The 72,089-nt window shown below is 37.1% G+C and overlaps 1 protein-coding gene across 6 annotated transcripts; it reads right to left on the reverse strand.

The window, feature by feature from the left end:
* Positions 1–13,582: 13,582 nt before the first annotated feature.
* Positions 13,583–41,164, reverse strand: LOC149160158 (uncharacterized). Of its 6 annotated transcripts, none has more exons than XM_089436643.1 (10): positions 40,096–41,159; positions 28,049–28,140; positions 16,334–16,403; positions 16,140–16,213; positions 15,949–15,992; positions 15,755–15,828; positions 15,386–15,455; positions 14,943–15,016; positions 14,156–14,187; positions 13,583–14,013 (listed from the first exon to the last, which is right to left on the reverse strand). In XM_089436643.1, exons 4-10 carry the CDS (start codon positions 16,169–16,171, stop codon positions 13,908–13,910), a joined length of 432 nt encoding a protein of 143 aa, XP_089292769.1. In that variant the 5' UTR covers positions 16,172–16,213; positions 16,334–16,403; positions 28,049–28,140; positions 40,096–41,159; the 3' UTR covers positions 13,583–13,907. The 6 variants fall into 6 exon arrangements, 2 of the variants coding, with proteins under 2 accessions (XP_089292769.1, XP_089292768.1); XR_016261782.1 differs by lacking the exons at positions 13,583–14,013; positions 14,156–14,187; positions 14,943–15,016; positions 40,096–41,159 and adding exons at positions 18,728–19,177; positions 19,314–19,520; positions 19,634–20,177; positions 20,340–20,511; positions 32,399–35,744 and having other exon boundaries at positions 15,428–15,455; positions 15,949–16,213; XR_016261784.1 differs by lacking the exons at positions 13,583–14,013; positions 14,156–14,187; positions 14,943–15,016; positions 40,096–41,159 and adding exons at positions 18,728–19,177; positions 19,314–19,520; positions 19,634–20,177; positions 20,340–20,511; positions 35,605–35,677 and having other exon boundaries at positions 15,428–15,455; positions 15,949–16,213.
* Positions 41,165–72,089: the final 30,925 nt, after the last annotated feature.

The raw sequence follows: 72,089 nt of genomic DNA on the forward strand, positions 1-72,089 counted from the left end.
ATCTATGCATGGTTACATTGTTAGCCTCATATTGAGTCCTTTACATATACATATTTTTCGTGACAAATCCTAAAGTTGTTGTCACCCAATTCTCTAATTTATTATCTTCAATGGCTATTATCTTTGACCATTGAACAAACTACAATTAGAAACAATTTCCTCTTTTTGTATTGCATTATAGAGGTCTGTCAAATTTTTCATCATCCTCATTCACAACAAAGCAATAACTGAGCATAGAAGACAAACATTACTATAAATTCCCTTGCCACAAAGAGTGCATCTATAAGCTATGAGTTTCTCATAAATCTCAATTGGACATTTTGATTCATTCCTTTCTGTATATCAGAATTTTATCCCTGATATTGTAAAGATTATGGGTTCATTGAGTGATGTATATTATGCCATGTTGCTTTCTGCAATGCTGAAACAAGAATACTTAAATTTCGTCCTCCATTTAATTTCTAGATTCTGAACAACTATGCATGTTTCATTTGTTTGTGTTCCCCTGTTCATTATGACCTAGAAAACATTTAGATGAGAGGTATCCATTACAATTTGTTCGTACTCTAAACACACAAAAACGCAATAACTCTATAGCATGAATAAACAAGAATGAAGAAACACTAACCATTAACAAAATTCAATAGGCTTGAATTCACATAATCTCTAAATATATAATTATTTTATCATTTCTCTGCTGCAAATTCTTATGATCTCAATAGTTATTGCCATTAATATCTGAAAATATATATGTTAATCATAGAATTAAGCTTTAATTAGGTTTTTATGATGTCTTGATTACGTACTGATTATTCTTTTATATCCAATAATCACCAAAATGTTTTTGGAAAACAATGTGCACAATAAGTGTGTGAATCATATTGTTTTAATCTGATATACTGAATATTGGCTATAGAGCCCTATGCAACTTCTTGAATTTTTAACAAGTGTGTTGATTACAAGTCGATTCACTGAATAAATGACAAAAACACTATTTTATAATATCAATAAATATGATGCCCTTGACATGTTTATGACGAATAATCATTATACATGTGCAGAGTGTGAAGATGTGAATGAATCTTCCATTGTGCGAAATAAATATGCGAATAGAAGTGTGTGAAGGAGATCCACACATCGTTTCAATTTGATATGATACATACTAGCGACAGATACCTGTGCATACTCTTGAATTATTTACAAACAAAAAATGCTATTAAGCACCAAATAAATGCTGAAAAAAGTATTTTATAATATTGATAAATACAATTTTATTGATATGTTTGTAGCCAATAATCATTACACAATGCAACAGAGTAAATGCTAATAATCGCTTGAGAGATGATGTGATTGTATATCAATTTATTGTATAGATATTAATAGTACAACTAGTCCTTAATTAATTATTCGATGAGCATGACTGCAGGTTCCCACATATTCGAAAACATTTCCATCTTGACATAATTTTTCCATTTATGGCTCTCGTGCGTACTTGTCCTTTCTCACATGCTTTGGTACTAAATGCTTTCAACAACTTGTATGTTACCTATTATCATTACAAAGATTGTGTAATACAATATGTTATAAACACTAATGTTTATTGGTAATCCTTGCTTCTATTGATATATGGTTTGAAGTGTACAAATGATATGGAAAACATGCTTTCATTTGGCACTCTAATAGTGACGTGTGTTAATCATATAAACTTCCACACTAATTCTTCGATTAATAAAGACACATAACCTTAATAACACATTGTGTGGAAATGCGCTATTTAGCGTTTAGTGCATTTGATAATGTGAAGAATTTATTAAAAATGTAGAGTGTGAAGGAAGCGTGCTTCACACAATGAAATATTTTATTGTAAGTTCCACAGAAAGAAAGCTCAGCAAAACATTGGAGTTCTTTATCTAAAAAATATTCCCTTTGAGAAATATGCCAATGTGTTTTGAACTAACTTCAATAGTTTAAAAACTAGCATTGTGCAGAAGGAAGGTATGCAGGAGAACTATGCAGAGGGAGAATGCATGTAGAAGTGCAGAGCATTGCAGAAAATAAAAATAAAAATTATGTTTGTTATTGCACATACTTGTTCTCATGTACAAATCACAAATTAAAAGCACATTTAACAACATTTAATTTTTAATTAATTAATTAATTAATTATTATTATTATTATTATTATTTATAGCTTGGTCAAAGTCCCTTGACTATCGATTAGTTTCAGGACAATGCTCTACCAAATGATGCCTGGACTTGGGGGGGGTAACTGCTACTATTTTGTTGTGCAGAGAAAGGGTGTACGAGAAGTGTGGGGGAAAGGGTGTGTGGAGCAAATGTGTCCATGGGATTTTGTTAAAGAGTAGGGACTATATCAATTCAAGCTTTCTTCCTTCAAATTACGCTAAAGCTAATTTAATATGCGGAGTTGAGGCATCAACAAAAAATGCTAGTTTTGTGATATGCGGAGGAAAGAGAAAAGATGCCGGGGAAGTGCGACAGAAAGGGTGTGCAAAGAAATTGAGTGAAGCGGAGTTTTTAAGGAGCAAGAACTATATCGACTCAAGCAGTTTTCCTCTGCAATGTGCATAAATCTAATTTAGTATGCAAAGTCGAGGCATGGACAAAAAATGCTAATTTTGTAAGTCACGATTTCGTTGGTGAGTGCTCTTACACTGTTATGCCTAAGATTCCTACTGCTCTGACACTATTATGCCAAAGCTAACAAGGGTTCTAGATGCCTTATGTAAGTAGGGGGGGGGGGAGAAGAAATATTCAGAAGTAGCCTTGACATATTAATTTATTATGAAACTGCTACGATTTTTGTTATGCGGAGAAATTGTGTGCAAAGAAGGGATATGTGTGGAGATAAGGGAATGTAGAGAAAGACTCCACAAAATAAAAAAATTGAATCCACCTCCATACTCTACGCAATGAAAACATTTACTGTCCGTCTGCACTTTGCACTTCTCACACACCCTTTCTCCTTCCTCTGCATATCTATTCAACATCCCCCCTGACTACCCCCTACCTTAACTGTTTAACCTCCAATACCAAGATTCATAATTATGATCACAACAGATAATTCATCAAATCTGACATTATGCATAGTGAAAAATTCTTATCTGCAATAAAACTATCTTTGCATCTCTTAATGCAATTGGATAAATGGACGAAGCTATGCAAAGATGGCTTTCATTATGTAGAGTACGAAGGTGCAAACAAAATATATGGAAATGTGGCTTTCATTGTGCAGAATACGAAGATGCCAATGTGTCAATAATGAAACATTGTGGAAATGCAGGCATTCTCGACTAACGAAAAAATGTGGGACCTGCAGAAAGAACCATGGCCTTAAAAAATTAATTAGCAGTTTAGGTAGGGAATATGAAAAGATATGAAACATTACAGAACCTGCTTCGAATATTATACCCCATCTCCTTCGAAATTTCTATATCTAGTTTCTCTACATCTATCAAACAATCCCTCTGCATCTGAAATACTACTTCTCCACACTCCCTTATCTCTTCACATACCCCTTCATCCCATACATCCTTCACTTCACACACATTCACGACTCCATGCACCTGTTCTTCCACACAACAAATCCTAAAAAGGTTTAATATGGGAAGACAGCTTAATATGAAACTGCTACATTTTTGTTATGCACAGAAAGCATGTGCATGAGAAAGGGTCCGTGGAGAAATTGTGTGCAGAGAAGGGGAATGTGTGGATATAAGGGAATGTGGAGAATCAGTTTGCATGGTAAAAAATTTGACTCCACCTTTGCACTCTGCAAAATGAAAACATTTATTCCCCATTTGCACTCTTCACTTCTCGCACTTTTCGCACAACCTTTCTCCTTCCATCGCATATTTGTTCAACACCTTCCACCCCTCCCCCCATCTTAGTTATTTAACCTCCAATACCAAGATTCACAATTATGATCACAACGAATAATTCATCAAATCCAACATTATGTACAATGAAAACTAGATGGATTTCATTATCACAGACTATGAAGGAGTGGTGAAGGCTATGCAAAGGTGGCTTTCATTGTGTGAAATATGAGGATGTGAACACATAAATAACTATATATTGTGGAAATGTGAGAATTATTGAATAATGAGAAAATGTGCCACCCTAGAAAGAAGCACAAACTTAATCAATTAATTAGCATTAGAGGTAGGGACTATAGGAGAAAGGGTGTGCGAAGAAATTGTATACGAGGAAGGGGAATGTGCATAGATAAAGGAATGTGGAGAATCACTTCGCATAAGAAGAAACTTGACTCCACCTCCACACTTTGCACAATGAAAACATTGTCTTCCCATTCACGCTCCACACTTCTTGCACTTTTTGCACACCCTTTCTCCTTCCTTCACATATCTGTTAAGCCCCTGCCAACCCCCCTACCATAGTTGTTTAACCTCCAATACCAATATTCACAATTAAAATCGTAACATATAATTCATCAGATCTGACATTATGAATTGTGAAAACTAGATGGCTTTCATTATGCATAATACGAAAGTGTGAACAAAAGTTATGCGAAGGTGGATTTCATTGTGTAGAATACGAAGATGCAAACGTGTAAATAATGAAATATTGCGTAAATGAAAGAATTCTTAACGAGAAAATGCATGCCCTACAAAAAGAAGCATGGCCTTAATCAATTAGTTAGCAGCAGAGGAAGATTGTAAATTTTCAAGCTTATTACTGAGTGTACGCTTAATATGAATTTATGAGATCTGTACAATGGGTGAATGTGCACCTCCACATACATTCCCCTTCGCAAAAATAAACTGGTATATAATATTGCTTAGTATTTCTCAATATGGATTTCCGAACTCTGCATAATGTATGAATCTACACCTTTGCGCTTTGAACAATGTATCACAAATTCTAAGACATATTGTTGATTGGTCACATGTGCAGAATGCGGAGGTGCAAAGAAAATTGCATGGATTTACCTTTCATTGTGCGTAGTGTGGAAGTGCGAATGTGGCAATAACAATATATAACCGAAACAAATAATTCTCAAATAATGAAAAAACACATATCCCATATTTTGTGCACAATCTAGAGATGCAAATAACAACATTTGCACATTAAATACTTATTATAATCAAGCCATATTAAATTAAGTGATCTTTTAATGTGTGTGAACAAGTAGTGTTGTGCCTAATAATGGAATTACAAAGCAAGGAATATATACTTTCTTCCACAATGTTTCGGCCCTCCTTCAGAACACGTTTTTCCTGCACGATAGTACATATTATTAATCAATTAATTAAGAAGAAACTTAGTATCCAATATTAAATGAAGTGTCTTTTGATGCGTGTGATAAAGGAGTGTTGTGCAAGATAACGAATGTGCAGGAGCAAGGAACAAAATCTTTAATTCATAATGTGACAAAAAATTTCATCTGCAATATTTTAGCCCCCCACATAAATTTCTAGTTGACATATTTCTTCCACACCTGTTTTTCCATATGATTTCAAATACTATGTGCATTTGCGATTTTACATTTGTGAATTAAATAGTTATTAACAAATATTCAATTAAATGTCTTTTTAATGCATGTGAGAAAGAGGTGTTGTGCAGGAGAACGAGTCTGCAGATCAAGAAACAAATACTTTTTATGTGAAATGTTATGTATGTTCGTATGCATTCAATATTATTTAATTTCAATGTATTTTTAATGTGTGTGAGGAAGAGGTGTTGTGCAAGAGAATGAGTGTGTGGATCAAGGAACAAACACTTTTTCTATGCAATGTTCTGTATGTTCATATGCATTCAATATTATTGAATTTCATAGCAAGAGGATGTTGTTATAGGTTAATATTGGAAAAATGGAAACATTAGTTTTTTTAACAAACCTATAAACATTTTATATGGTGCATTTGGAATTGAAAGTCCAATTTTTATCATGACTATGCATAAATTGTAATGGGAAATTCAAAGCAATGTTTATTTAATAAATGAAATTACTAGACAGTAAGCTTTATTTCAAATAAAATTGAATTCATGAAAAATCTTGTGGTATTTTATCAAAACATGGATGCATATGCATGTGAGACAGATACAGAAAGCAGTGATGATAATGATGACTATGATGAAGATCTAGTTACAAAAACACTTTTACATGGATTTAACAATTCTTGTAGTATTTATGATCTTCATTCATGATCATTTTTTATAAATTTTCTTAGGATTATATAAAATATATTTTGAAAGCAATACAAAATATATTTCTTTGAAGTGTGGAGATGTTGAACAAGATTTCATCGTGTTTCTTCCGCACATCCGCATCTACGCAACTCACATAATGAAAGTTTCTTTCATATGTCGCAGTGAAATTGATGTATTAGTTTTGTGAGGACTTAAATTTTTGGGCACAAGATTTAATGATTTCAATGATCAAAATTAGAAATGAATCTCAATAAATCAATAAGAATTACAATTAGAGATTTTATCGCTAACAAACACTCGATACTATTGTATAGTTTGTGGAAGGCTAGATATCTCACTATCCTTAGTGTCCATAGGTTCCAAGGTCATTCAATCCTAGACCTCTTTGGTTCTCTCCAAAGATTACTCGCGAGTCAATATGTAATTGCTTTACATTGGCTTTCAATCATTTCCACAAACTGCACCTCCGCATTGTGCGTAATGAAATCCATATTAAGCATTTGGTTTAAATGGAACCAAGGTAATTTAGTATGAGGAACAGAAAGATTTCATTGTATGGAGTTTTCTCTGCACTTCCACACTCCGCACAATGAAAAAGCTTATGCACAATTATTTATACACATGGATGCATTTATTCACTCAATCAAAATATTATTCGTCATTTGCAGAAGCCAAAAAAAACCATTCAAGCATCTTTCATTCTATTTCCATGTGCAAATATTCCATAAAACCAAATATTAATTTTCTTCAACGATTCTCTTCTAAAAAAGCATGCTAGTCATTGTTAGAGGTATTCATAAGCAATCTTTCACCAAATTTTCATTTCAAAAACGTAAGATCAATATTTTTGTTAATGCGTTGAATTTATCAATGAGAATATTCCAAAAACATATAAGAATTATCATAACAAAATCTAGCCCCAGTTCCATTGCACACAATACTAATGATAGCAATAATCTATATGCGGATAGCTTGGTTGTGTCTTGAATCATGATGGAATTATGAAACAAGTGTGGAGATGCAGAGGGAGAAAGATTCCTCCACACCTTGCACAATTTATCAACATTGTTGAGATTCTTCCAATGCACTGCGTTCATTCCCCCACCTCCCCATTTATTCCTCTACACTTCCGCACTTCACATAGTTATGAATATTATATATTAGCTTCTTTTGCACTTGAGACAACGAAATATTCCGGTGCACAATGATATTTTTTTTTTCATTTCCAAACACTACACAATGATCATTGCATAATGCGTAAGAATAAATGATATTAAGCACTTGAAGAACGTCCTGATTATGTGTTGATTAAACCTCAATTAATTTTAAAATAAACATTACTTCCTACCACAAAAGATTGATTAAGTGTATAACACATTTTTCATATGTAAAATATAATGGGAATTGAAACTTTGGAGACATGCACAGAAAAAAGGATAAAGAGCATGTTTGGATTGGATTTCAATGGATATTAGTGCTTCAAAAAGTGTACAGAGAGAAAAATGTGTTCGTATATGTAGCAGTGAGTATGTATAGACACGTGAGAAGCTAAAGTATGTACAAAAATAAACAATGTACATAGGTAAAGCATCTTCCGATTTAAAGGAATAATTATCATTTGATTTCTTGGGTAATTAAATAAGCATAGAGTAATTTAGTCTTACACCTAATTGATGCATGTAACACAAACATAGATTTGAAACTAGTAAATTCATATACAAAAACAACACTATATATCATATATAAGCTCAAAGTATATCCTTGAAAACTCCAATACAGTTACAACAACAAAAACTATATTTAGATTCAAATGCTAATCACCATAGCTATGATTAAAATAAACATTACAGATGGAACAAATATTTGAGAACCAAAACTCTTGCTAAACATTCATTTTCATTGTCATCAATTGCATGCCATTACTTACAATATAAAAGCTAAAAATAACACACTCAAACTTATTTTCAATCAATGTTCTTGGAGAGTGCTATAGAATACAAAGCTATACAAGTTCATATGCAAAACATTATTTAAGAATTCTTGACAAAATTGGTAAATAGTCTCAGTATTAGAACAAAGTAATCAAAAATTCATTTTGATTATCATCAATTACAGAACATTATATAATATATAAAATCTAAAATCAAATACTGGAAGACCTATGTTCAATTAATATTTTTTCACAATGCCATCGAATTCAGACCTATACAACATGCATGCAAAACATTATCTTAAAATTCTTTACATAATTGGTAAACAACCTAAGAATTAGAACACATGGTAATCAATATTGAAACAATGATTGACTACACATTCGCAGTACAAAGAATAATATTTGTTACAAAAATCACTTATCAAAATATTGATACTTAAATCATAAAAGTAAATGCATTCATCCCAATCGGGACTAGGATTGGGCTCCCATGAACAATAGTGTCAAAAAGGAACCTAGAATGAAAAACAAGAAACTACTTCCAGGAATTAAATTAGTTCATGATAGTGTATCCAATAACCTTGAATAATTAAACACTATAAATAGAAAAATGAATGTTCCAAGATTTTAAACCACTTAATTTCATTCACAAAATCTTCATTAAAACATGGGTTGTTATCAGATATGCCATCATAAAGAATATATTTCTCTCAGAAAAACTAACTGAAAAGATAACTCATTGGAAATGACATCAACCCGGTTGAATGTACAATTTTTTTTGTATGAGTGATTAAAATATATAAAATTAATTTTGAAACATTCATTATAGTTTCTTAGCCCATCATGCGGGCACAGAGCCATCAGAAGTCCCTAAATGACTGTCTAAATAAAGAAATATATATCAAAGAAAGATAAGGAGGAATATGAGAAGTTGGGGAAATTAATTCTTGAATAATGTCAACCTCGCTTGCTTCTGACTTCGGGAAACTATCTGCCTCGGGATTCAAAGAAGTCTTCTTTGTTAGTAGCACAATTATTCTTGTTCTTAAATTAAAATTATTTGTGCATAACTAAAGATTTTCTCTAGTATCAAAGACGACTAGAACACATACAACATTCGCTAATCCACTACTCTAAATCTTATTTCTTTTTTTCTCTTCTATTGGCATATGTACATACTACTCATAAGTCGTCAACTAGTGAAAGTTATCATCGATATAAGAAAGTGAGTTAATCGTATCACTGCAAATAGCCCCTTTCCTTCCTCTGACCCATTTTTTTTGTGCATTAAAAAATACTCTATCAATGAATAATGTTCTCAAATCCCACTTAACTTTACAATTCTCGACTCTCTTCACAATTAGGATCTTATGTAGCATATGGAGCTTGTGGAGCGGGGGAGTTTGCAATTACAATACTTATTAATAGTTTCACATAACAATCATCATTTGGATTGAACGGATGTGTGGAGCAAGGAACACAAACTTTCTTATGAAATTTCCCAACCATCCGGATAAATTTATCGTCTACAAAGTTCTACTTCACATCTCCCTCATGTTAATATTGAAACTATAAACATTTAATATGATGCATTTGGCATCGAAAGTCCAAGTATTATCATGAATATGTGTAAACAAAGCTGGAAAATTTAGAAGAATGTTAATTTAATGAAATCATCGCTGCCGACGGGAAATATTGTTTCCTCATTTCTTTGTTTATACATTCGCGTTTACGTAAGCGACCTGCAATTGCATCAATTCTGGCATCATTGGGCAGAGCAATAATGTAATACTGATACAATCCAAATGACATGTAAGGAGATGACATGCACACACACATATTCGGTGAACTGAATGTTGAAAAGACTGTTATTTACCCATTAGAAGTGTTAGTGAATGAAACTAAATATCAGTTTATGAAAAAGAAATATTACAATGTTGATAACAACTTGATAAAAAGTTGCTTCATTGGCAGAAAAGGAAAATAAACATAGAACCATAAAAATTTCAGGATCAGTACATACCCAAAAAGTTATTAACTATGAGAGGTAGTTATGGAACAAGATTCTTTGTTCCTAAACCTGTTGATGACGAAAGATGAAATCTAAATTGTACATGTGTCTCCATGTGAGCCAATCTGCCTTGAAATTGATTTAGTTTTTCTTGTAAACGCTCCTGGCCCCTCTGCAGATTTTCAAATCTATCATGCATCTTTTTTTTTTTGTTGCATAGATTGATACTTAGTTTCATTAAAAAATCCTTCATTGACACGAGGGTTGTTATCAGATACACCATCACGAAGAATCTATTGCTCTTGGACAAATTAACTAATTGAGAAGCTAATTCATTGGAAATGACATCAACCCAGTTGAATATACAATTTTTTTGTATGAGTGATATAACATATAGAAAATTCATTTTGGAACATTCATTGTAGTTTCTCAGCCCATCGCGCAAGAACAAAGCTAGCAAAAGTTCCTAAACAACTGTCTAAACAAAGAAATATCTAGTAGAGAAAAATTAGAAGGAATTGAGAAATTGGGGTAATTAATTCTCGAATAATGTCAACTCCGCTTGTTTATGAATTCACCACTCGCTACTATTTTACATGTGAAACACGTTACAAAATATTTGTATCAAAGATAAAGATGGTATAAGGATTTTTTATCATCCCAACATCCATCCTCATTGAAGAATCTGATCTTAGCGTGGATATATCTGTGTCCTAATTACTAGTATGTTTCATGCTAATAACTTGATATCATGATTTTTCTTGTTAATTGTCTTAGAAACATTGCCAATAACTCATGATTAAAGTTAAATAGTATATATGATTAATAGAAAACACCGCTAAGGGTAAATATCAGTCTTTTCAACATTCAATTCATCAAATAAGTGCATCCACAGGTCATCTCCTTGCATATCATTCAGATTGCATCAGTATTATGTTATTTCTTTTCCCAATGATGCTAGAACTAATGAAATTGCACACATTCACAACTCCATGCAGCTATTCTCCTGCACAAAGAAACATGAAAAATTTTAAAATGGAAAAAAGTTTAATACGAAATTGCTAGGATTTTGCTGTGTGGAGAAAGCATGTGCGGGAAGTGCGAGAGAAAGGGTGTATAGAGAAATTGTGTGCGAACAAGGGGAATGTGTGGAGATAAGGGAATGCATAGAAGCAATTCGCACAATAAAAACTTTGACTTCACCTCCGCACTCCACACAATAAAAATGTTAACTTCCCATCCACACACAACACAATAAAAATGTTAACTGCCCATCCACACTTTGCACTTCCTGCATTTTCCAGACATCCTTTCTCCTTCCTCCACATATCTGTTCACCCCCTTCCCCCCCCACATATATTAGCTTATTAACCTCCAATTCCAAGATTCAAAATTACAATCACAATAGATAATTCATCATATCTGGGATTATGCACAGTGAAAACTAAATGGATTTCATTGTGCGGGGAAGAAATGTTGGGGCAAGTTTTTGACCCCACCTCCACACTCCGCATAATGAAAACGTTTAATGCCTCTCTGCACTGTGAAAAATTAAAACATTCACTTCCCCTTTGCAAAGGGGGCTTTCATGGTGTAGAATACGAAAATGCGAGCATTCTTGAATAATGAAAAGATGCAGGCCCCACTGAAAGAAGCATGGCCTTAATCAATTAATTAGCAGTAGAGGGAAGGACTATGTTGCATTGCAACTATTAACCTTGTTTAAATTTTATATAGACTTTATATGTCATCCATGACACTTAAATCAATCTCATTAATTTCAATTTTATCTTTTGACTTTTATAATTTCTATTGACAATGGGAGCAAAGATTTGAGGTGTCAACATATTTAACTTCTTCTTCATATTTATATTTATATTGATATGTATGTTTATTTTGTAACATGTTTGTATAATTTTAATTTAATTATCAATAATTATTAGATGAAGAGTAGATACTTAACCTTTATGGAATATTCTAGAATATTCTTAATAGTGATTAAGATCAAAGATTGAGAATTATCTCAAAAGTATTTATGCCATGTTTTCCATTTTAATTCAATTGATTAACTAAAAAAATTGCCATATGAATGAGTGTCATATGCAATAAATTATAGTTTTTCAGGATGTGGTACTGATAAGCCATGATATTGGCCCATACTATTGTAACAAAGCCTATTCTCCGTGGTAAAGTAAGGGCGAATCTCCATAATTAAGTTTCTTGCAACATGTTTTTTTGAATATATATATTAATTCTTTTATAATAATAATAATATAATTATTTTTATGATATTTTAAAAATCTTAGCATTGAAAAATGTATCATAAAATAAGTGTTTTGATGCTTATTATGGATTGATAATATCAACATTTAATAACTGTTTAAATTATATTTTTATATTAAATGAATAATTTTTATTAATATTTAACAAAGTATAAAATAAATATTTTTTTAATGTACATTATTTTTACTAAAAAATTAGGAAAACCTATTCGGAAAATATGATTTATCATAAATTTAAATATTGTTTGGAAAATATGATTTACCAGAATTTATTTAAAAAATACACTCTTTATTTAAATATTATATATTTAAATACTTTTAAATTTTTAAATTCAAGAAAAAAATATGTAATTATTTATAATTTTTTTTCCTTTTATAAATATATTTTAATAGTACTTCACAAAAGAGCAAATAAACATGAGTAACCTGATCATGATAAATCATTTATCACCCAAAAAATGATTACAATGAATTAATAACACTTAAATTGGGCTGTTAAAAAATGATTGAGCTTGGACTAATGTGTCTGGGAAATATTGAAATGGAAAGTAGAAGTAAACAATGTTACCTAAGTGAAAGTGAAATGAATAAAATTAAAAGTTAAATCTTAAACAAGGATGGCTACGAAGCAGCTAGTCCCTGCACATAGTTCTATCTAGCCGCCTTTGAATTCATATACTATGTTTTGACGTTCAGAGATTGACCAACAGCACTATATGCCGACAGTTTCCCAACTAGATCAGGACATTCAGAGTTGATGTTTGAACGCAAATAAGCAGCTTGGCTTTCAATCAGGTTTTCTTCCCGGAAATCTCAAGCCTAACATTTCTTTAGGCTTCTATAACACTCTTGTTATTGCCAATTTCATGTTGTTCAAGGAAGCATGTGGAACCATGAGTAGCTTAATTTCTCTGCCTTATTTGAAGAACATAATGTAATGGAGTTTGACTTATCAAGTTTCACTTTCAGAAAACATAATGAATAATAAATACGTTGATAAATGTTTACAAAACCAAGTACATGGGCTGAAGTGCTAGCAAGAGCTAAGAGCAAAATGCAGCTTCTGTATACCAGAAGTTTTAAACAGGAAAGAAAAGACAATCTGAGGATAAAAATACATGTTTGCAAGGCAGAAGAAATGTATTCCTGCAAATAGGCTCGTTTCAATTTAATTTAAACTTGCTAACATTTCACTATTTACAAGATTTCTCCCCAGTAAGAAACTCTTCATGCTATAGCAGGAGATATAGTGGAGTAAGTTACTCCCCACAGATTTGAAGTAGTTCTCAGAAAAAGAGAGTAGACTAGTTCACCAGTTTCAGTAATACATAAATCACACAATTGCAATATATATGGTTACATGAACAAGTTTCAGTAATACATAAATCACGATTCAAGATACACCAGTCTATGTTGCTAGCCCAAAATGACACAACTACAATAGAAATAGTGACATGAGAATACAAGACAAGCACGAATGCTAACAATTAGGACATTAGTGCCGCAGTCGAGCAGAGACGATAGAAGCATAAAAAATGCGAGTTGCAGCACCATGGCGGACCCAAATGCATATTTGAAGCATCCGTCGTACACCTGTAACAGAGAAGGAAGCGGGGAAATAAGACATGTGAAGAATACAAGACAAGCATGAATGCTAACAATTAGGACATTAGTGCCGCAGTCGAGCAGAGACGATAGAAGCATAAAAAATGCGAGTTGCAGCACGATGGTGGACCCAAATGCATATTTGAAGCATCCGTCGTACACCTGTAATAGAGAAGGAAGCGGGGAAATAAGACAATGCGTAAGATGATGCAAAGAGATGTTATTGTTTTTTTGGTTTCTTTTTTCTTTGTCTTTCGACTTTTACGATGTCAATAATCAGAAGAGTCATGAGAATAAGTGCTAAGAGAAACAATGCTGTGAGTTCAGTAAGTTGGCTTATGCTAATGGATTCCATGTTATGTGAAGCGGGGAGGTGTATGTGAATATCCAGGTGCAGAAGAGGCCAATTTATACAAAAGTTCAACGTGTTTGTAAGGTGGTTTTAAGTGTGAATGGAGCTAAAATATTTGAGGCTCGGATGGAGCAGGGCAAAATTTAATGGTCGGCATAAAACGAAAAGCTTACGTTAAGTGAGCAATCGGTGCAATTAAGTGGTCGATATGACATGGGGAGCAAATGGCATATGGAATGATGTATGTGGCGGCAGAAGTAAATGCGAAATTAGGTGATGTATCTGACGTCGGGCAATCTTGGTGGTAGATTGGGTCCGACAGGAAATCTATGTCAATATCTAGGTGCAGAAATCTTGAAGATCAGATTGGAGCAGGCCAGTATTTAATGATGGGCATAAAACGAAGACCTTACGTTAAGTGAGCGATCGGTGCAATTAGGTGATCGATCTGACATGGGGAGCAAATGGTCAGAAACCTAGTCTTTATCATACCTGTATAGCTCGTATGTTAAGTATGCGTATGCTATTACTCTGGGAAAGAAAAGTAAAATTATTGATCAAATACCTCCAAGTGTTGTCGTACATCTCCACCACCATTATAGGTGTAAGTATGCACTATGTGCTTTGAATAGGCAACCCCTGTTGACATCAAGGGATAATAAAAGTAACACAAATCAATTTAACTGCATGTGCAAAAACAATGTAAAGCTGGAAAAGACACAATGCTTGTGCAACAGCTTTCAACATGTAACTTCTTACCAAACAAATTGCCATCTGGACTCCACACAACACGGTTGTCATACCTGTAGAGATTGGTGTATTCAATGGGTTTAGTTCAATATGCTTATACCTAGTATACTCATTAAGCAACAGGTTTCATGTCCTTGTTGCTTACTCTATACTGGAAGCTATTACTCTGGGAAAGAAAAGTAAAGCATGTGCAAAAACAATGTGAAGCTGGAAAAGACACAATGCTTGTGCAACAGCTTTCAACATGTAACTTCTTACCAAACAAATTGCCATCTGGACTCCACACAACACGGTTGACAGATACACCCGGTTCCTTAACAAGTGCTGCCTGCAGTCCCAGTGCAAAAGATTAAACTGATTGCATCATACATACAGTGCAAGTTGAACAAAAAATCCAAACTAAAACTCTCATATGGACAACACAAATTATGTTTATAGCTGTATCTTCCTAATAAATACATGATATGAGTTCTATTCGCATTCAGTAAGCTTGATACGGATAGATAAGCATGATACAGAAGCTTAACCCTACAGAAACCTAGTCTTTATCATACCTGTATAGCTCGTATGTTAAGTATGCGTATGCTATTACTCTGGGAAAGAAAAGTAAAATTATTGATCAAATACCTCCAAGTGCTGTCGTACATCTCCACCACCATTATAGGTGTAAGTATGCACTATGTGCTTTGAATAGGCAACCCCTGTTGACATCAAGGGATAATAAAAGTAACACAAATCAATTTAACTGCATGTGCAAAAACAATGTAAAGCTGGAAAAGACACAATGCTTGTGCAACAGCTTTCAACATGTAACTTCTTACCAAACAAATTGCCATCTGGACTCCACACAACACGGTTGTCATACCTGTAGAGATTGGTGTATTCAATGGGTTTAGTTCAATATGCTTATACCTAGTATACTCATTAAGCAACAGGTTTCATGTCCTTGTTGCTTACTCTATACTGGAAGCTATTACTCTGGGAAAGAAAAGTAAAATTATTGATCAAATACCTCCAAGTGCTGTCGTACATCTCCACCACCATTATAGGTGTAAGTATGCACTATGTGCTTTGAATAGGCAACCCCTGTTGACATCAAGGGATAATAAAAGTAACACAAATCAATTTAACTGCATGTGCAAAAACAATGTGAAGCTGGAAAAGACACAATGCTTGTGAAACAACTTTCAACATGTAACTTCTTACCAAACAAATTTCCATCTGGACTCCAGACAACACAGTTGATAGATACACCCGGTTCCTTAACAAGTGCTGCCTGCAGTCCCAGTGCAAAAGATTAAACTGATTGCATCATACATACAATGCAAGTTGAACAAAAAATCCAAACTAAAACTCTCATATGGACATCACAAATTATGTTTATAGTTGTATCTTCCTAATAAATACATGATATGAGTTCTATTCGCATTCAGTAAGCTTGATACGGATAGATAAGCATGATACAGAAGCTTAACCCTACTACAGCTAGCTACATGTCACTATGAATGCCATTGATTAACTTATACGACATACAGGATAAGGTCACAGTAATGTAAATGAATATGATAGCTTAACCAAGTGACTTGATTCACGTAATTAGATATGGTTACATGAGAAGAGATGATACAGGAGCTATATCCATTGATTTAATTAGACAATAATCGTGACAAGATAGGATAGCACTGGTTATAAGCTCATATTGGACATTCATTACTTATGATGCATTATGATTATGGATTCCTTATAGGTGATAGGTAGAAACAGGCAGCAAGCAGCACATACCTTAATGACACAGAGCTATATAGCTATGAACAGCGAGGTATAACAAGAGATTTTCTAGCTTACCTCACCTCCGTGGGCTATGGCTGGTTCAAGATACTAGTATGTTTCAACCAAACTCATTGCTCATATAAAACACGTATTCTCCATATAGAGATGATATCATGACATAACAGCTACTATTCCACCTTAAACGTAGCTGGCAGAAAAACCTGTGAACCTTTCTGGCAATATCAAAAGCACTACCCGAATCAGTTCATTTGCCATGGATGGTGTAATATGCACTGCCCTTTGTGAAAATAGAGGGAGCGGAAAATTATGATTAAACCTCGGGGTACATAATATTTTTACTAAATCATAAAAAGGGGATTTCACTTCACGCAATGGTTCAGTCATACGAGAAGGATATCTGCTTTATATCAAAATTAGTAAGTATAAAGACAGCGATCCAAAATATGGAATCTTCAAGAGGATTACTATCACCTTGAAATATAGATGTAAGTAGTTTTTGAAATTTCGAAAACTTTCTGAAAATCTTTGATCCCTTAAAAACATTATGTGCTTCATAGAGTGCAGGCGTTATCAGCATGTTAACCCTCCGGTGATACTTTGTAAAAGCCCTCACAGGTTCCGGCTTCTGTAGCTGACGTGAGGCAGAATATGATTAAAATCTGCCCTGAAGTTAACTCTGAACAAGCTTACACTCTTGAATTTTGGTTAATCTATACATACATTGTTCTGTCAAGCTCAGGTTTTGAAGATTGGATTGTATGAATTGTTGTACATTGAATTGGACTATTCATTCTGCTCACTACAGTGTTACAATTATTGACACAGTGTACCAGAAAATACATAGAGCAAAGGAACTACAACAATATGTGAGCTGTTTGTATCAAGAAGACAAGAATTAATTGGCCAATGCTTTCATGGCATACCTTTATGTTCAGTACTGCTGCCCATGATAGGCATTAACCAGTGTTTGGATTGGGTCAAAACTGTGTAATGAGCGGGTTGATCAACAGACCCGCTTGACCAACATAGTCCCTCTCATGTGTGTTGAGCAGATGTAATAAATAGGCGTTGAATACGAATAAGAGAGGGGTGTTACCATTAGTATTTGATACTGTACTTCAATGATTGAACTAAAGGATACATAAGAGGTATATGACAGAAAATGCAGCTGGTATTAAGTACCCAACCTTGAACCTTAAGCTCAAAACTCTTTGCTAATCTAATTGAAATTCATAGCCTTCATTCAGCCCTCTCCAAAGTATTTGATAGAAAGCAGTCAGCATAGTCATTCAGATCAAACAGTAGTAAAAAAAATGTTTCAAGTGGATATTAAGTCAATTCAACTGATACAAGAGTTCAAAATATTAGTAGCCCGCTTCATTTTCATTGAGTTGCCAATAGTTACAACAACATTTTCCAGTTGCAGGATCAGATCAATCTCTATTTTTACCTAGCTTTACATGCTACTTCTCAAGGGCGGAATGACCTTTTGTGCTTTTCAGGCATGCAGATATAAATTAGAACATCACCTGTAATTTTTTTCTCCTTTTCCAAAAAAGCCTTGTCTTCCTCAACAAAAAGAGGATATACTCCTGCCGTTAAACAATAAGGAGCTTTGTTTCTTTTCATTCCAGTAGAAAATAAGTGCCCAAAGGAAGAGTAACTATAGGTATAACAGTAGCATGAAGATGGTAATCCGAACCATCAAAACATTCATCAGAGTTGTTTATTTTCAGCCCAACAGAAACTAAAATGCCCAGAAGAAGAGTTCTTATGTTCAAATAATAATAAAGACAGATATAACAATACCATGAAGATGGTATTCCAAGCTTCCAGCAGATATGAACTCGTAGACCAGAGAAAGTCACATCCTACAGAGGATAAAATGTGTCAATCTGTACGCACAATGACATCCGAACTATCCAACAGGAAGCTGTTGTGTACATGGAAATCTCGCAAACTGTATGTAACGTCGGCAACGTCTTCGAGATACTTTTCATACGTGAGTCCTGTTAAGGATGGACACAGTTCAAGCAGTAAACTGTCCTTTAGGATGCATTTGTATTGAACATTTGTGTCGGTTTGGATTGTGCAATTTAATTGCAAACTGCGTCGATATGTAGTTCGCTGTTTGCATGTGGAACAGTTAAGTTGGTCCATGATAACTGTTCCAAACGTATCAGCGGGCAGAGAGCAATTGTTACAGATTATAACAAAGGGTTCTGTATGTATGTTTGCTATAGTGAGCATTCCTTTAACCTGGTCCATGTTTCAGTACAAGCCTAGCGTTAGATATTGTAATAACAATACTAAGAGGATGTTAAATGAATGTGCATAATTTAGGAGAAAAGGAAATAAAGATTTATAATATATATTCTGTGGAGTATGAGAGGACCTTTGTTGTTGAGGCAGGTAGTTTTCTCAGGTATGCAAGTACCCTGTATGAAGTAACGGCTGTAATGAATGTAGATTTGCAAGTGCGTAACGACCCACGTTCTTTGCCTCGGGCAAGATTTCGAAACAGCACCATTGGTGCTTCTTGTTTCAAAATTTGTTGTTGGATTGATTTGAAAATTGGCTTAAATGTACTAAAAAGATGCACCTGCGTTGCAAAATGTACTAGTGTTAAATGTAATTGCTTTTAAGTAAATGGTTACTTAAAATGTATAGATGATTTAAATGTTAAAAAGAATAAATGGTTGAATTTGTATATACCGTGGCTTTGTCTTTTTGAGCTGGGCCGTCCTTGATAGTTAGGACATATTGACCAGCTATTTCTTTCGCTGTTGTTACAAGGCCGGCAACTGTGCCGATTGCAAACGCAGCTGTTGTGCTGGTGAGCTGGTTAATAGTCGTCGTGGGAACAAATCTGTATTCCGTACAGATAGGTGGAATTGGTTCCAAGATGGTCTTCCCATGCAAAACAAGTATACACGGACAGTCTCCATGGTCGTAAACTGTCTTGGCAGAGACCTTGAAATCTGTAATACAGATTCCCTGGCCCACTACAAGTTTCGCTTCAGTAGCAGGAATCAGGTTGTGTGGCACATTTAGCGTAATTGTCATATGCCCTCTGCTGTCCACTAGGTCAGCACGTAACAATTCAATTCCGTGGGCTTCGTCGACCAGTGTTTTGTATATTACTAGAACCTGGCCGTGAAAAGTTGTTCCCATTTTCAGCCCTTTTAACTCCTGTATTGTGATTGTTCTGCATAATTGATGCTTGGCTGCTATCTCAGATGTACTTTCCTGTTTCTGCCTGTAGAACAATATTAAAGAATCTGAATTAACATTATGTTTGTACTACAAAACTTGATGTACTTTCCTGTTTCTGCCTGTAGAACAATATTGAAGAATCTGAATTAACATTGTGTTTGTACTACAAAACTTGTAAGAATAGATTTGAAGGTTTTTTAGTTACTTTTTAGCAGTTTCTGAGATGTCACAAGTCTCTGAGAGGGAGCATGTCTCTGGAGCAGGTACTTCTTTGTGCTGTCTTTTCATATTAATTATCTGTTTACCAATCTCTGATCTGAAAGGAAGCAAGACTCTGGAGGAGTTACTTCTTCGTGCTGTGTTTTCTTATTAGTTATCTGTACAACACGAGTACAAGCTATTAGGTCTACAAGCAAAACTTGTTCCATGTAATAATAAATATGTATTCTATTAGGTCTACAAGCAAAATGTGTTCCATGTAATAATAAATCTGTGCATAACGTTATTCTATGTGTCGTTACATACCTAGATCAGTTAACGCAGAGTGTTGCAAGGGAGCTACAAGAAATAGACTTTCAGTATGGCCATTGGAGATTGATATTGCTCGGATAACACAGCATTTGTTTGAACAGGGAAATATGAAGTTTCCTTGAATATGAAGTTTAGCAAATTGGTTATTGATTTGTTCCAAGGGTCATTAGAGCTGTAATAGCGCATAGAATATGCTGTGATCAGACCAATAAGCCCATGTTACATTTATCTCACACTGTTTCATAGGCAAAGTTGTCCAGATATGGTCTATTACTGTGTTTCGGCGCGGAGATAGTTTGCTTGTTATTTCATGTAAGTTTTCCATTTCCATAAATTGTACAAAGAGTTTGCTACGAGCTGTTTCTTGTTGTATGTCAATGTTCAAATCACCAACAACTAAAAAAACACAGTCAGTATATGTAGTTTGCGACTTTGCTTCCTGAATTATTTGCATTATTGTGGATACTTGTTCAAATGGTGCTGCATAAATGTTCATTAAACAAATTGGTCGTCGGAAGTACATGTCAATTAGGCTTAGCTCTGTTTTTTTCTTGCAAAATGTCTTTCTTGCTCTAATAGGTATTTTTTTGTTTATGCAAGTAAGAACTCCATGTGTAGAATGTGCAGCCGCAAAATTGAATGATAAGAATTCTTTGACTACTGGTGGAGTGTACAAATGAGTTTCTTGAAAACATAGAATCATGTTGTCCATTAAGTCATTGTGATGAATCACGTCACTAAGATGTGCACGTAGACTACGTGTGTTCAGGCTTGCAATCGATAAAACATCCTTTTTAACAGATTTCTTCTTTGCGAATTCTAGTTTCCATGCACCAATTGTTTCTAGCCGTGCCATCTCATTGATTATTTTGTTTTTGACATGGAAGTTTTGTTGTGTCAATTTGTTAATCAAGTATAGTGAGTCAATAGTTCGAACACGTGATAATGCAGTGTAGACTAGACCATGTTTTGTGACACCAGTTGGGTCAAATGCAAGTTGATCCAATGTCAACCCTTGTGTCCGGTGTATTGTCCGGGCACAGGCTAATTGGATTGGAAATTGTTTTCGAATTGTAATTTGTAATTTGTTCCGAGACATTGCTAGCAATTTTGCTATTCGAAAGATTGGTGTCCAATTTGGCATTATGTTTATGTCATATAGTTGTTTGAAGTTACTTCTTTGTTGTTTCCCAATTTCTGGGTCTGAAAAATCTATCCAGACAATGTCAGGCCTGTTGTTATTAGATGAATAGGATTTGAAAATCCCTTCAGCACCATTTACTAATCCATCGTTTGTATTGTAATTTCCTGCATATAGTTCAACTAACATGTTCTGTTTAACTGTAATTGTTGATGGCAGTGAGATTGTTTTATCAAAAGCAAAATAACTCGACCCAGGAAGCTCGTAGTTGTCAATTGCAACGAGCATTATTTGTTCCCCCTTTGTTAGGGAAAGCATTTTCACATTGTGAATATGGACATCTTTGTTGCGATAGAAAATGTGTGGGAAAACTGGGCTTGAAGGTGGGACCCTATAGCAGTTGTTGTTTACATAAGCAATATCTTCATCTGTTTGCATGTTTAATCTCATCCTATTTAGTACATCAATGAACAATGGGTCTTTTTGGCGCATGGCTGTGTGCAGTTGATAACATTTTATTTTCTCTAGCTAGAAGTCATATGGAATTGTGTTTTTGTTGATTTTTGGGTTTTCAAAGATCAGGGAGTCTCTGACTGGGTTTGCCTGGTAAAGATCGTCGGAGAATATCGTGTCAACATTGCCAAAGTATGAAGTTGGTGTGTGTAAGATTTGTCGCAGGCGCTTATCAATTTGATATAGTGTTGTTGCACCAACGAGCGATGCCTCATCTATGAGGAGGACACACAATTGTTGGAAATGATTTGATAATGTGCCTAATTTTTCATTGTTTAGTGAGGGGCAATCTGCTTTGTTAAAGGGCAAATAGAATGCAGAATGCAATGTGACACCACCAGCATTGAAGGCAGCTTTGCCCGTGTATGCAGCGATTATTCCTATTAGTTGTGATGGTTTATAAGGCAATGCCACATTGTGTATGCGTACTAAGGATTGGAAGATTGCCTTGGCTGTGTGTGTCTTGCCTGTTCCTGCACCTCCTGTTAATAACAGGTAGATTAGCTCGTCTGGTCTGTACAATTTCCTTGTTATAACATCAGTAACTATGCTTGCTTGTTCGGTGTTTAATTGTCGCATTAATTCATAGTACTCTACGTCTTCAAGTATACGTGGTTGTTTCACGATTTCATATGGCCTTGTAGATGGTAAAGCAAACTTTTTGCTATCTTGCAAATGTCCCAAGTCATTTTGGAAGTCGTAGTTTTCATATTTGTCATCTATCGATTTGTTAAATGTTATAGTTTCTGTTTCATTTGATTTCAAACTATCTATGTCAAATATTTCTCCAGTTTCTGTTTCTACTGTGTGCATTGCGTCATCTATGTCACCCCATGTAGTTGTTGTAGCAAATTTGAACTTTTGTTCATTTTGCTTGACTATTTCTTCGACCGCAACATATGCAGCTTGCCAACTTGTGTGATGTTGCTTAATTGCAGTTTCACTTCCTCGATAAGGATAGTATAACATCAATTGCTCTCTACAGTGATTTTCAATGTCCTTGTATTTGTTATATCTAACAGATCGAATGACACATGGTCTACTTGATTTTCTGCGTTCTTGTCCTTTCTTTGTATAGCTAGATGCAAATTCTGCTAAGCAGACATGTTCAATAGCAGTAGGTCGGAGAGCATAGTAGTCAGTAATTGATGGGCACATTATGTCTTCTGAGTCATCTGCTTCCTTCTGCAGATATTTTTGTCTTTTAAGAACAAATGCACGATCATCGACAGGAGATGTGTTAATAAATACACATTTCCGTGAACTGGAGTTTAGTGGGAGCGATAACACAATATGCACTGCTTGTTGTGCAGACATTTGTTGCAAGTTGACCAAAGCTTTCCCTAAAGAACTAATGGTATCTAGGATATCAGATTTTGTTTTCACATGATTGTCGCGTATGTTTTTAAATGTTCTTGTGAGTGTTTTATCTTCTTTTGTCATATAAGAACTGCAATACATTGCAGATGCATATGAATCAAGTACAAATTGGAAATCAGTGTTTGCAATCCAAATTCCTGGAATATGTTTAGCGAAGTTGTTTGTCCAGGTGTCAACTGGGTTCCTTTGCGATAAGAGTGTTGTTCGATTTAGTGTACATTGGATAGCATGTATGTATTCATTGTGTGCTAGTCCAAGGTTGGATAAAAAGCTATCAAATGTATCATTCTCACTGTATCTTGTATTGTTTATTGCATGTGCTTTTGTTTTATCACTATCGAATTCAAGAGGCTCAAGTATTTTTGTTACTTTCATTGGCGGTACTGGGAAATTAAATCTGCAATTAGAATTTGCACGCTTCCTACAACTTTTTGTGTGACAATGGTGTTGTAGAACTCTAAGTTCACTTGCAAGTAACAGTGAATTAGTTGACAAGTAATTGTCAACGAATTCTTCGACTTCAATATTTGTATTTTGACCATAGATTGGTGCAGATTTTATCCATAGTAAGCCATGTTCATGTTCACTGCCCCGGTTTTGGAATTCAGTTACATAGAAGTGGTCAGTGAGCTCTCCATAATACTTGTGATCATGAGATATCAATTGATGTAATGCATCCCTCCTAGATCTATAGTAACGTACACAAGTAACAGGGTCGTTTCTTATTAATGAGCTAGGTTCATTTTCATCAAGTTCACCTGTGTTTGGTCTTCTAGTGTTTTGTTTTATGTGTCTCAATGCATGCATTAAAGGATCCCAAAGATGCTCCGCACTGCTAAACGAAACAAAGAAAGTGGGCGGCCCTAGTTGTCGTATCATTGCATAGAGTTTGTTCCGTATTTGCTGGTGGTAGTCAGGTGAGGTACGAATTGTTTTTAGGTCCATGTACCCAATGTCAGAATTTAAAATACGATCTAGGTTTGGTTTTGACTTAACGTCTTTTGCAACTAGTTTTCTACCTTTCAACTGCCCTTTTCTAATTCTAATCCACATTGTATTCAACACCTGATTTATGATAATGCGAATTGCTTTATAGAACAGGTTTGTAGTATGATAAGCAAAATCGTGGCTTTTATGCAGCACTTCCCAGTGGCAAATCTTTTGATATGTAAAGTTTTTGGAGATGTCAGCTGGGCGTTTGTTGCCATAGAAAAGCGATGGGAAACTCATTTCTTCTGAGTACTTATCTTTGAAGATTCCTAATGGCATGTATCCAACAGCAGGTGCAATGTTAATTTGTTTATTTACAAGGTCATGGACGGTGTGTGCATTAATGAATCCATGGACCAATGTTTTTGTCGTTGGTTCATCGTTGTCTTCGTTATCGTCTTCGCTATCTTCAGCGTCACTTGAACTTTCATAAGCTTCTTGGTTTTGTAGGAATGCCTCTTTCCAATTGTCATTTATGGTAGCATTCTCGAGCTTGTAAAGCATCCTTTTGCATAATTGTTTTAATGCTTTCATCACTTTGTGAACTCGAACTCGACCAAATGCATAAGCACTTTTGAATCTTAAACTCTTTTTGAGAACAACGGCAACCGTGTCAGTGTCTTTTATAGTTCGAGGCAATGCAGATTGGATTCTGGAAATGTTAGTGGGGACATTGATGACTCCTCCAGTTAAGCCCAGTTGCGACTTCTTATGTCGATGGCCCATTTCTTTTATTTGCAAGAAGGGAAATCTTAATGCGACTAGTCTTTCCTCTAGTTCAATGAGGTCTCTCAATTTTCTAGTGCCATTGTTTCTTCTTATGTGTTCAGGGACTGCATATTTAGCAATTGTTTCATGTTCAATTGCTTTTTTGCAATGTTTACAAATGTAGCAATTTTCAACACGAGATTTAACATTCTCGAAACTAGTTGATAGTTTCCTAATCTTATTTTGTTTTGCTTGACATTCTTGTTTCACAAAGCAGATGTCTCTTTTGAAAAAAGTTGTTTCACATGATGAACAATTGAAAATAGGTGTGTCACTTACTTGTCTTTGATATATTTGATCAAACTCTGATAATTCTGGTAATTTGTTCATTGATCTTGATTGAATCGAGAGGTCGGATTCTCCTGATTTCTTTGATTGTGCTGAACGATCCTTTGATGTTGTTGCAAATCGATTGTAGTCCATGTTTTCTATGACTATTTCTTGTTTCATTGTTGCTGTGTTGAATGCAAGTCTTATTTTCTCCGTTTTCGATTTTGTCCGGATAATGCCTTTAAGCAAATGCAAAGATAAGCTTTTTGTCTCTTTGCCTAATGAGCAAGGGATTACAATTCCCGTTTGTGCGTTGTTTCTAATTTGTTTTTTCAAGTTTCTAAGTGATCGGAATCTCAGTGTCTCGAATTTTACTTGGTTCGTTGATCGCGCTGATAGATCCATTGATCTTCCTGCAGATGGGCTGTAGTCCATGTTTTCTATGACTATTTCTTGTTTCATTATTGTTGTGTTGAAGACAAGTCTTATTTTCCGTGTTTTCAATTTTTCCCGAATGATGCCTTTAATCAAACACAAAGATAAACTTTTTGATTGTTTGTCTGATCGACAACAAGTTACAATTTCTGTTTGTTTGTTGGTTCTAATATGTTCTTTCAAGTTTCTAAGTGATCGGAACCTCCGTGTGTCACTAACATCTTTTGTGTGCGGTGTGTCACAAATATCTTCTGTGTTGTTTAGAATTACTTGTTGTTCCATTGTACTTCTGTTATATTGAATGCCTATGTTTTGCCTTTTCGGATTTTCCTGAGCAATGTCCTTAAGCACATGCTTGTTTAAGTGACAAGGTGGTTTGAATTTAGCTTCAATTGGTTGACATTTTGTCTCAGGTTGTGGTTCAATATTGTTCTTTGAGGTATCGGCTTGTTGTTGGAAGGTACAACCAATTGTAGGCTGCCTATGAACCAAAGGCTCGAAGTGCCCATTCAAAGGATCATCGTCATGGAACAGTATGTCACGAGTATTTGTTGTAATACCTGAATTGAAGTGCAAATACAGTCTCATCTTTGTTTTGGACCAAACCCTAATTGGAATTTTCAACCAGTTTGACAGCCAATGGATGCAGAAAATATCTCCCCATAGACCTCTAAATGCTGGGGGTATATTGTTTGAGGCAGATTTAGCCATTTTGTCTAAATAGATTTCACGGTTTCTAATGTTATGCATTTCTTTCAGTGAGGCTTCATGCAGTTCATGTTCATAAGACCAAATTGCCTCACTATCTTGTTTTTTGAGACAGTTTCTAAAATATTCTATTGTTCCTTTCCTTAGCTCCACTGATGTGTATCGGAAATCTAGCAAAAGTTCTAAACTATCGAATAAACAGTCTCCAATTTGATATGAGAAATTGTCGACACGAAATAAGTCATGCCTTTGCAATACCAATTGCAACTTGTGTTTATCAGACATAGGTGTGTCACAAACATCTTCTGTGTTGTCTAGAACTACTTGTTGTTCCATTGTACTTCTGTTGTATTGAATGCCTATGTTTTGCCTTTTCTGATTCTTCTGAGCAATGTCCTTAAGCACATGCTTGTTTAAGTGACAAGGTGCGTGTAATTTAGCTTTGATTGATTGACATTTTGTCTCAGGCTGTGGTTCGATATTGTTCTTTGACGTATCGGCTTGTTGTTGGAAGGTACAACCAATTGTAGGCTGCCTATGAACCAAAGGCTCGAAGTGCCCATTCAAAGGGTCCTCGTCATGGAACAGTATGTCACAAGTATTTGTTGTAATACTTGAATTGAAGTGCAAATACACTCGCATCTTTGTTTTGGACCAAAGCCTAATTGGAACTTTCAACCAGTTTGACAGCCAATGGACGCAGAAAATATCTCCCCACAGACCTCTAGATGCTAGGGGTATATTGTTTGAGGCAGATCTAGCCATTTTGTCTAAATAGACTTCACGGTTGCTAATGTTATGCATTTCTTTAAGTGAGGCTTCATGCAGTTCATGTTCATAAGACAAAATTGCCTCACTATCTTGTTTTTTGAGACAGGCTCTAAAATATTCTATTGTTCCTTTCCTTAGCTCCACTGATGTGTATCGGAAATCTAGCAAAAGTTCTAAACTATCGAATAGGCAGTCTCCAATTAGATATGAGAAATTGTCCACACGAAATAAGTGATGCTTTTGCAATACTAATTGCAACTTGTGTTTATCAGACATAGAAGACATGATGACGACTAAGTGTTTGATGCAATATTATGTTTACTGATGCAATGCAGTTACAACCAGAGAATCATAATAACAAGTTGAACAATGAAAATGATTATAGAACACGAAGTGATTGTGTGCACCTTTGGGACCGCAAATGTCTGCTAAGCTGCGGAGACTCCTTATGTCAGGTAGCATCCACTGCGCAGGTCTGATACTGAAGTTCGAAATATGACTGCCAAGATAAAGAAGAACGTAAACCCATTGATGTAATGCAATTACAACCGCAGAATCATAATAGCAAGTTGAACAATGAAGTGATTGTGTGCACCTTTGCGACCAAGTTCAAAATATGACTGCCAAGTAGGATCAGTCAGTGTAAATCCATTGATTAATCTATATCAACCCAATGCCCTTGTTTTTGCTAATTATTGTTACAAGTATATTGTTTCTCTTTCTTATGCTGGCATTTAAGACAAAAGAAAATGACTTATTTCGCTAAGCTACTGCATCATCAAAGTTGCTTCTCTTTCTTATGCTGGCATTTAAGACAAAAGAAAATGACTTATTTCGCTAAGCTACTGCATCATCAAAGTTGTTTCTCTTTCTTATGCTGGCATTTAAGACAAAAGAAAATGACTTATTTCGCTAAGCTACTGCATCAGCAAAGTAATCCCTCTGGAAGCACAACTGACAATAATGGCTTTAAATTACAACCCAAGACATTGAGATTTTTTAGCAAAGAACTGGGAGGTGGCCATGATGAAAGTGGCATTCAGGAATATGATAACACACTGCTTGAAGAACTGCCAATAAATGAAACTTTGAATGTTTTGTCTACTGGTAATCAAAGGGGGGGTTAGACAGATTCCTATAACTATTGTTGCTTGCAATCCATTGAGGAATCTATATCAACCCAATGCCCTTGTTTTTGCTAATTATGCAAGTAAATGCAATGTCACATAACTTGGAAAGGCAAATCAAACAAACTAAAAGCAATGTAATGTCACTAGTACCATCAAATTTGACACTAGTTCGAAGCTTTTGATGCAATGGAGCAAGCCACACCAAATTGTTACAGGTATATTGTTTCTCTTTCTTATGCAAGGAATGTGACTATGTTTATTGAAGCTATGGATAACAATAAATCTGCTCATAACCACTCAACCAAGGGCTTTGGGCAATGAAGAAAACAAGGGAGCTCTTTCGATTCGAAGATATATTCTGAACTCTTATTACAAACTACCCATGGATTTAGAGGATAACAATATATGGAGATTGAGATTGATGTCATTAGAAGACATTTGCCAAACTGATTGATTTTGACATCCACCTTAACCTCCAATATAGAGATCTGTAGCTATATGCCCACAATTTATGACCTGATTTGCAGGCAGGCAATCAGAACATCAAATTCCAGGCTCAAATTAACATAGTAAATCTACCTCACTATGAAATTGAGAACTCGTTTCAGGGAACTGAGTTCATATGCCTATAATGCAGAACGAAAGCAATGTTTATCAACAAATAACAATCTGATTGCAAAAACCGAGATGGTGGTTTCACTTAAAAGGTCTACCCTGTCCCCATAGGTGTACAGCATGCAACCACTTCCTCCAAAAAAGTTGAGATTAGAGCATCCATTTACTGTACATTCAGGGATTTTAGATTGACATGACCCCCATCAGGCTATGCTTTTGGGGCCGGAATGTTTAAAATGGATGAAATTCGTGGTGGTTCACCATATGGTGCAGGGGTTTATGCCGGTGATGGCACAAGACAAGCAAATAGCGTGGAGCTTGCTCTTGCAGAGCATCAGGGGAAGTACATGGCTGCAATAGTCAAAAGACTTGCTAAAGCTTGATTCTTTTCTATGGGCTAGAAAAGGAACTGATTTTTTTATGGACTCTGCTTTAAATCTCTTTGAAGTTAGCATATTCGTCTAAAAGTGGTGTGTTCTTTATGATAGGATCTCTTTCTATCATCTGTTACAGTGTGTCTCATATATTGCTTTTTGGAGTAGTTTTTATTTCATAGATTTTTATGTCAGGCATTGTTTATGAAGTTTACCACCTTTGTTATTCCAGCCTATTTGTCATCGATTAAGTGTCCTGATTTGCAGGCAGGCAATCAGAACATCAAATTCCAGGCTCAAATTAACATAGTAAATCTACCTCACTATGAAATTGAGAACTCGTTTCAGGGAACTGAGTTCATATGCCTATAATGCAGAACAAAAGCAATGTTTATCAACAAATAACAATCTGATTGCAAAAACCGAGATGGTGGTTTCACTTAAAAGGTCTACCCTATCCCCATAGGTGTACAGCATGCAACCACTTCCTCCAAAAAAGTTGAGATTAGAGCATCCATTTACTGTACATTCAGGGATTTTAGATTGACATGACGCCCATCAGCGTTCTCATTAACTAACCTCCATTCAGGTCCTTGTGTTATCTTGCATACTGTATACAGAAAGCATATTATGCCACTAAGCAATCAGTAATGAGTTAACTTTCAAGAAGGCGGGTTAGGCTTCCTTAATATGCAAGACTTTCAGAAAGATGTTAACAAGAAGCAGCCCACATGAATAAGAGATGACAATGGCCGATGACTTATACTGTTAGTTATATTGGTAATTTAGGTTCTTCACATTGCAAGAGCACCTGAAGATGGAGATGGGCCTTACAATTGGGAAAAGAAGTGTGTCATGAGAAGAGGCATCGATCTAATGACTCTTCCTACAAAAGTTTGTCAAGCCACTGTGTCAAATTCAACTCAACACAGAAAGCAAGCTGAACTGATTCATTCACACGTGAAACTCCTACCAGTCAGTGAGTTTGAATAGCCAACAAGTTTGACTTGCCACTACTCATTGGCAGTACAACACATGGAATAGATATTCACAATATGGATAAAGGATAATGTTAATGTTTACAGTTCAACAACCTAAACGATTTTATAGGGTGAGTTGCTCATGGAGAGCCACAGGCCTTCAAGGATGAGTACAGATGGGCAAGTTTGTTCTAGAAGGAAAAGCATAGGAGGCAGCAAACATACCAGCCGCACCTAACTCCGGGACACACCAGCGGGCAGACAACAGACATATGTCAATGGCAGAAGAGGCATTGATTTATCGGATTCTCTCAACTGATGAGTCTTATGGGAGGGGTGCACCAAATTCAATGAAGAAAAACATAATGGCTAACCCTGGTAAAGATAGGGGAGTTGCTGCTGCTCATGGAGAGCCACAGGCCTTCAAGCATGAGTACAGATGGGCAAGTCTGTTCTAGAAGGAAAAGCATAGGAGGCAGCAAACTATGTAAAGGAGTGCCCTCGCCTCACATAAAAGCAGCAAAAACATTCCATAATGGATTGTTAAGCAAGCTAATGCTTAAAATTAAATTCAAAGTTACATAACCAGATAGAGATACATGCTGTCTAATCAGCAAAGAAATCCAACAATTAAGAACCAGAATCTACATTAAAAAAGAGAGCACCTTCAGATCAGGTCTTGATCATGCAAGTTGAAAGTATGAGTATGGCATGCCCTTAACAGCATTGGGAAAGCTGCAACTACACATTGCAAGAGCACCTGAAGATGGATCAGATGAGGTTTTGATCATGCAAGTTGAAAGTATCAGTATGGCATGCCCTTAACAGGATTGGGAAAGCTGCAACTACACATTGCAAGAGAGACCCTTCTTACAAAATTTTGTCAAGCCAATGTGTCAAATTCAACTCAACATAGAAAGCAACCTGAACTGATTCATTCATACGTGAAACTCCTACCAGTCAGTGAGTTTGAATACCCAACAAGTTTGACTTGCCACTATGTCAAACTATGACATGTCAGTTTTTGCCCAAATCTTAGTGGTCCATATTGCCAACAAGACATTGATCTTAGCATAACAGGTCTAGCGGAGGGAATTTTGTCTTTTATCTCTCGATTTTGTCTAGAGTGATTAATCAACATATTATAGCTTCAACCAGAGTCATTAACTATCTCCAGTACACCTGCACTATGAGTAGGTTAAAATCTAAATAAAGAAAACGTAAGTATGTTCAGTGCCTATCTTTTCACAGATGTTGTCTCAGTCAATCCAACAAATTTAAGCTATACACATTTCTAGGCTCTAGAGATCAATGTTCTATCTGATTGAACCATTTGTGCATACTGCGATGCTAGTCATCTCTTGTATGTCTTCAATGGTGAAATTTGTTGCAAACTTAGCACACATCCAAAAAGTCGATCAAATATTTCATGTTTCAAAATGCATGAAAAGATTAAGTTCATTAAAAGGAAAATATCACACGCAGAAAATTAGCACATATCCAATAAAAGCCTTGTCTGCTGCGGTATGGTTTAAATTCTTAACTTCGATTGCATCCTATGCACATATAATCATAAAAAACTGAAGAAAATGAGCTTAGTCTGCCAGAAGCATTTCTCAAATTCAAAAAGGAGAAAGGTAGAACTCATTTTCCATTACCTATAAGCGAGGAAACATCAATTTGCAGTGTCAAAATGTTCACAAACGAAAGAAATGCATCCTCTTGTAACCACCATTTCAACCAAGGTTCATATCAGACACCAAGCACAAATTAATGTGGCCAATTGATAATACCTGTAAGCTGAATGTTTTCAGAAATGGCTTAAATTAGCTCAAATGGACTCAACTTGAAAATAATAATGATCACATACAATCAAGTCAAGCTAAGATTGACATCTCATGAAATTCCAGGCTCAAATTAACATAATAAATCTACCTCACTATGAAATTGAGAACTCGTTTTAGGGAACTGAGTTCATATGCCTATAATGCAGAATGAAAGCAATGTTTATCAACAAATAACAACCTGATTGCAAAAACCGAGATGGTGGTTTCACTTAAAAGGTCTATCCTGTCCCCATAGGTGTACAGCATGCAACCACTTCCTCCAAGCTCGTTTCGGGCGGGAAACTCCTATTAACTACTGGATACTGATGTAATAGCCAAAGAAAAGAGCGATAACTACAAAAAAGGAATTTGATTTGGAAAATCTAACATCCACAAAGCAAATTTGAAAAAAATACAATACCCACGTAGTAAATCTGGGAATAAGCTATACCCAGGACACAGATTTTTTCGATTTTTGCCATAAAAATTGCACCCACAAAGGAAAAATAATACAATGCCGACTCACCAGCACGAGATAGCCTGTTAGGCCGAACGCCCAAGAGCAGAGATCCTAGTCTTGAGTGTTTAAGAGAGCTAAGTACAATTGGATAGTCACATGCAAAGGTGTTTCACCAGAAAAAACAGAGTGCTAATTGCCATATTGGACCGCAAGTTGCACAATGTATAGACCTTAGAGCCAAGAGAGAGATTAAAAAGAAAAAGAAAAAATGTTCTACAGGGGCAGATGTAGGCAAGCAAGAGAAAAAAATTGAGCTCTACAAGGACAGTTGAAAAGACACTATAACTCAAAAACCTGATTGACATTATGGACAGATAGTGTACATTTTGTGATCACATTGTCCGTTGGTTCTTGTATACAGTCTAAGGGAAGAAGAGAGAATCACACGGTATTTTGTTATTGACTGGATTGCCATTGTGTTTCTAGCTAGTTGTGTGCAGGTTCGAACTAAGAGAAGGCTCACTACTAGGAGAAGACAGAAATCCTTATATGGCACTGGACAGAGAGCTAGTTTCCTTTCTAAACACATCAAATAAGAAGCTTGAGAACAGAGCCCAAAGAAGACTTCCACAAGGACTTATGTTGGTGAAGCGAGTGGGCTATAACTCACTCATTTACAGATCACTGGTGGAACACAAAGCCACAATGGTGTCATAAAATCCGACTGCATATAATTAGCTAAACAAGATACCTCTAGAACTACAAGTTGCCAAGTATCCCATATTAAATGATGCTAGACTACCCTTAGATTCTTGTACCTGGATCAGTTCAATACAATGCCGACTCACCAGCACGAGATAGCCTGTTAAGCCGAACGCCCAAGAGCAGAGATCCTAGTCTTCAGTGTTTAAGAGAGCTAAGTGCAAACAATGTATAGACCTTAGAGCCAAGAGAGAGATTAAAAAGAAAAAGAAAAAATGTTCTACAGGGGCAGATGTAGGCAAGCAAGAGAAAAAAATTGAGCTCTACAAGGACAGTTGAAGACAGGCCTTGGAGCAAACCGATCAATTAAAAAGACAGAACTTAGTTGTCCTCAAGATTGGATTGAACACAGACACTATAACTCAAAAACCTGATTGACATTATGGACAGATAGTGTACATTTTGTGATCACATTGTCCGTTGGTTCTTGTATACAGTCTAAGGGAAGAAGAGAGAATCACAGAGTATTTTGTTATTGACTGGATTGCCATTGTGTTTCTAGCTAGTTGTGTGCAGGTTCGAAGGAGAAGACAGAAATCCTTATATGGCAGTGGACAGAGAGCTAGTTTCCTTTCTAAACACATCAAATAAGAAGCTTGAGAACATCTATTATCTACAAGACAAAAGCAACATCATACAACAAGGCAAAATCCATCCCAAGGGGTTCAAAAGAAACAAATGATACCAGGAGTCTCCTCATATTGTTGTTGTTCATGTTCCTTATTCTCTCCAGACACAATATTACCATTCTCATCAGCATGATGTTCAGCAGAAGCAAATTGGTTTGCATCTGCCATGCCAGTGGTTAATGTAGATCCATAATCTGTAGCTAGAGAGAAAAAAATTGAGCTCTACAAGGACAGTTGAAGACAGGCCTTGGAGCAAACCGATCAATTAAAAAGACAGAACTTAGTTGTCCTCAAGATTGGATTGAACACAGACACTATAACTCAAAAACCTGATTGACATTATGGATAGATAGTGTACATTTTGTGATCACATTGTCCGTTGGTTCTTGTATACAGTCTAAGGGAAGAAGAGAGAATCACAGAGTATTTTGTTATTGACTGGATTGCCATTGTGTTTCTAGCTAGTTGTGTGCAGGTTCGAACTAAGAGAAGGCTCACTACTAGGAGAAGACAGAAATCCTTATATGGCAGTGGACAGAGAGCTAGTTTCCTTTCTAAACACATCAAATAAGAAGCTTGAGAACAGAGCCCAAAGAAGACTTCCACTGCATATAATTAGCTAAACAAGATACCTCTAGAACTACAAGTTGCCAAGTATCCTATATTCAATGATGCTGATTATTTGATAGAGCAAGTTTGGGAACTACAGAGACACTTGCAATGATAGCAATTTCAAGACTTGTTTAGTCATACACAGGACTGACTATCCCCCTAGTAACCCAGGATACAAACTATTCTAAACTATTCTACAATCGTTAGGTCATCACCTTACAATGGTATCAAAAAAAGCAAAATGCAAAAGATAATGAAGAACAGATCCAACAAGGTGTAACCTCCAAACCACACTGCCTTACCAGTTAACAACTTCTTTAATCCCTTTTCCCATTAGTAAATTCATAAATATCTGCCTTGGTAAAAGTAAACTGTAATGAACTACTACACATATTTTAGAATATTATAGCCTCCAGAAATAAGTATATAAAAGAATTCAGACTATAAAGCATAGTCTGCTGTTGGAGTAAAAACAAGGAGACAATCAGTGAAAATTATTGGCCACTCAAACAAAACCATCATATACACAAGTTAAATCTGAAGGAGTAAATAAAACTGACAGGAAGGGAGTATACCTCTGCTGTCTTTTCAGTCTCTTGAATAAGAGAAGTCCATGCATTAAAATCTGCTGAGTTTGCCCTTACTATGCATAGAGATTCAAGAACTTCACCTAATAAGAAAATTATGCATGCTCTTGTTCTATGTTTGAAGACAATATTACGCATATCCTTCCTATGTAAGCTAACATCAGCCTACCTAAAACTCTATGTCCTCTCTAATTTGACATCTATTATCTACAAGACAAAAGCAACATCATACAACAAGGCAAAATCCGAGCTAGTCTCCTTTCTAAACACATCAAATAAGAAGCTTGAGAACATAGCCCAAAGAAGCTTACATGTCACTATGAATGCCATTGATTTAAAACAGTACGAGTTATACTTTTGTCCCACATCAGCTGAACTTAGGGATACAAACTGTCAGAAATCTAGTCTTTATGATACCTGTATCGTTTTTCTAAATTGTTGTGCAATGCCTTGGAAAAACCGATAGAGATATATATTTTTCATAAAACATGGATTGTTAATTAACATGCTTTGCTCAAGACCATGAAGGTAGCTGTATTCTATAACATCAAGACAAGAGCGTATTAGTCTAATGGGTTTGGTTCATATACCTTTACCATTAGTACACAACATAGCTGGAATAATGGAGTTGAATCAATTAGGCAAGTAAGCTTAACCTTGTTGAAACTTATGACTAGAGATTGGTGTATTCAATGGGTTTAGTTCAATATGCTTATAGCTAGTATACTCATTAAGCAACAGGTTTCATGTCCTTGTTTCTTACTCTATACTGGAAGCTATTACTCTGGGAAAGAAAAGTAAAATTATTGATGGGAAAGTCACTTGTCACAGTCCATGTGAAACTTGTTGGGTATGATTTATAACCCAACCAAAGCCTCGCTGAAAGCAATTTCACATGGCTGATTCAGAAGCAGTACTGAGCCTAAAGCATCCTTGAGAAAAATTAGTCACTCGCTGAAAAGCAATATGTAAGATTGAGAATGCAGGACTGTTTAATAGTCGCACATAATAGCAGTGAGTTTGACGATATCGTAATGGGAAGCAATTAAATTAAAGAAAATCACATCGCTCATGCCATTAAACCTGAAGATTCATAAAACCCTCACCCTAACCAAACCCTGTAGGAGTACATTAGTTGCTCGAAGTCAATAGAGGACTGAAGGACCTATTATCCCTAAAACCATACAACCCTGTCTATCCCAAATATATGTCTATAAAAACCACTTTCCTATAAATATAGTCTGACCTCCTTATGTCCGGTAGCATCCACTGCGCAGGTCTGATACTGAAGTTCGAAATATGACTGCCAAGATAAAGAAGAACGTAAACCCCTCTGGAAGCACAACTGACAATAATGGCTTTAAATTACAACCCAAGACATTGAGATTTTTTAGCAAAGAACTGGGAGGTGGCCATGATGAAAGTGGCAGTCAGGAATATGATAACACACTGCTTGAAGAACTGCCAATAAATGAAACTTTGAATGTTTTGTCTACTGGTAATCAAAGGGAGGGTTAGACAGATTCCTATAACTATTGTTGCTTGCAATCCATTGAGGAATCTATATCAACCCAATGCCGCAAATCAAACAAACTAAAAGCAATGTAATGTCACTAGTACCATCAAATTTGACACTGGTTCGAAGCTTTTGATGCAATGGAGCAAGCCACACCAAATTGTTACAGGTATATTGTTTCTGTTTCTTATGCTGGCATTTAAGACAAAAGAAAATGACTTATTTCGCTAAGCTTGTTTGCCCCTGGTATTTTGACATGCACAAGTTCTCCAAAGTGGCCAAATAATTATCTCAGCATTTCATCTGTCACAGTGGATTTAAGACGTCCGAAAGACATGTAGAATAAGAATATCAAGTGATAAATTCCTTTAAAAAAATGAAAGCATATAAAGAAAAACAAAAACAGAGGGACACAGTTGTATTATTTGGATCATTATATGATGCAACTACTTGAGGACAAACTGCCGCTGCCGCAAACAAATCACTTGTGAGGGGGTATAGGACATATATAGAAGAAATAAAGAACGCAACGAATAGGCATATGCTTATGCACAAAGAAGAATACATACATCCATTTGCGTATATGAGCTAAATAATACATAAGATCTGAATACCAATCAGCATACAAAGATACACACAAACACAACAAACACTATTTTGTCCCTAGCTACAGATCTCATCTATGGATAATGAACTCAGAATATAAGATATTTTGGAAGTTTGAAGGACATTTCCCAGCCTACGCTTGCATTGACACTTCTTAAGACTCCGCCAAAGAGAGAAACCATATCATCAGAAATCACTTAGAAATTAAAACCACAGTTTCACACACTAAGGTACATCCTGCATGGCAGTGGGCCTTATGAACTCGCATGTGCAAGGAATGTGACTATGTTTATTGAAGCTATGGATAACAATAAAGCTGCTCATAACCACTCAACCAAGGGCTTTGAACAATGAAGAAAACAAGGCAGCTCTTTCGATTCGAAGATATATTCTGAACTCTTATTACAAACTACCCATGGATTTAGAAGATAACAATATATGGAGATTGATGTCATTAGAAGACATTTGCCAAACTGATTGATTTTGACATCCACCTTAACCTGTAATATAGAGATCTGTAGCTATATGCCCACAATTTATGACTTGATTTGCAGGCAGGCAATCAGAACATCAAATTCCAGGCTCAAATTAACATAGTAAATCTACCTCACTATGAAATTGAGAACTCGTTTCAGGGAACTGAGTTCATATGCCTATAATGCAGAACGAAAGCAATGTTTATCAAAAAATAACAACCTGATTGCAAAAATCGAGATGGTGGTTTCACTTAAAAGGTCTACCCTGTCCCCATAGGTGTACAACATGCAACCACTTCCTCCAAAAAAGTTGAGATTAGAGCATCCATTTACTGTACATTCAGGGATTTTAGAAACTTGTTGAAGGATCATTCTCAAGCGAAAAATGCAAGTATGTTGTTGCCTCTTGGTCCAATTGACTATTTTTGTTCATGTGAGGAGATTAATAAAGTTTTGATTTCAATTTCAAAGGATTACAACAATCCCTGTACAACAGAGCTTACAAAAATTCTATGATAAAGTGTTAAAAGAAGATTTACAAACACTATTTTGTCCCTAGCTACAGATCTCATCTATGGATAATGAACTCAGAATATAAGATATATTGCAAGTTTGAACTCCTAAGATGGTGGTTTCACTTAAAATGTCTACCCTGTCCCCATAGGTGTACAGCATGCAACCACTTCCTCCAAAAACGTTGAGGTTAGAGCATCCATTTACTGTAAATTCAGGGATTTTAGATTGACATGACACCCATCATGCTATTGAATGTGCACACCTCTATCAAACCCTTGAGGCAAAATGGGAATCCCAACCTCAAACTTTCCGGTCGAATCTATCATATAAGTCAACAGGCCATAACCAGTAACAGCCAGTTGCACTGATCACATATCTACGAACCAGTATTCAGGACTCATGCAGAGGGACACCTTCACATCAGGTTTTGATCATGCAAGTTAAAAGTATGAGTATAGCATGCCCTTAACAGGATTGGGAAAGCTGCAACTACACATTGCAAGAGCACCTGAAGATGGAGATGGGCCTTACAATTGGGAAAAGAAGTGTGTCATGAGAAGAGGCATCGATCTAATGACCCTTCTTACAAAAGTTTGTCAAGCCACTGTGTCAAATTCAACTCAACACAGAAAGCAAGCTGAACTGATTCATTCACACGTGAAACTCCTACCAGTCAGTGAGTTTGAATACCCAACAAGTTTAACTTGCCACTACTCATTGGCAGTACAACACATGTAATAGATATTCACCCGCAAGTGCGAGGAAGCAACCCTGTAGGAGTACATTAGTTGCTCGAAGTCAATAGAGGACTGAAGGACCTATTATCCCTAAAACCATACAACCCTGTCTATCCCAAATATATGTCTATAAAAACCACTTTCCTATAAATATAGTCTGAGACACAACGAAGATTGTTTTTATATGATCTCTCTGCAGTAAACAAACTAACAAACTTAAAGTATAGAAAATATCTCTATGCCAAACCCTGTATGGAAAACCTTGTCTAACTAGACAAAAACCCTATAAGAATCCTGCAAAAAGCCCATTAATTCAAAAGGGCTTTGTCAGCCTGCAAACAGCCGACGGCTGGTAATCGACATTATTTTAGCCAAATCAAGTGGTGTGAAACATTAACTAATGGTGCCTAGACAGTTGCGTATCTTTTGCGATGTCGTGTAATATTATGGTACCATTAAAAAAGAAATGCATGCAGTTACACAACCAGAGACATGCAAACTTAAGCAAAATTCTTATGTAACTTATGAAGAACCCTCCCTGACCCAACGAAAAAAGAATACGAAAGAATTCAAACTCGTATACAAGGGAAGCACTGTACAAGCTCAGGACTGAAAACATAAAGAGTACCTGGACCCGAAGCGAAATAAAAAGCCGCAAAGTAACGACGAAATCATGTATAAGCTTATTATATAACAAGAAAATTACGTTACACGTAGCCCCGACGCTACATGCACAATGTCACCTGGAATGAAATGTGTACACAAGACAGGTAACCCCCATCAAATCAGTCTATGTGAGGGCGCAACAGATGTTAAGGATATCCCCTGAATCACCCTAACCCCCGTCAAATCAGCTAAGCTGATGGTCCAATGAAAATACCTTCCGAATTTCTTATAACGCTAAGTCTTCCTTCTCAACCGCATTTGCCACCCAGCTCTCAGTCCCGGCTGCTCCCGCCCCCTCAACCCCCACTTCCATGTTTAGGTCGCCATCTCGATCCCACTCGGCTTCCTTCTTCACGCCTTTTCCGACCCTGTCCCACGATACCTGCCGCGGGATTTCACTGTGCGCCCGCCGGTGCCCGCGTGGGGTTTTGTCGAGTCAGGGTTCTCCGCCAAAAATTTGAGCAGCACAGTTAATGTAGAACTGCTGGTGTCATGACCTGCAAATATAAGGAGAAGGATATTGTCCTTAATCTCGTCGTGTGTGAGAGATTCACCATTTTCGTCCACATTAGAGAGCAGGAAAGACAATAGATCTTGCTCGGGAGAAGCTTTTCCCTCCTCCAATGCAATTTTCCTCTCACGAATAATGCCCTCAAGCTGTTCACGAATGGCATTGACTCCACGTTTGGCTCTGTTATATCGAGTGCCGGGGAGATCTAGAGGAATCTGCAATAGTCCCTTCTGCAGCGCCATAAAATGATGCGAAAGCCGTGCTTGGTCGTCTGAATTATATATACTAGCGAACAATTCACAAGCCAGGGAGAAAGTATAGAGTTTCACCAGAGGAAAAACCGTGACCTCATCTTTACCGATCCAGTGCTCAGCCAGGTGATGTTTGGTCATCAAATCCACTTGCCCCGTCTCTTGCTGATTCGATGACTGACCTCCGCCCTGCAATAACAGATCCGTAAAGCTGCTACTGTTATCGCCGAACTGAGCTGTGAAACTGAAAGTCTTTCCTTTCATTAGGCATCTAAAGTTAATAGCAAAGCAGTAAGTGCCCATCCCATGCACCCAAGCGCTCCAGATCTCTGAAGTCTGGCTGTTGTGGTTCGCGCTGATAACTGTAGGGTTTGTAACCGAAAGGATTAAGGTTCAGGCGGTTTCAAATCAGTACGCCTGGCTTCTCTTCAGAGCCTAACCGTCCTCGGTACGTCTCCTAGTTACCATGTACCCCGTTTGGGCTGGACAATCAAATTCGCTGGTCCATAACAGGCCTTTGCTCAGTGCATATAGACTCTCGTCTTATATAGAACTTCCCGGCTCTCGAATTGTTACAATATGGGAAGGGCTTGGATCCTTGATTGTTCCTTCTTCACGCCTTTTCCGACCCTGTCCCACGATACCTGCCGCGGGATTTCACTGTGCGCGCGCTCTGTAATCGTCGCCGTGGATAATCAGTCATGAAGAACAAGGACCCTGTAAACCTTCGGCAGCTCAAACAAACTCAGTCGAGGCTCTGAGAGAAAACCCTTATAGAACCTCATTACCCACCCGTCAATGCCAGCCGAGAGACAGCGATGCAGCTGTTAATACCCTGCAACAACACGACAACACCTGTTAATACCCTGCAACCATAGCATATACTTTACGAAATAACGAAACCTGTTTACCAAATAGCGAATTAATGCTAGCATTAACGCTAACGGTTGACGGTCAGGGATAACGAAACTGGCCATAATTTCCAATTTAACCTATGTTCGGGCCTCTTCCGCCTCGGGAAGAGGCCAAATAAGATGAGAAACGTTAAGGCCGAATCCGACTTTGGGTATGTGCACAGAAGACCTCACAGGACTTTAGTATAAGCGACTAATAACAGACGGGGAAAGCACTCAACTAATGCTAAGTCGGCATTGAACGATTACAATAGTCCCTGCCGGATGCCAGATGGCAGGGACTAATAATTTAGTTTAATTGAAGTTAACAACAACAACCTATATCAATTAAAAAGAAAAGAAAAAATATAGATAATAGGGGAGAGAATACTTTATTTTTTACACCATTGTTAGGTCGTTTTGTTTATATAAATATAATTATAATTAAAAAATATTTTAAAATTAAATTATATATTAAATGATTAATTAATAAATAGGGAAATTTAAGTTGTAATTAGGATGATATTTTTTTTATATATAATATTAAAATTTAATGTTTTTAAAATAAGAATGAGTACTTTGTAGATTAAATCCGTGTCTCGTTGTGGCAAGAATCCGAGTGAATTATATTGCAGAGTGATTCTGAGGCGTCACAATGGTCATGAGAGAGTTTTCGAAATCAGTCTAAGAAAAGTAAAAAATCATACTATATGACGATACCTTTATTCCTCTAGTACTATATAGACGATAAAACTGATGCAAAAGAAAGATACATTAAAAACCAAACATCCAGATTGGTTAATCAGTGGGTGAAGCTAGTTGATTCAGGTTTATGTCCCCACAAAGCTCAATTGGTGAACTGTCAACCTTGGTAACTTGCAACTGAATATCCACCACAATGTTCTAGAGGGTCTCCACGTCATCCTCAAGTCGAGAAATCTTTTATCGTTGGCTCTCTATGGTGTCCAAGGTGGAATTGTTAGCGAGGCTCTACTGATGAAGCATAACTTGGAGTTCATAAATGCCAAATGTTAATTCTACAAGTTCTTTGCAACATTGTTCACATGAGGGAGCCATGGATTCGAGGCTAGAGAGATTACTTGTAGATGCACTGTGCTTACCAAGATTCCGGGCCACTCTCTTGTAGCGTTGTTGTCGGCAACCCCAAAATCCAAAATCCATAATTGGGTCAAAGAACCAACTGCAGATGCACATGATAAAGCAACGATATTCAGAGAAGTCACAAACATTCTGACGCTCAAAAAATTCCACAGAGAAGGAGGTGACACAACAAATTTTGAGAATGGCAACTGCTAAGTGAGTAAACTAAGGACTTAGAGTAGAATAGAGAGGCTTACCCTTTCCCGAACGAAATTTCCTCCTGTTGAATTGCACAGACCCTTGAACGAAGACTTCCAAGAGGATTTGAGCATCTTGACTCCAAACGTCCAACAACTTGAGGCCAGAAACGAACTGAAGAAACAATGCACTGAGCGGTGAGCCGAGCACTAATTTATGCCCATCCAAATCCATAGAGCTCGTGCGAAATTCCAAAATTACAACTACTCTGCCTGGATCCCAAGGTTTCACCATCATGTATCTGTTGCCTGAGATGACTTCTTCCTCTGATGAAGTGTTAAGATAGTGAATTCCCTGTCTAATCCCCCACATGGGAATCAAATACGACACACTGGTTACTTGTTTCCAAAGCATTTTCAATCAATCCCGCATGATTGTAACCTTAAACACCTTAATATAATTTACTACTCACACACGTTCTTTCATGCAATGCCGAACCATTTCCACGTTCCACTTTCTGTTGAGGTACAAAAAAATGGAAGAAATGATGGGAAGGAGAGGGGAAAGGGGGATGGGGAAGAAGAGGGGAGGTGGAGGGGGAAATAAGGGTGGAGGGGAAGGGGAAAAAGGGGGTAGGTGGTAGGGAAATAAGGATGAGGGTGGTGGGGAAATGGGGATAAAGGGATCATGAGGAGGGGGAAGGAGAAGAGTAAGGCACAAAGGCACTATTATAAGGATAACGGGAAAAAAAAGTATTGAGATGTCCATCATCATCAGGGAACACTGTAAGACCCCAAGACCTTATTGACATATATTATTCCTTCTTGTAAGAGATAAGGTCTATTGGCCATTGAGTCTGCTTCAATGTTAATATATGTGAGCACATGGAAAGAGGGGAGCTAGAAACAGATGAGATGAAGCTCTTAACATGATCAAGGATTTGGTTGAGCGCACTGTCTTTAGGAGAATAATTAGTTCTTAAGTATCTGATTACCAAGAAGACGTCTTGATCCAAGTGGACATTGGTGGCCACTTGCCAAGTCCACTTGGACCCCCACCATTGTTTCTCTCAGCATTTTTAGTTTCCTTAATTGTAGCACAACTTACTATTTTTAGCAGTTTTTCGGGTCTTGAACTTCTAGAGCCGTTTTGAGGCCCTAAACGACGTTTTTTTTGCGAAAAATGGGAGAACATGGGTCCATGGACCGATGTTGCTCTTCCCAAAGTTGTAGTTCTTGGATAGATCTTTCTAACGAGATATTGTGCACGTCAAACAGAGATCATATGCCAAAGTTATGACCCCGTGAAGTTGATGTACCAATTTACCCAAATGGGGCCCACAGTTTGGCGTTTCATCATCCAGGGTTAGGTTTTTGGATGTTTAGGGTTTTCCATTGTTTCTCAACAATAAATAGGCCTTCGAGCCTCATTGTAAGATGGTTCAGAGGCATGTAGCCGCCACATCTCTTCTTAGAGATAAGCTACCATCGCCCTAGCTGGTTTATTTCCATTACTATTTGTAAGCATATTTCAGTGTTTTACATTAATGAAATGAAGTATTATTTCCACTGCATATCTGTGTTTATGGTTATCTCTGTAATTTGTTGCATTCCTGTTTAAATTCGGATCAGTGGTATCAGAGCGGTCTGCATTTTCTCTGTTTTTCTTTACATGTCCCCAATGAGGTCGGGATATAAGGAGTTAGGGCTTGAACTAGTCGAACCTTTGCAAGACCAACCTCACAAATCCCGACAGTGTCCCATGGTGGATGAGAAGAAAGACGAGGGGGTAGGAGAACCTATCAAAATCTTGCTCGAAGAATCCCTCGAGCGACAAAGGAATGCTATGATGGACAACTTTGTCCAGATCCTTCAACGACTACCTAGAAGCGATGCATCGGCTTCCAACAGCTACTCTGGAAATGTCACGCCCTTTAAGGTACAAGTTAATTTTGAAATCCCCATATTCGAGGGTCAGATAGACGCAGATGCCGTAGATAAATGGTTAAATCTGCTAGAGGGTTATTTTTCTGTTCATGAATTTTCGAGTCGAGAAAAGTTTGTTTTCGCTCTTCTCAAAGTAGCCCCCCACATCAAGGACTGGTGGGAAACCTACTGTGAGCAAAAGGATGAAAATACCGGCTCACTATTTTCAGCCGCACCCACCTGGAATTCATTCCGGGATGCCATCAAGGAGCAGTACTACCCTGTCGGAAGCTATGAGGATCAATACATAAAGTGGACCACGCTGCGACAGGGAAGGGACCAAGACGTGTTGGAGTTTACCAATCTTTTCCATACCCTTCGCACAAAGTTGGGTATCAAGGATTCGGAGCAGCATTTGATACTAAAATACCATGGCTGCCTGCACAAGTACATCTAGGAAGAAATAGAATTCCTGAACATCTCCTCGCTTGGCACAACATATTGATATGCCGTCAAGGTCGAGCAAAAGTTTAAACAGAAGAAGCAAGACTTTGGATCTGCGAATCCGAAGCAAGAGAAAGGTGCCCCTAAACCACAGAACAAAGGACAAAGCCAAGGCGGGGCAGCCCAAGACAACCCGCCAAAGCTGCAAGCAAAGAACAACGCCGCGAAGCCGAAAAAGGACACGGGAAAATGGTGTGAGTTCTATAAGAGCTCCACTCACAACACAAGTGAGTGTTGGGCCAAGCAGTCACTGGTGGCTGAGTTAAAGGTTTCAGAATCAGATGCGTGTTTCGACTTTGAGTCAGAACCCGACAAGGGGAATGATAAAGGGAAGCAGATTATCGATGCGGAGCCCAATGCCACCATTGCCACCACGAAGATACAGAAGGAGGAACCCGAAGATCTAGAGGAGGAGGAGCGTTTCTTCCACTTCCAGATGTGGGTAAAGGGCACCCCGCTATAGTTCATTGTCAATAGCGAGAGCCAAAAGAACCTCATTTCAGCAGAGGTCGTGAAGCGGTTGGGCCTACCAACCACAACACATCCACAACTGTACACCATTGGGTGGCTTCACCAAGGATGGGATCTTCGCGTGAGCCAACAGTGTCACCTTCCATACAACATCAAGCCCTTCACGGATGAGGTATTATGTGACATTGCTCCCCTTGAAGTTTGTGATGTATTATTAGGACAACCATACTTGTGGAAGCGACGTGCTGTGTATGAATCACGACCCCATGATGTTATTGTTACATTGGGAAATAAGTTGTACAGGATATCGGAGGTAGCACCGCCTACTGCCATCTCTTTGATTACTGCAAAACAATGCAGTAAGCTCATTTCCAAAACCAGGAAATTTATTTTCCTGATGATACGCCCTCAAGGAAAGAAGAAGACGGTGGCCACGACCTCCATACAGGGCCCCTCTGCATGACAACTACAGATGGACAAGGTTGTGGACAAGTACGTGGACATCTTCACCTCCCCCACAAGGGTTCCTCTGCATTGTCAGGTCAAGCACTCCATCGATCTGACCCCAGGTGCGCTGCTACCCAATGGACCAATCTATTGGTGCTCTGTTTTGGAGAACGATGAAATCAAGAGGTAGATTCAGGAGCCGCTACAGAAAGGTCACATCCGTCCGAGTTCATCGCCTTGTGGGAGCCCGATCGTGTTGGTACAAAAGAAGGATGGGACTTGGAGACTCTGTATTGACTATCGGATGCTGAACAAGATCACTGTCCATAATAGGTACCCGATCCCGCAGATTGATGACCTCCTGGACCAACTAAAAGGGGAAAAATATTTCAGTAAGAGCGGTTTGAATTCAGGATATCACCAAGTACCAATCGAACCCTCTGATGTGTGGAAGACTACCTTCAAAGCCAAGGAGGGCCTTTTCAAATGGTTGGTTATGCCTTTCAGATTGACGAACGCTCCTGCAACCTTCATGAGGCTAATGGATGACATATTGCAGCCATTCACCAACTCATTTGTAGTGGTATACTTGGATGACATTCTGATCTTCAGCCAAAGTTGGGAAGAGCACCTCCACCACATCCGACAGGTTCTCCAAACACTGCGGCAACACAAGCTATGTGCCAATTTAGAGAAATGTACTTTTGGCATGACCCAAGTTTAGTATCTGGGATACATTATTGATGAACAGGGGGTGCATGTGGATCCAACCAAGATCCAAGTCATTCGAGATTGGCCATCTCCAACCACTCTAACAGAGCTCTGCAGCTTTCTAGGTCTTGCCAACTTCTACCGCAGGTTCATGCTCGGGTTTTCTCATATCACTTGGCCCTTGAGTCAAGTCACCAAGGGAGGAGCGAAAGCAAAATTCTTTTGGTCTGAATCTCAACAGAAGGCATTCACAGAGTTGAAAGATTGCCTCTGCACGACACCAGTGCTCGTGTTACCAGATTTGCAACAACCATTTGAGGTCGAGATAGATGCCTCTGACTATGCTATTGGGGCAGTCCTTACTCAAAACGGGCATCCAGTGGCATATCACAGTGAGACACTTCCAGACACAGTCTGTAAGTATCCCACTTATGACAAAGAGATGTATTCCATTGTGCAGGCCTGCCGACAATGGAAGCATTACATTTTGGGGAAGGAAACGGTCATCCACACAAACCACCGACCTCTGCAGTTCATACAGACCCAAGGGAAATTGCAGAATGATCGCCATCAGAAGTGGTCTACATACTTGCAACAGTTCCATTTAAATATCAAGTATAAGAAGGGCAACACCAATAATGTTGCAGATTGCCTCAGTCGACCACCGATCATGGTGTTAACCACCGTGCTTAACTCTTGTGGCCACGAGACTTCCGATTAGCCACTTCTCTACAAAAGCGACCCAGAATTCAGCCACACATACCAGACACTCTTGGAGGGTCGGCATGTTCTATATTTTCACCTCCAGGATGCCCTATTATGCCACCTGGGTCACCTTTGTGTTCCTTCAAGCGAGCGTGCCAAGATGATTTGGGAAGCACACTACAGTCGGGCTGCTGGGCATTTCGGGGTCGAGAAAACGGTGGTAGTACTACAAAAGTATTTCTATTGGCCAAATCTTCGATAGGATGTCGAGAAGTACATCAGATCATGTACTGCCTGTGCCATTGCCAAACCGACCATCAAGAAGCAAGGCCTCTATACCCCACTGCCTACCCCTATTCAACCTTGCGAATCCATCTCCATGGATTACATGTCAGGTCTTCCTTCCACTAAGCATGGAAATGACTGTGTTTTTGTGGTCGTCGACAAGTTCTCAAAGATGGCCATTATGGCAGCTTGCAAGAATAATATCACAGCAGAAGCCACTGCTAAACTCTTCTTTGAATGAGTGTGGGTGCACCTTGGGATCCCACAGTCTATCATCTCAGATCGGGACAGTCGATTCCTCAGTACATTTTCATCTAGTCTTTGGTCAATGCTGGACACCAAACTCACTAAGTCCACAGCCTTCCATCCTCAAACTGATGGCCAGACAGAGGTTGTCAACAGGATGATTGTACACATTCTACGCATGTACAACTCAAAGCATCCACGCAAATGGGACGAGAGCCTCCCCTATGTTCAGCACAGCTACAACCGAGCTCTTCACAACTCGACTAGCCACAACCCTTTTCAAGTGGGCTTGGGATTCTAGCCATTATGCCTCATTGATGTGGCCATGCCACTTGCAGCTACTCATACAGATTCGGCTCATGTCCAATCCAAAACAGACACGGCAATGAATGGCAACCACTTCATTAAGCACATCCAACATATTCGCCAGCAGATCCATGACATTCTAGAGAAATCAAATGCCAAGTACAAGCAGTAACATGATCAACATTGGGTGTCACACAAGTTTCAGGTGGGCGACAAAGTATGGTTGCATTTGCAAAAGGAACGCCTTACTGGAGCCTATTGGAAATTGAGACCACTCCAATATGGTCCTTACACCATTACTAATGCTGTGGGAGACAATGCATTTGAGCTCAGCATTCCCCCATTCCTTGGCCTACACCTATTGTTCAATGTGGACCACCTTTGGCCATACTTTCCACCATTACTAGACACATCCGACATTGCAGAACAACTCACACCCACAGAATTAAATCCAGATTGCATGGAACAAGCTGCAACTGATCAGATCATGGACACACAGATCAAGAACACTCGCCAACAGAATATCCAACTGTATTGAGTTTTCAAAGCAAGCCAACTCCTTCTCTAGGGCAAGTGGCTCACTAGGGACCAAGTTCAGCAGAAGTTTCCTCATCTCATGGAGGAACTCAACGCAATGGGGACCATTGCTTCCTAAGGGGTGAGGAATAATCCAGGTGGACATTGGTGGCCACCTGCCAAGTCCACTTGGAACCCCACCATTGTTTCTCTCAGCATTTTCAGTTTCCTTAATTGTAGCACAACTTACTATTTTTAGTAGTTTTTCGGGTGCTGAACTTCCGGAGCCATTTTGAGGCCCTAAACGACGTTTTTTGGGAAAAATGGGAGCAACATGGGTCCATCGACCAATGTTGCTCTTCTCGAAGTTGTAGTTCTCGGATAGATCTTTCTAACAAGATATTGTGCATGTCAAACAGAGATCATATGCCAAAGTTACGACCCCGGGAAGTTGATGTAACAATTTACCCAAACGGGGCCCATAGTTTAGCGTTTCATCTTCTAGGGTTAGGTTTTTGGATGTTTAGGGTTTTCCATTGTTTCTCAACAATAAATAAGCCTTCGAGCCTCATTATAAGACGGTTCAGAGGCATGTAGCCACCACATCTCTTCTTAGAGATAAGCTACCATCGCCCTAGTTGGTTTATTTCCATTACTATTTGTAAGCATATTTTAGTATTTTACATTAATGAAATGAAGTATTATTTCCGCTGCATATCTATGTTTATGGTTATCTCTGTAATTTGTTGCATTCCTGTTTAAATTCGGATCAAGTCCTATATGATATAGAGATCTTTAACGCCTTAATGGAGAGCGAGAAGGAGGCCTATATAGAGCCCATACAATTCCACTTGATTGTTTGTTTTCCTGGTCAAGCCCCAAGTGTACCTAATTATTGTTTTTCCTTCGGGATTGCAAATAGTCCCTCCCCCTCTTACCACCCCTTTAAAATTTAATGTTATTAAAAAATAGTGTAAATGATTTTGTTTTTCTTTTCTTAAAATATGGTGAAACAATTATGTTGAGATCATTATTTTTGATTACTTTTGTAACAACCCTGGTGAAAATTCCATGTAATAAAAGTTAAAAACAATAACCACAATCGATGGGACACTTATTCCAAGCTGAATGTTGGGAGAGACATCCTAGGGGGTGTTCATTTGGTTGTTTATTGCTAAGGAAATTGGCAAAGGCAATGGCTAAGGATTTGGAAAGGCTAAAAGGCATTTTGGGCACATTTATTTATGAAAATAATGGAAATTAGGAGAAAAGGAAGTGAAAGGTCACAAGTTGCATGTGAGGAGGAAAATGAAGAAAATAGAGGCCTCATCCATAAAAAGGCTTATGAGGATCAATTGGTAACCTTTTGCTAGTTTAGTGTTGGAGTTCTCTCATTATTTTGTCTCTCTCATACTCTTGGGTACTTAGAGTTTTCTTGGAGCACTCTTGGAGGGTGTGGCATACTTGGATTCTTGGAGAAAGAAGGAAATGAAGAGAAGGAAAGTGCAATAAGGCCTCAACATCAGCAACTACATCAGATTTTCTTGTAGGTACTGAGTTGCATGTATGATTTCTTCACTATTTTTGGCATGCATGGAATATGCATGTGGTTTCTTGATTGTGATATGTCATTGGCACGAAGGATTGCCTGGATCGACAATGGATTGCCTAGCCTTTCCTTTTCCTAGATAGCCATGGTGATTGTGGGTTTACTTTCATTGTTTGTTCTTGGTTGGTTCTCATGTTTCCTTAGCTTGGGCTGAGTTATTAGTCCTAGAAGCCCTGGTTAAACAAACACTCTAGAAGCCTTGTAACAGCTTGGGTTGAGTTACTAGTTCTGGAAGCGTTGGCTGGAAAAACACTCTAGAAGGCCTTGGTGGGTTGAGTTACTAGTCCTGGAAGCCTTAGTTGGACAAATTCTCTGGAACTCCTATATAAGTTGTGGGTTGAGTTACTAGTTCTAGAAGCATTGTTTGGACAAACGCTCTGGAAGCCCTGGAAGGCTTGGATGGAGACCAATCTGATGATAGTTTTGTGATGTCTGACCGTGAGGTGGAATCACTTTTTGATGGGTTGAGGTGGATCTACCTTGGAAGCCCCATATGAGTTTTGATTGATGTGTTCTATGAGACCCCACATTCATGCTTGGAATATGGCACGAGGGTGAATGATTGAAGAGAGATTTGGCTCAACCATTCTATGGTCGGGTGGAACATGGTAGTCCCATCTCTGGTTGTTTTATTGCATTCATTAATGAGAAATTCATTCCCTTGATTTTCATGTGAAAATGTACTGATGGATATATGGATTTTGATGGCTAATATGTTTATGGTATTTCTGTTCCTATTATGTTGGGTTTATAATATTAGTCACATGAGTTTAATATTATTCCCTTGGGGTTTTAGTATTAATCCCTTAGTTTTATTATTCTTTTAGGTTTATAATATCAATCCCTTGGGTTTATTATTCCCTTAGGTTTATAATATCGATCATGGTCAACCATTGTTAATGATAGCCAACCATGGTCAACCATGGTTGAATGTCACATTGTGACAAGGATTGTCTCACCATGAAAATAAACCATGTTTATTTTAGTCTTTCTAATAGTTATATTTGGGTTTACCAATGTTGGGTTTATAATATCAATCATGGCCAGCTTCATTAATCCCGTGTTTGTAATATCAATCCATTGCGCTTCTTGATCCCTTAGATTTTTAATATTCATTCTTTGGGTTCACTAATTCCTTGGGTTTATAATATTAAATGGTTGAGTTTATTAGTTCCTTGGGTTTATAATATTAGTCCCTTTTGTTTAATATTATTCCCTCGTGTTCATAATCCCTTGGGATTTTAGTATTAATTCTTGTAAGAATAATATAATATTATTATTATTATAATATTATATTATATTATATTATAATATAATAAACATGGTTAAATTAATAAAGGCGAATAATAATAATAATAATAATAATAATTATTATTATTATTAATGAATATTACTAATATTATTATGAGTTTATATTATTATAATAATAAAAATATAATAATTATAAATATATAAATATCTAAGAATATGGTTGTTATTATTTATATAGTTATTAATAATCATAAATAGTTAGTCTTTAAAAAATTACACATAATAATTCACTTATCACAATCCTAATTATTATTAGATCATGATTGTTATTATGAGTTAATATTATTATTATAATAGTTCAATATAATAATAATAATAATTATTATTTTATACTATAATTATATTTATAATAATAATAATAATAATAATAAATTAATATAATAGTAATTATTATTATTATTTTTATAATTTTATATTATTACTATAATAATATAATAATAATTATATTATTATATTTTATAATAATATAATGATAATCTAATATTATTATGAGTTATTTTTATTATTAATTAATATTACTAATATTGTTGAATTTAAGCTTTTGTGATCCATATCAAGTTTTTTGAAAAGATTTTTTGGCTTAAATCACATTCAAATGCATTTGTCTATGCGTTTCCAACCAAGTAGCGTGGTTCATTGTCACAACAAGTTGAAGATTCATATCAGGACTACATGTTTATGAGTTTATATTATTATTATAATATTAATATAATAATATATATAAATAATATGGCTGTTATTATTTATTATTTATATAGTTATTAATAATTATAAATAGTTGGTGTTTTAAAAATCACTCATAATAATTATTAATGTGTTTTATATAAGCTTATTCGCTTATATCAACTACATTGATAAATATGGTTGTGTTAGTAATTAATATCCTCAAAACTCACCCTCTTCATTATGAAAACAAAACAAACAATTGGGAGGAAATTTTTATTTTTCCAACTATAATTACAATTATAAAATGGAATGAAATTGAATAGAAAAAAATCAAATTTTATTTTTCCACCTATAACTGCAATTGTAATGAAATTAAATAAAAAAATGATCTATCCATTTAGGAAATATATATATATTTAACAGAAATTTCACAAGATGGACGGGATGCAGAATAGTGGAATTGTGTGCTTCAACAGAAATAAGGATGGGGGGATAATTAACGCTCTTATATCGTATGCCACCAGGGTACTAATTTTTTCTAATATTGACCGGCAATCGTGTATATGGGGTACAAGGCAATGGTGAGGAAATATCATACAGAGAGAAAAACATAGAAAATTCATATACATGATACCATGGATAACGAAATCCATCCATTCTCTTTTTCTAGAAAGAACGAAATCCATCCATTCTCATTAAGTCGGTAGAACGAAATTACATAGAAAAACCATATGGATGATATTAAGATGGACAACCAAATCCTTCCATTCTGCTTTAAGTCGGTTGAACAAAAACATAGAAAATCCATATAGATGATGGGATGGACAACGAAATCCATTAACTTGGTAGAGAAAAACATAGAAAAACCATATAGAGTTCTACCTCATTCAATATCCATAGCTGTGTTGTTATTTTTGGGTACAAGACAAATCCCATTGCAGATTTTTCTGAACACTGAAGTGACACAAATTAATCCAAATTTTTGTTCGGTGGGCTGTTTTTGTTCTTTTAGAGATATCCATAACATGCCATCAAAGTCGTGCAAAATATGTAATGTAAGATTGACGCAGGTAATGTGAGTTTTTGTTGCTATCAATAAATATGAAACTAAATAGTTTATTCAGTTTGAAGTAGGTAATTTGAGTTTTTGTTGCCATCAATAAATATGTAAGCATGTAAGTTTATGTGTAGCTAATATATAATAGGAATTTCTAGCTCTAGCAGATGAGTTTCTAAGAGGTTTATCCCTTGTTGATAGGAATTTTAGAGGACCCTAATAATATGGTTGCTCAATGCTTTATAATAAAGTTTATATCCAATGAATTACCATAATGTGGTCACTAGTATATAATGAACTGTGTGTTTAGAGAGATCTTTACTTTCATAATCTTCTGGATCCATGCAGTTTTCCTTTTCTTTCTCTTTACCACAACACCCTCACATCTCTGTCAACAATGAGTAGTTGGAATCCCCACAGCTCTCTGATCCGGTGTGTATTCCCCAAGTGCCAGTGATATCTTTAGCAAATATCACTTAATAATTTCCGTGTTCAGAATTTATTGCATGTCATTTTAGAAACCACAAAGAACATGAACTGAACTGCCACAATCCTTAATCAATGGGGCATAAATAAAACCGTAAGGAAAATTATATACAAAGAGTAGCAGAGCATATGTAGAAGAGGTAGTGGATTGAATTGCTGAAAAACAATGAGAATGGGCAGTGCATCGATAAGCAGTTGGGATTCGTTTGTTGTATCGCGCTGACAATCATGACGTCTCTCATAAGCCCGATCGACATGGTCGCCTGGATACTTGGCTTCGTAGTTTTTTTTTCGATAGGAAAGAATTGATCTGATCAATCCCGAAGGGGATTAAGTTCCACGGCTTATTAGCTGAGCCTAATCTTAAGAGCGTGAAGGATAATTAATCAGCTAATCTTAAGGACGTGGAGGATAATTAATTTTATAACTTTTAGATTGGCGAGATATTTTAACAACGAGGATTCTACTAATTGAGCTAATTCTTAAGACTATTGAATTTATAACTATATTAACTGAGCTAATTCTTAAGACTATTGAATTTATAACTATATTAACTCATCGATTCTCGCTGATTGTTTTTATAACCATGCATATAGCTTTAAAAAATTAGTACTATATATTCTTGGGGTGGAGAATCCGTGTTATATTTTCTGATAGTTGTGCTATGTTTTTCTATGTTAAAGGAGGTTGGTTACGTTGATATGCCTGGGCCTTATGCGCCACACAATTTTGGTGCATAGATTGTCATACGCAACGGAAAGCTTCATCGAATCTAAGAGACTCTCTGCCAATCCCAGTGGGTTCTCTCGCGATCTGCCTTTTTATTCCCACTATATTATGTGAGATAGTCATAATGTGACTAAGGCATTGATGTGACTATAAATTATATAGTGAGATAGTCATAATATGGCTAAGGCATTGATGTCACTAAAGTTTTGAGTTTCAAATGTTAAGGTATCTTTACATTGATTGTATATTTCAGAAATATTTTAAAATCTGACCATAGAAATCAAACAATTTCCAGAATCTCATAGTGAAAAGAGAAGTCAAACAATTCTTGGAATTTGATTGTCACGAGGGGTTTCAATTCTATAACATCTCTCCTTACCATCAGATTAGGAAATATTTATAAAATTTAAGATCAACCTAATTTCAAATTTGCTTTGTTTGATATTTTATAATAAATACTTCGTATAAGAATTTTTTTACAAGTCTTCGAGAAGTTGTACATATATTTTCCAATGATTCATTAATTAAAAAATGATACAAATACAATAGAATTTCAGTACATATATTTTCCAATGATTCATTAATTAAAAAATGATAGAAATACTATAGAATTTGAGTTGTGTATGTTGTTTTAAGGAATCTATGATTCTGCAGTAAGTATTCATTCTTTTGAGTGTTTGGATTGAAGATGAAGATAATGCTATTTTGGTAGAAAGCTTACATATTTGTGAAAATTTTGTTGCTTTTAATATAACATATTTATTTAAGAGAGTCCATTTTCGGAAACTTGTCTTTACCTCTAACAAACAATTTTTTGTGGGTGAATAGATAATATTGAACAAACAAATTGTCTTTACCTCTAACAAGATTAATGATAACATTTTGGCTTGTAAAATATCTGAATTCACCATCATACACTGATTTTTCTTTTCATAAATTTCCATTCTATTTTATCTTGAATCTAATTTTCTGCCTCAGCTATAAAAGCTTCGAGAACAAAATTTCTATAATAACAACTAACACAAAAATAGTGCATAATTAATCAAAAACATAAGAGGCTATAAATAAATCTGGAAACAATATGATCCTAATAACATGATTTCAAAGATGCAATGAGGTCCTTGTGCTTTTAAATTCTATTGTGTCATTGATGAGATTTTCATTTCATTTATTTCATGGGTTTTTCCATAGTAAATATAACTAGGTACTCAAGTTGAAACACAATTTCAATGATAGAAAGTTGTCTTTATATAATCAAGGCACAACGTCATTATGAGAGAAACAAAGTTTAGGCTAAACTCAAATTTTATTTAGTTCAATATTTTTATTAGTTAATTTTATTTTTCAGGCAGCCATGTTTCTCACCTTATTTTAACACATATGCATTGTCTAATTACAATTGTGAGTAACCACTCTTGACATGTGGTTGAGTGTTCATCTTTATTTATGCTACATGTCATGCAATATTCTTCATTGTTGATATATTGATGCTACCTTGTCATACAAATGAATGTAATACTCTTCACCATTGATGTGTTTTCAATACTTGACCTTTAATTAGACAAATAAATGGATTTTCATTTTTCACATTTTGTAGTCATGTAGAATTAGAGTTTCCTTAGCTTCATCATTTAAACATATCAACCAAGAATATTTTTGAGAAAAAACTTGTCACTTCTTTTAACTAACTATGATATCATTTGATTACTATGTTTTATTTAGGCTTAAGAAGAAGTACATAACTATTGAGGAAATATTAGGTCCATGTAATATATAAACTTAAAAACAAAAAACAAAAAAAATGAATAATAATAGTACAATGTGTTGTATAAATTAAAAAACCAGCATATATACATCTTAAATAAGGATCTAACATGAGACAAGAGGGATCCAATTTCTTCACTTGCAATTTTTTATGAGCGGATATTATTTAAATACTTTGTATAGTTATTTTTATTATTTTTAGATTTTGAAAATATTTTATTTCAACTTTGATGACAACATCATATTGACTGGTAGAATAATCCTCCCTACTAAAAAAAGAAATTCTTTTATTACACTTTTTCCCTCCTCATGCTTTCCAGTTATGCTAGTTTATCTCTGTTACACGAAACGGCTCCCTAGAGGTGGGAAACCCATTCCAGTTGTTTTCACGCTTCCGAAGCTTTGGAACTGTATGGGAAGATTTCCTTTTGTGTGGGAACTGCAATGAGAGCTTGGGAAAGTTTGTGTTCCCTAGGTTGGGGAATACAAAGCATGTAGACAAATATGTTGAACTGCCCACAAAACATGAGGCTTTGTTGAAACATTCGTAGGAAGAAAGGCCAAATACATCCTTAACATCGATATCCTTAATTGAGAAACTGGACCAATCTCTTGATGGGTTAAGGAAGTGTGTGACACCTCAATGTATGGGATGTCATGCTGATGAGTATTTATTTTTTTGTTTATGTATATGTATCGCAGAAGATTGTGTGCATATTGTATGTGGTAGTCAATGTTTAACCATTAGAGTCGCTTTACTTTTTCTCATAAGAATAACTAGAGAAACATAAGTAAAAATGTTCCTTTGTATTTTCAAGCCAAATTGTTTCAAATACTGGTCATGCGTTAGAAAACTGATAATGAACTTGACATTTTAATATTTAACATTTTAATATTTTATATATATAAAAGGGAGAGACCCAGGAAGAGAGACACCCAGAGAATATATTTATATATAAGAGAGATTATATATTTAAATTGATTTTAATATTTTAATATTTTGATTTAATATTAATTTTGATTATTATATAATTATATATTTTTTACTTTTTTTTATTATATAATATTACTGTTCCTGCTTAGCGATTTCTTGTCATTTTGGGGAAACCTCTAGCCTTTCCTGACACCCGTATCCAAGTTCCCAATGTTCCCACGTTCCAGAAACTCATGCAACATAGTAGTTTATATAAATATAAATAGTAAATTATTTTTATTTAATATTATATGTGAAAAATTAAGAATAAATTTCAAATTTTTAAAATATTTTATTTTATTTTTTTCCGATGGTAAAAATAATGAAAATATTATTTTTTTATCATAAAAAATTATATATATACACCATTTTAATGAAAATGATAAATTATTTGTACATGAAATGTTAATTTAGTTAAATAACTATATATTATTTAAGAGATTTTTAGGTAATTAAAATACTTTGTAGGGAAATGTCAATAGAATTGGAAAAACTTTCTTTGCTTTTGATTATTGAAGAGACAATTTGGGTATGTTGCATTATTTAGAATATATTTAATTCCTTATTTCTAAAATTACAATAAACCAAATTTTATAATCACTATCATAACAATTTACAAAATAATACAGTTAAATCAAACTATAACTCACAATACCACCATAAATATTTTGATGAATAACTTAAAATTTTATTGTTATTTTTTCTTTAAAATTATAGAAATCTCATTCAAACATTCTTCATATAGATATTTTGATTTCATATAACTATTTTAATTTTAATAATAATATATCTTATTAAAAAAATACTTAAATTACTAGGAATGCAAATATTTCACGCACATTAAATGTGATCCTTTGCCGTGATCGCGTCTCCTTTCACGCACAGAACAGAAAATACATCATCTCAAAACCATAGAACCCTAAAATGTTTCATGCTCATTAAGAAGTTATAAATTTTTTGAAGTAGAAAGCAGTTATAAATAATTTCACTCACAAACAATAACTTACAACATTCTAGATTTTGAGGATTATTCTTTTGATAGAATGATATAGAAAGAAAAGGAGAGATCCTAAGTCTGCAATATTTCTTCAACAGAATCAATATTTCACATTAAAATGAAATAGCCTCACATATATCTCACATTAAAATAGAAGCTCTATGCTTTTGGCAGATGATTTCCCACCGAATTCGGCATTCTCTTGACGTGAAATTCCAACAGAAGACCTCAACAATGCAGCAAGCAAATTTTTCTTAAGGTGAGAGCAAATCAGGGTGAAAATTGCAGCCAAGACTCAAGAAATTTACTATAAATTATAAATATCTTTTTAAGATTACCGTATGTACTGCGCAGATAAATCACATTGAAAAGGAGTTGTCTATAATGCGATTTCTTGGAGATTCCGATTACAGAAAAGGAGTTGTTTATAATGTGACTTTTTGGAGATTCCGGTGACGGAACTGGCGGAAGAAATTGAGGTTAAATCTTGATATGTTGCAGTTAAAATGGTTTTTTAACTGCATATTTGGATTCACCACCCTGAAAAACCCCTAGGATGCTTTGATTGTGCAGAAACTAGCTATCAAAATTGTGATTCCAATAAATTGCCGCCGGATTTTGACCGGAAAACCCCACAAAAAAAACTTCCAAAAAATCGCATTATAAACAACTGCTATTGAAAATGTGCAAATAAACCAAAATCTTAAAATAAACCTGCATAATTAACATCCTTCAAGCCCTGAGCAAGTTAAATTTTAATTTATGGACAAATCACAAAACTCTCTCCAATAGATTGCGGATTTCTTTGAACCTTAACTTAATTGGGTATGTCTGAAAAGTGTACTGAACTCACCGTGGTTAGGGCAGATAAACTCGTGGCTGTTGCGACTACTCGTTTTCCATTGGTCCATTAATCCAACCTGATTTCTTTCACTTAGACAATACAAACGCTTACTTTTATTGAGAAATCTTTGCCAGGGTTATTAAAGCATGAAAAATTCCCTTATTTGCAAGGGTTTTTAATGCACCAAAAAGTCCATTATGCTTCACGTACTTTATATATATATATAAAGTTTTGCATTTGCCAGCTTGTCGTATAAGTTTAATTTTTTTTTTCTTTTCTTAATTTGATATGGTTTCATAATCTATTTTAAATATATTAATTGATATGGTTTTGTAATCTATTTTATGACATGATATCATGTCATAAAATAGCTTTGTCATAAAATAGATTTCAAAACCATATCATATATATATATCACTATTATAGCTCTCATCACATGATGAACTTTTCACTATTTTCAAATACCATTGACTTTTATCTTTATTTTCTTGTTCATACGATTACTCTCTCGTTACATCTCTAGCTTTAATCCATACCTTGATTTGGCCTTCTAGCAATATTTGCACTAGCTAAATCCATGTGATCTTTCTTGGGCGTCATTCTCCATTGTCACTGCTATAGCCCATGTGTTTTGGATCACAAACCCTCACATTAGCAATGCTCTCCACTCATTGCTCTTCCTCCATGGACTCTACCTCCATTCAAACTTCATTTTCTTGGGTTAGCTTTACAAATCCATAACTTGTGCAATCTAAGTAATGTTTACCAACGATTTCAATACCGAGGACTTTGATCTTATCCTCCTCAATGAGGAGCTACTGCGTTTGTATTTTATCGAAGGCTTAGAAAACTCTCTTATTTTCACCCTATAGTTGCTATAGGGATTAATACACAGGTGTTTGATGATGTAGAAACCCTCAAGGATCTTCTCGGGATCCTTGGGAGACTGTAAGATTAGCAGCAGTTGTCACAAAGATGCATGCATATCAATGTTTAACAAATGAGAGTCAAAGTAGGAAGAAAGACTTATTACCTCAAGTCTTAGTGTGGTGTTGCTGGAGAGCGCAATGTAGCTAGGTGGAAGACCCTTGAGCTAGCTCTAGATCAAAACCTGCACATAGATAAGACAAGCGTAATATCACAACATATAACTTTGACAAACAATGCATTAACATATAAAGATATCTAGTTGCATATATCTAAGCCACTCATAATAACGACATTGCATGAACATATAAACAAATTATACTACCAACATTGTGGAGTGGACAACATAATTTCAGTTCTATATTGATGTAGAAAAGAGTGATTACAACCATCAGTTGTATCAGCCTTCCCTTACCCCTCCAACTCCTCTCTCTTGCTCTCCCTTCTTAACCTCTTATGATCAGAGGCTACGACGATGGCCGAAATACTTTAGATATAGCTGTCTTCTTATTTGGAAAAAAGAGAGAGAGGATCACAGCTTCGGGTGGTACAAGAAACCTGATACAACACATATATATATAACAACTAAAATCATGTCCTGAGTCGGGCATTCCCACACTCAGTAGCTATGTCAAAGTGATTTTCTCAATAAAGAGATATGACGATGCTAGCCGCCGATAAGCACAATGTGAAACCTGTGTCATAATAGGATCATTCTGATGAGCTGTCTCCAAAAAACAATAAACGCAACTTGGGAGAGGAAACAAGGCTGAGTGATGTAAGCCTCTACCCAAGGTCTTGATTTCTGTTTCACCGTAACAACATAGATCGATACATGTGAATAAAGGCGTTGAAGTCAAACATGCACGAAATCGTCTGATTACCAGTGAATAATGGAGACCATTAACGGACGCGAGGATGGAAACTGATAATGGTGATGTTCTCCAAGATGCACAGTACAATCTAGCAAGTGTGAATAATGTTTTTGTCGTCCAACACTCATAGAATCATTTAACGAGGAGCCAATAATGAAAACCCTTGACCAAACAAAAGGTGACCTGTCACTAATGTCTGCAAGTACCAAGGCACTGAAGTGTTTCTACGTCTTCTTCCTAGATAGAGTGTTGAAGTCGATAGGAAGAGACCTGTTGAAAGGTAGGAAATAAGGTGTCCTACATTAGTCGACATGAAACAGGACAAGAATGATTGTTTTTTGAGGAATCCTTTTAGCATTGGGTCAAAGCGACAGAGGGCATGATAAAAGGATATGCTTGATGGTTTGATGGAGGAAACAAAAGATGAACAATAGAAGACACGACACAATGGTTTTAACCATGCAGCACTAGACTCATGAACATCAAAGAGTATTAGGATACAGAGATGCAAGAACATTGAGGTATATAGGCTAAATTCATAGGGTGGTAAGGTTCATATTGAGGGGCCGTTACAAGGAAGGTTTATCTAAGGGAGTGCCATGTTCAAGGGAGCGGCTGTTGCCAAAAAACTCTTTTAAAATACTGAACACAAAACAATTGTATTGTCCACTTTCCCCATCTTATTAGTTTTGTGAGTCTAGATGGGTAAACTCATTGGTCTTTTCATGTTTTAAGAGTATGAAAAGATCGTAAAAGAGCGACTCTTTGCCTTATCTGATTAGTTTAATGAGTCCAAACATGCAAACTCATTGTTCTTTTCATGTTTCAAGAGTCTGAAAATATCGTAAAGAGCGACTCCATTCCTCATATGTTTAATTTAATGAGTCCAAACGGCACAACTCGGTGGTCTTTTCATATTTTGAGAGTCTGAAAAAATCGTAAAGAACAAATCCAGGGTTGTTCCTTTGTCATAGTTGTTAACTGGGTGTGACAAAGGTTTAATAGTATACCCGAAAAGGTTTCTTTTCTGTAAGTTAATCTATTGAGTCCGAATAAAGAGAAACCTATGCTCAATAGATGTTTGCGTCATTTTCTTACGAGTACGAGGAGACAAAGTAAACTCGATATTCGTCGTGAAATTTTCATGAGTCATGTGACGACAAAGTCAAGACCTTCATCGAATTTTAAGGAGTCAAATGAAGAAAACTCGAGGTATATTTTTCAGTTTAATGAGCGAGGAAAAAGAGGTAAAATAACTACTCATTCCTTCTTTGTAGATTTAACGAGCCCGAAAAAGGGAAAAACTCAGGGATTTTTCAATTTAAGAGCAAGAAAGAGTCCCAAAAAAGAAAACGCTCATATCGTCGTCGCAAGTGTTTAATGAGCCCGGAGAAGGGAAAAAATCGGGGTTTTTTCTGATTTAACGAGCAAGAAAAGTTCCTAAAAAGAATTCTTGGAGCTTCTTCATAAGTTTTTAACGAGCCTGAAGAAGGAACTCGGGGTTTTTACGATTTTCTAAGCGAGAAAAGGGTCCCTAAAAAGAATGCTTAGTCGATTTTTTTCAGTATAGTGAGCCAGGAAAAGAGAGAAAAAGAGTTGCTCAGACCGTCGTCGTAGGTGTTTAACAAGCTCGCTAACAAAAAACTTGGGGATTTTTCAGTTCAAGAGAGAGAAAACATCCCATAAAATAAAGCGCTCATTGAGAATCGAACATGGTCATTTTTGCCATTCAACCCTGAAAGTTCTTTAATTAAAATATGAGCAATTTCTGCCAATATGGGGTCATGGCGCCTGATAAATATCATAGGAAAATGGACTACTTCTACTTTAATGACTTCAATTAAGATAAGTCATGTCTCCTTAGTGACTATAAGGGAGTTCTTGAGCCTTCGCTTTCACCATTTGCATCATTTGAGAGTTGTGAGAGTGTTTTGGAGCTAAAGAGGAGCATATTTTCCACAGACGATTGTGGGCGATCCAGGCGACCATTTGACTTGCCATCTGTCCCAGGTAGATGCCAAAACCCTTATCTTGCATTATTCAACCTTTTTTTAGCTACTTTTGGGGTGGATTTTTAGATATTTGGGGAGCCCTAGTTCATTTATTGCGCCTAACGCCCCTTCCAAGCCTATAGGGAGCATTAAATGCCCTTTACAACCTTGGGGAGGGCGTTAATCCTCCCTTTTTTCCACAAGAGGGGGCGTTAGTGCATGAGGGGACAATCTAAAATTCCAGAAAGTGTTTTCTTGAGCTTTTTTCCCCATTTGCACTGATTTTTGGGTTGATTTGTGTAGGTTTTGAGCCATTATGACTAGTCTATGGAGAGAACGGGCCCATGATTGACAAGAATTGCTTATGCAAAATGATCCAACTTGTATACTTGCATTATGCCGATGTGGTTTGATGAAGTATGCATAGTTGGACTTGATGAAAGGTCAGGAGGACCTTTTGAGCTGGATTATTCAGCGCTGGGATGAACACGAACAAGTGTTCAGGATCGGGGACCATGAGCTTGCTATTGACCAAGATGACATATATTTCTTGACAGGTTTGTCGTGCAGAGGAGCACAGGAAAACTTGACCGGTGGTAGGCCCGATCCCCGATCCACTTTAGAGTTGGTCCGAGCTTATTGTATCCCTGAGAGCAGACTTGTCAGCAACAGAGTCCCTATAGAGCAGATCAGATCCAGGTCTATGAGGTCCATTTTATGGATGATTGTGTGCTTGGTGGGGTCTAAAAGTCCCCATGTCATGACAAAGGCCCAACTGTTGCTTGCCATTGACTGTGTCCAGCCGCAGATCTTCAACTAGTGCGAGGCGATGCTTTGTCAGTTGAAGGCAGAGTTGACTGCATGTAAGACCCAAACCCAACAAAGTTTTGGGTATGGTACTCTCATTGTATCCTTCATACTTGAGAGGGTGCCAGTTATGTGACCACGGATGAGCTTAGGTCCCCTTGATCCAAGGGAGCATAGGCAGAGGCAATGGGCATCGCTCAATCCTCGCACAGGAGGAGGACCCATCCGCATTTTTTCGAAGAGGATTTCTTCGAATGGCTCAGTGGTTAGATTGTGATGATAGATGACTATGCCTATGAGGGCATGGACTTCATAGGTGATCCTAACTTGATTTTTCCGCCTGGTACAAACTGGGGGCCTCAAGGTAAGAAGGTTTATTTGAGAGTACTTAAAATATTTTTAAGCTTTTGAATGTTTATGTTATGTTTTTCTTTATTTTATGGATGAAAAAGTACTGACATGAAGCTTTTTGCTTGACATAGGTGTGGCACCCCTGCGATCTGCAAGTGAGCCTCTCCAAGTGAGACGAGGTGGCCAACTACTCGAAGGGGGGGTGATGCTAAGAGTCTTCACGAGGTTCTGATGAACCTGGAGGGCTTGAGCATGGGTGTGCCCCCCCTTCCTATGAGGGAGATTCCCGCTCAGATGCAGAGACACGCAATTGATGTTCCTGAGCAGTTTATGGTTCCTCTTCGAAGGATAGCTAGAGTTGTATTGTCTTTTCATGAGCATTAAGCTCTATTAGTAGGCGCATGGTATAGCCAACGAGTGTTTATAGCTAGGCTTAGTAGCTATTTTGTACTTAAAACGCCCAAGGTATGGGAAATTTTCTGATGTAAAAGACTGGATTCGATATATATATATATATATATATCTACATATATTTTGGTATTTTATGATGTAAATGTTTTTTAAGTGTTTTTGTAAATTTTTAACTGTGCAAATATTTACTTTCACACATGTATCAATAATGAATGAGACGGATGCCAATCTAACATATAGTTTGCCAATGAATCAACAACTGTATTAAATTCTCGAGGAATGTGTTCATATGTAATAAACTCAAATTGACGTTCCAAAAGTCGTACCCTTAAATAATGACACAACAAGATTGGATTACGAACGTTATAATGATTTGTCAATTGCATAACAATAAGCTGAGAGTCTAAGCTGGCCACCAAATTGGAGATGTCCCGAGATTACGCTTCAGTGAGAAGTGAAATTACAGATATGTACTCAGGGATATTGTTGGTGGCAATACCAAGAAAGACCCCCCCCCCCCCCCCCCCCCGAAACAAAGTAGTTTCGACTCAGGTGTGTAAATGACCCAAGCAACTGATGCAATGTGCTGTGTGTGACAACTGGCACCATCCACATATCCCACGTATTTTAAGGGTAATGAAGACATCTGCACAACGAGAAATATGTATGAGACAAATACTTCAAGAAATACCAAAAAAACTAGTCACATCAAAAAGAAGAAAAACTTATAAATACATAAAATTACAAAGCACATGCCTAGTGTAGTACTAGGCATAATACTTTTTCAAATAGAGCCCGTTTCAGGGCTCAGCAAGCGAGACTCCTTCCTAGTCTTGAAGTTCATATGCCCCTTTTGAGAGGGCTTTCGTGACGACATATGGACCGAGCCATAAGGGTTGAAGTGTTCCTGCCCCAAGAGGTCATGTTTTTTTATCGTAGAGTAAAACAAGATCTCCCTCTTGGTAAGAACAAGGCTTGACCTTTTTGTCGTACTGGGCTTTGACCCGACGCTTGTGGGCTTCGAGTGCCAATTCGACATCTCGACGGGTTTCATCCAGTTGATTAAGGTATAGAAAGCGCTCTTCTTCAGCAGTGGTGTCGGGCAAGAGTTAAAAAGCGATTTGTAAGGAAGGCATCTGACACTCGATTGGTAAAACTGCTTCTAGGCCATAAGCTAGTTTAAAGGTGTAAATCATGTTGCTATTTTTACTGAAGTTCGGTATGCCCATAGCGCCAGATATAACATTTGACGCCAATGGGTTTTGTGATTCCCTACTAACCTACGAATCATGGTCTTTAAGACGTCGTTAATGACTTCTACTTGGCCATTAGCTTGAGGGTAGTAGGAGGACAATTGGTCCTAGCAAAAACCGAGCAACGATGTTAAGTCAGACATCATGTGATTATGAAAATGAGACCCATGGTTTGTAATGATCGTGCGGGGCACACCAAAGTGACAGATGACCTGATTAAATAGGAATAGTGTTGCATTTTCTCCGTCAGCCTAGAAAGTGAGAAGGGCTTCGGCCCATTTCTTGAAATAGTCCACAACTACAATAATGTAGTTATGTTCGATAGAGGAAGTGGGGTTGCAAGTGACGAAGTCTATCCCCCATTTTGCAAAGGGGCCAACGGAGATAACTGGGTGTAGTAAGGCTGAAGGAGCGCGCATTTTCTTTGTAAACACTTGACAAGGATAGCACTACCAGGTAGCCTTGCGACAATCTTTGAACAAGGTTGGCCAGTAGTAGCCTACGCGTAAAAAAAATTGAGCAGTAGATATGATAGAAATAGGACTGCCACATGCCCTAGAATGGCAGTCATTTAAAACGTGTTTTGCCTCTTCATGAGTGAGGCAACGTCGAAGAACTGTATCAATGCCACGATGATATAAAGTATCATTGAGCACTAAATAGTGCCGCACTTGGTGGCGGATGCGACGACGGTCACCTAACGATAGTTCAGGGTGGAAACGTTGCACTTGGAGGTAGACAAGAATGTCACCATACCAAGGGTCAGTAGAATCCATCAGATAGACAACTTCATCCGGAAGAGGATCATAGGCTATCTTGTTGGGATTGATGATGTCATATACCTTGATCTCATGCTCGACAATAGATGGATCTATGCCCGACATTTCCTCGTAATACCAAGCGAATACATTGCAGAATTCCTTGAAAAGGCAAGTGAAGCTTGCAATTTCCTCGAGAGTGCAATCGGCTCCAACCTGGATGTTTTCCACGATGTCTGTCTTGATAGAAATATCGATGAGCAATGTCTTTGAAAGATTTCCCATGTTCCCTTCCGAATCCAAAGTTTGGATAGTCGTATAAGGCGAGGGAACGATTTCAGGTGTGTCATAAGACAGGATTTGAATGGGCATCATGTCCAAATCAGATATCGAGACACGATGGTGAGAGTCCTCCCAAGGTCGCTCTTCAAAACACATGATCTCTCAAATAGCTTCATCCGAAGGTAGGACTTGATTGAGGAGATCGTAAGAAGGAGAATTTATGGGAGGGGAGGAGGTATTGTTGGTTGTGACCAAAGTGACCAGAGATTCAGATGCAGATTGAATGGCTTGGTAGGCTAATTCAGCTGGTGACAATGACATTTTTTCTTCGTAAGTGTCAATGTCTGAAGGGGCCAAGAGGATTCAAGGATCAGTTGGTTCATGAGGAATGGATGAAACCATAGAGACTATATGTGGAACCGTAGGCGGCAGGAGAGGAAAACAACCCATCAGGGAAGAGCCCTTTAATAGACCAGTACCGATACTGACGTAAGAGTCAGGTACACCACCCACTAACGGTACAGAGCTGCTGCATAACTCAGAATAATCTAGGGTGAAAAGGACAGCTGGTCCATTGTGACTATCCTTCCATCCAATGGAAAGATGATGATGCGAAAGACAGTAGACACAATGGCTATCATGGCGTAAGTCCAAATGCGACCCAACAATAGATTATGGTCAAGCTTTTTATCTACAACTTCAATGTCCACCGTTACCATTTTCCTGCTCAAAGTGATGGGGTAGCTAGCTAGGTAACCTTTTGGGATGAAAGTGTGGTCGTCGAAAGCTTTAAGGGAATTCGACGATGGGGATGGGGTTGGAGAACTGAAAGCGAGCCAACATGAAGCCGACATGACACAGGTTGAAGCACCTTCATCAATGACAGTTCTATGTACTCCTTGCCCTTTAGAAAATATTTTCACCTGAAATATAAGTTGGTGTGAAAGGGGAGGTTTACATTTGTCCATGTTGAAAATTGCAAGCATGGAATCCTGAGGGTCGACCCCACCAATTGCCGAAAGCAAAGCTTTCCTTTATTCTGGACAAGTTTGTAATACTTCGAGCGCCAACATAGCCGACAGTGCTTGCGCCAAATCTTCTACAATATTGTAGTTCTGGGCAGCATGTGCATATGTATTATGTGTTGTGTGACGAAGTGCCCCTTTTGGGGGGCAGATCAAAAGATCAGCAACCTTCCTTTCAATATGAAGATCGTTAGGTGGTGGTGAGTTTTGACTCGAGGAGGCTTCCTCAGCATTAGCGACTAGAGCTCCATAAGTTTTGGCTCTAGTTTGAAGATCTACCATTTCAAAGGTGTAAATGGTAGATGGTCCTTCACCAACTAAAGGATGATGCGAACCGCCGTTGCCCCCTTGCGGGGGTTGGGGTTGGTTTGCAATAAGGTGTTGCTGTTGCTGAGCAGGGAAAGGATTGTTTAGGACTGCAGGGGTCCTGCTAGTGTCCTTTTTAGCAATGAAATCTGTGCATTCCTAGAGACACAGACAACGATATGTCATGTGGTCTTCCACATAGATTTTGCAAGGGAATTTGGTAGGTTTGTCCTTTCCATCGTCAGAGGGTGCAACAACCTTCTACTTTGGGTTATACTACTTGGTTGACTACTCTTTAGAAGGAACAATCTTTTTCTTATTCTTCTTGTTCTTATTGCCGAGTTTTTGTGTAGACTAGACAGAGTTTATCACGGCGGTAGGAGGAGCGGTCTCTTTGGTAGAGGGGTCAACTGACAATTGGGCAATGTGACCACTGAGTTGTTTTACAGTAGCCCCAGAGGTAGCGTTGATAATACCATCGGCGTGCACCCTAGGTTGCTGAGTAGCAGGAGCATTGGAGTTGCGAGGGGCATTGGGAATGACATCGTATAAAGTGCCAAACTATGAATATATCAAATCTATGTGCCGGGCATGACGAATGGATTGGTCTTCCCTGACTGCACCACCTAAGGCAACATCTTTAGCGATTTGAGGGAGTAGAGACTTGCAGAACTAATCCAATAATAGATAGTCTGGGAGGGGAGATTTGAATAGCCTCCGCCTACGTCTCCATTCATGGATATGATCAGAGATGTGGGTGGTTGTGTCCTAACGTAATGAAGTGAGGAGTTCTATCCAGTTTCATATTGGATGGGTAGCTGGAAGTGCTTTAAGAATTCCATCGCTAAACTGCCAAAGGTATTTACTAATGCGCGTGGTAACTCGATGTACCACTTGGGTGCATTACCAGTAAGGGTGCGGGGAAAGAGTCGTAGCCGGATAATATCATCCACCATGGAGTTAGAAACACACCTAAAATGATAGGTGGTGATGTGCATACCCGGATACTCCCCTTGTTTCCCTTTGAACTTCGGGATGTTTGTCGGAATTTTATGTGGGATGGGTGACCAACGTAAGTTGTGATAGATGGGGTCATTTGTGAGTTTGTATAAGTCAGGGATATCAAGCGTTGCCAAGAAAGGTAAGGTGTTTGATGCCTCCGAATTGGACCAAGGTGATGACATATGACTCGAGGATCCTTGTAGTCCTCCCATCATGTTGTTCCCAATATTATACACAGGATGTGTCGAATAGTAATTTGCTTAGGGTTTCCATAGGGATTATTAGACTGGGGTTGTAAGTGCCCCCAGGATAAGGAATGCCCCCTTGACTTATTTTAGGTTGAGAGTGGGATTCCCATATGGATTGATTGGGACCTTGTTGAGGGATCCCGCTCGCCACATAATTAACTATGGGTCCTTGACTGACATAAGGAGGGTTCATGTCAATCAATGACTGTCCCTATTTTCCTCTAAACAGAGGGGGAACTGCAACGTTCTTGGCCGATATGTGCATATTGGTAACATTGTCCTCAAGCATCTGAACCTGGGGGTTGGAACTATACAATGGATGCCAACCAAAGGGGTTGTTGATGGGACCCTTGCTAACCGTGCTATATTGAGCGTTATAAGGAGCGCTATATGTAGCACTTGTCGAAGGTTTGAGAGCTGACACAAAAGGGGGAGAACCCAATATATACTCGGTTCCACTCGTGTTGGGTATCATGATAGGGTTTAAACTTGGGACAAGCGGGATAACAGGGTTTTCCATCAAAGGTGTGGTACTAACTGTCGACTAGGGAGGTGGCGGTGGACCAAAAGTGTCCACAAAATCCCACAAGCCGTTAGTCATCGATGGGATGGGTGGTGTAGGTCCAACAAAAGACATAGGAGGTACAAATGCAATTGGAATAAAGAGTGGTCCCAACAGATTTGTGATCGGAGGATTGTATGGAGGAATAAAACCTTTAGTAGAGAAATATTTCGGTAAATTGGAATCGTTGGATGTCCAAACTGATTCTGTGTTAGATTGCAGAGAGTGATTGCCTGAAGATGGGTAATCTGATTCACTAGGGCTCGGTGGATCCTCCAAAATGAGTGGGGGAAGACCTAACAACTGTTTAGATTGACAATGAGGGCCGGCTGTGGCCATGGTGGCAGATAAATTTTATCAATAAGTTTTACAATGATATTTATTAAAGTCTCCATGATAACAATCTGGCACTTAAAAAATAAAAAATACGCTAAGGAAATTAATCAACAAGAAGAGGGAAATAAACCTATTTGATAACCACCTTTCACTGGAGATGAAACCTAGTATCACAATAGATAAAAAAGAGAGCTGGCCAAATGTATAGTTACGATTACTCTTGAGATTCGCCCGAACCTCAGATCAAGGGGCCAATTACTCTTGTGAAGACGAGCACCCTCCGAAAAACCGAAGACAAAGTAGGTTTGTTTGTGTTAGGTATCAGGGCAGCCCACTCCAGTCACCTTGTGTTCGTCTCTAAAAGTATGGCCACTAAGGATACCTCAAATCACAAACACTACCGGGTGGGACATAGTCACAGACAGTACGCTGTGTGGGCAGGATACCTGAGTCCCCGACTCAGTTCCGATATCCTCGAATGGTTCCCCGATACACAGAATACCCAAAGGAGATGTAAGCGAAGGTAGGCTACCTTCGTTTACAATCCGATGTTGTCTTGTATTTAGCTCCGCTTTTACTGGAGTGGTCCCAGGTAGTATGAGTGCAGACAAATTTCTCTCGTTAATGACACCAATTTCGGTGTATGATCTTGGGTAGTTAAATCACAACTGCCTAACCCAATATCTTAGCCTAAAATAATGTGTGTTTAATCTAAAAAGAGTTGGTGATTGATTTTATTAGGTAGATTTTAAATGTACTTCGTTAGAATCCTCGGTAGGGGTGTTGACATATGAAGTTATATGGGACTCTGACTCAAATCATGCAAAAAAATGCTTGTAAATTTTCACTTTCGATGAATAAGCTACTTCTACAAAGGGAGAGTCATTCATACATCAATATATATTCCATGCACCCTATTCAGTAAAAAAATAGCACAACCGATAGAACTACAATGCCCACTAACAACTTTTGAAACCAAATAATGCAGATCTAACCAACTAAGTAGAAAACAGTAAAAAAATTTGCATTTTTTCTTTTATGAAAACAAAAACTTTAAGAAGTAAAGATATTTTCTTTATTTTTTTATTTTTTTTAGGAGACAGATCAATCAAATAAGTACATCTGCAGATCCCTGATCAGTCTACAAGCAGATTTCCTAACCCATGAGGTCACAGAGCAGTCTGTTTATCAAGAAATGGCTAGCTAACGCTCTATGCTAGAGGCTATAGAGAGTTACTTACAGCACTAACGCACTGTTTGTGAGGCCAAAGTGATTTATAAAGCATTGTTTACACTAGCAGGCAACATTAGTGAGG

Source organism: Pinus tabuliformis, chromosome 5_2 (genome assembly GCF_031772625.1).
Source record: "Pinus tabuliformis cultivar Carrire ecotype Pingquan chromosome 5_2, CPIR1, whole genome shotgun sequence".
NCBI lineage: Eukaryota > Viridiplantae > Streptophyta > Pinopsida > Pinales > Pinaceae > Pinus > Pinus tabuliformis.

Bases quoted from the DNA above. Each gene is read 5' to 3' on its own strand.
- LOC149160158 (XM_089436642.1), bottom strand. From the start codon at position 16,171: ATGGTGGTGGAGATGTACGACAGCACTTGGAG. The intron at 15,993-16,139 runs GTATTTGATCAA...CAATCTCTACAG, and splicing joins ATGTACGACAGCACTTGGAG to GTATGACAACCGTGTTGTGT. The intron at 15,829-15,948 runs GTAAGAAGTTAC...TGATGTCAACAG, and splicing joins TCCAGATGGCAATTTGTTTG to GGGTTGCCTATTCAAAGCAC.